General features: G+C 37.0%; 2 protein-coding genes across 6 annotated transcripts in view; one reads left to right on the plus strand and one right to left on the minus strand.

Annotated features, from left to right (window-relative positions):
• Window positions 1-16,714: 16,714 nt before the first annotated feature.
• CUNH4orf17 (chromosome unknown C4orf17 homolog) lies at window positions 16,715-44,982 on the plus strand. The gene is made up of 8 exons (XM_047090698.1): window positions 16,715-16,841; window positions 23,793-24,002; window positions 26,562-26,626; window positions 31,850-31,993; window positions 40,658-40,739; window positions 42,139-42,325; window positions 43,265-43,308; window positions 44,780-44,982. The coding sequence occupies exons 1-8, from the start codon at window positions 16,715-16,717 to the stop codon at window positions 44,980-44,982; spliced, it is 1,062 nt and encodes a 353-aa protein (XP_046946654.1).
• Window positions 44,983-56,286: 11,304 nt separating this feature from the next.
• TRMT10A (tRNA methyltransferase 10A) overlaps window positions 56,287-72,089 on the minus strand; it is a 21,655-nt gene continuing 5,852 nt past the window's right edge. For 2 of the 5 annotated variants that reach the window (XM_047091897.1, XM_047091899.1), the window contains exons 2-8: window positions 71,681-71,886; window positions 70,682-70,844; window positions 69,665-69,736; window positions 62,655-62,729; window positions 60,606-60,755; window positions 58,611-58,716; window positions 56,287-57,386 (exon numbers count right to left, since the gene is read on the minus strand). In XM_047091897.1, coding sequence (XP_046947853.1) covers window positions 57,118-57,386; window positions 58,611-58,716; window positions 60,606-60,755; window positions 62,655-62,729; window positions 69,665-69,736; window positions 70,682-70,844; window positions 71,681-71,865 — 1,020 coding nt within the window. In that variant the 5' untranslated portion in view covers window positions 71,866-71,886 and the 3' untranslated portion in view covers window positions 56,287-57,117. Of the gene's footprint in view, window positions 57,387-58,610; window positions 58,717-60,605; window positions 60,756-62,654; window positions 62,730-69,664; window positions 69,737-70,681; window positions 70,845-71,680; window positions 71,908-72,089 lie in introns of those variants that run through there. The other 3 variants (XM_047091898.1, XM_047091896.1, XM_047091900.1) reach the window with 3 other exon arrangements.

Genomic DNA, 72,089 nt, shown 5'->3' on the forward strand with positions numbered 1-72,089 from the left:
TTTGTACTCTTTCAGATTTTTTTTTCTTGTGGTTGATTTCTAGTTTTATATTGTTGTGGTCAGAAAAGATGCACAGTATGACTTCAATCTTTCTGAATTTGTTGAGACTTGTGTTGTGGCCTAATATGTAACGTAATCTGGAGAATCTTCCATGTGCACTTGAAAAAAGTGTGTATTCTGCTGTTGTAGGATGGAATGTTCTGAATATATCTGTTAGATCCATCTGTTCCAATGTGTCATTCAAAGCTACTGTTTCCTTGTTGATTTTCTGTTTGGATGATCTGTCCATTGTATAAGTGGGGTGTTAAAGTCCCCTACTGTTATTGTATTGCTACTTATTACTTCCTTTATCTTTTTTTAATAGTTGCTTTATGTATTTGGGTGCTTCTATGTTGGGTGCATGAATATTTATAATTGGTATATCTTCTTATTGGATTGTTCCCTTTGTGATTATATAGTGTTGTCTCTTGTTACAGTCTTTGTTTTAAAGTCTATTTTGTCTGATACAGGTATTGCTATCCCATCTTTCTTTTCACTGCCATTTGCATGATGAATGCTTTTCCATCCCTCCACTTTCAATGTGCATATGTCTTTAGGTCTGAAATTAGTCTCTTGCAGGCAGCTTATTGATGGGTCTTGCTTTTTTATCCATTCTGTCACCCTGTGTCTTTTGATTGGAGTATTTTTTCCATTTAAATTCCAAGTAATTATTGATAGGTATGTACTTTTTACCATTTGGTTCATTGTTTTATGGTTATTTTTTGTCGTTCTTCTCTGTTCCTTTCTTCTATTTTATTCTTCTTTCTTTTTTCAATTTATTTATTTATTTTTTTAATTTATTTTTGACAGAGAGAGAGAGAGAGAGAGAGCAAGTGGGGGAGAAGCAGAGAGAGAGAGGGAAACACAGAGCCTGAAGCAGGCTTCAGGCTCTGAGCTGTCAGCACAGAGCCCAACATGGGCTCACAAACTGTGAGATCATGACCTGAGCTGAAGTGGATGCTTAACCAATTGAGCCACCCAAGCGCCCCTGCTGGCTTTCTTTAGTGATATGCTTGGATACCTTTCTCTTTATTTTTTGCATATCTATTACTGGTTTTTGATTTGTGGTTATCATTAGGTTTGTATATTAAGTTGACGGTTGTTTAAATTTGAACTGATTCTAAAAGCACCTGATTTTTTACTCCTCTCCCCTCTCCCCCCATGTTTTAGGTATATAGTGTCATATTTACATCCTTTTAGTTTATGGGTCATTTGACTGATTTTCATAGATATACTTGATTTTAGTGCTTTTATGGTTCCTTCCTTTTTTACTCCTACTTATGGCCTTTCCTTTCCACTCAGAGTCCCCTTTGACGTTTCTTGTAGGGCTGGGTTAGTGGTGATGAATTCCTTTAACTTTTGTTTGACTGGGAAACTTTATCTCCCTCTCTATTCTGAATAATAGTCTTGCTGGATAGAGTTTTCTTGGTCACAGGTTTTTATTTCTCAGCACTTTGAATAAATCATGCTACAGCATTTTGAATATATCATGCTACTCTCTTCTGCAAAGTTTTTGCTAAAAAGCCACCTGGTAGCTTTATGGGGGTTTTCCTTATATGTAGTTGTTTCTTTTATCTTGCTACTTTTAAAATTCTCTCTTTATCACTACTTATTTTTTGCCATTTTAAGTACTATGTGCCTTGGTGTGGACTTCCTTGAGTTGATTTTGTTTACCTTCCCCAGATTCGGGAAGTTTTCAGCTATTATTTCTTCATGTAAATTTTCTGCCCCCTTTCCTTTCTCTTATAGGGGTCCCTATAATGCAGATGTTATTGTGCTTGATGGTGTTGTTGAGTTCCCTTAGTCAATTTTCATTTTTTATTATGTTTTTCTCTTTCTCCTGTTTAGCTTGACTGCTTTCCATTACTCTGTCCTCCAGGTCACCAATCCATTCTGCTTCCTCTAGTTTACTATTCATTCCCTCTAGCGTGTTTTTAATTTCAATTATTGAGTTCTTATCCCTGATTGTTTTTTTTTATGTTTTCAGTCTTTTTGTTGAAGGTCTCACTGAGGTCCTCCACTTTTTTCTCAAGTCCAGTGAGTATCTTTATGACTATTACTTTAAATCTCTAACAGGCATATCACTTATCTCCATTTCATTTAGTTTTTTTTTTTTTTTTAATTTTTTTGTTTAACGTTTATTTATTTTTGGGACAGAGAGAGACAGAGCATGAACTGGGGAGGGGCAGAGAGAGAGGGAGACACAGAATCGGAAGCAGGCTCCAGGCTCTGAGCCACCAGCCCAGAGCCTGATGCGGGGCTCGAACTCACGGACCGCGAGATCGTGACCTGAGCTGAAGTCGGACGCTTAACCGACTGAGCCACCCAGGCGCCCCAACATTTAGTTTTTTTTGCTGTGATTTTTGTCCTTTTCTTTCATTTGGGACAATCCTCTATCTCCTCGTTTTGTCAAACTCTGTTTTCTATATTTTAGGAAAGTCAGCTACATCTCCTGGTAAGTAGTGGCCTTATGAAGAGGTCCTGTAGTGCCCTACAGTGCAATATCCTCTGTTCACCAGAACCTGGCATTTCAGGACGTCTCCTATGTGTGTTGTGTGCACACTACTGTTGTGGCTGAATCACATTTGCCTTCGGTCCAGTCATCTGCACTTGCTTTCTTTGTTGTGGGCAGTGTTTGATCCCTGTGTTGTTGATGGGCCAATCTGGGACCACCTTGTGCTTGAGTTGGGTCAGACCAGGTGTTTGCTAGAAATGCAGTAACAGCAGGCTGTAGGGCCCTTTCCCTGTATTTTCCCATGAGAAGCTTTTGTTGGTGGGTGAGGCCTGGGGTAAGACCAGGTGTCTGCCCCCAGCTCACTGCTGGGGCTGCAGTCAGACTATTACATGTGGTTATCTTCTCCTCTCCCCAGCGCAGGAATCACTTCAGAGTGGTATTGGCCCCTGTTGGGGCTGCTTTGCACACTGCCTCATTTGTGGTCCCACACTGGATGGACCCCTGCCAAGGGTGTGTTGGGGTGATAGGTCCACAGGAGAACTCAGAGGCAATGCACGTGGTGATAGGCACAGGTTTGTGCTGGTCCGATGTGGGAAGGGACCTGTAACCACTTTGGAGAACTCTTATCCAGGCCAAGTTGGAGGGGTGGGTCTGCAGGAGAATGTGGGAGTGGGGATTGCGTGGGGGACAGTGTTAGCAAATTAGGTAGAGAATGTTTGCGCTGCGCTGGTTCCTGCAGGTGTCTGTGCATCTGGGCTACTCTCACCAGCTCTTTTGTTCTTGCAGAAGTCTCCCAAAGATCCCTATCCCTCCAGCATACTTTCTGAGATTAGTAAACAAATCTCCCTCCCTTAAACCCCAGACATTTTTCAAACTGCTCTTTCTATGGTGTCTCTTGGCAGGGATGTTTGTTGTGTTGTCTATTTAAGGGTAGGGACTCAGTTTCCTATTGCCCTCTGGCTGAGTCTCCTGAACTTTAAATACTAAAATTCCAGGTGTTAAGCTCCACTGATTGTAAAAGTTCAGGAAGTCAAACCCTGTGGTTTTCAAAGCCAAATTCTATGAAGATTTGTCTTCCCAATGTGGGTCCCCCATGCCTGGGGTGCCTGGGGTGGGGTTTGCTCCTCTCTCCTTTGTGCTCATGGTGTCCCTCCCTCCCACAATATTTTTGCTGGTCAGTTTGGCTCCTGACCATGTCTCTGCCCTTCCCACGCTCTTCAATGTGGCCTCTTCTCTACATTTAGCTGTGGAAAGTCTCCCCACTCTTTGGGTTGTTTTCTGGGTTATTTACACTGATGTGGGTGTTATCTGGGTGTATCTATGTGCCAAGGAGAGCTTAGGGTACTCCTCCTCCACCATCTTCTCCAGAGTTGACCTTGATGGACAAACCTTAATTCTTCTGGGGACACGCATTTAGGACAGTTAATATTTGATGGACAACCTGAGAGATGATGTATAGGTTTATTATGTGTTTGAATCTGTTTGAGATATAAATGTATAGAAGTTAAAAGAGGGATTAAGTTCTTTTCATCTAAAGCATATACTTACAAACATGCTGATCTGAATCAAGTGAAAGTAGATTTTGGCAACCAAACCTGGGACTGTCTCCTTGTTTGAATTATGCTCAAGTTAGGATCGGGCAGGTATTGCTGCCTGGAGCTTTGAAAAATTTTCTTTACAAGGAGATGCAATGACAGAATAATATCCTAGATCCCTTTTCTCAGGATTAAACTCGCTGGAATGGCATCTGGAACTAAGTTTGTAATAGATAATCAATTTCCAGTATAATGAAAAACATAGGAGACAACAGTAAATTTTGCATTTCAAGTTAAAGTGTTGGTTGTTCTCTACTGGAGTGCCCTCCCTCCTAACTTTGTGCCTTGCTGAGGGTCTCAACTTGAATATAACCTTCTCAGAGGGGCTCGTCCTGGCTGTCCTGTCTTCCTTACGGGACCCCACTCTTGTCTTTCAGGGCTGCGGCACATGATGCTACCTACCGCCTGCCTTTTTAACCAACCCCCAGTAGTTGTTCAAGGCAGTGATGTGTCTGGCTAAAACACAACAATTATCAACCTTCCCTGGGACAGAGACAGCAGTGTGACAGTGTCGTGGCCCAGGAGCATAGGCAGAAGCTGCTGAGGATGGCTGGGAAATGGCTGCTTTCTCCCCATCATTGCTGACTCCAGGTTGCTTCCTTCTTTATGGAATGCAGATGCCAGGCTTGGAAGGGCAACAGCCCCCTAGGACCACAAGAACAAAAGATACAGGCAAGGACTGCTGGAGCAGGAAGAGGGGAAAAGGAAAGAGCCTGTGTCCCATGACATCTCTCTGCTTTAACCCAAGGTTCCCTACCTAACATTAGCAACAACAACAACAAAAATTGTACATATATGTTTATGCATTTCCGTCATCAGTGCCTGTCTTCTTCACTAGACTGTGAACTTTATGAAGAAACAGACCATCCAGGTTTTTTTGTTCATGACTGTGTACCCAGAACCTTGCACAATGTCTGGTGCCTAGATTTTCAAAGGAGATTCTGGAAAAGAATGAATGATATGCAGCATTGTGGAGTGAGACATTTATTAAAACAAAACCATTTTAGCTGAAAGGTAAGAGAGAAAGTAAAATGCAGCAACACAGAGGCCTCAGTTACCGTGAGAATAAAGCTAAGAGTGAGGCAGAGACACTGAGACAGATGCTGAGAAGGAAGCAGAAGCCTGAGTTCTCTCCATCTTCTCTCTCTGTAAACTGTCTTATCACTCAGATTCTGCCCAGTGATGTTCTTTTAGTATAAGGGCCATAAAAGTGACCCATTTTCAAAATGTCCTTGTGGGGCGTATAGCACACACAAAATACATGCAAGGTCAAAAGAGTGACATGATAATGGTGGACACCTGTCTTTTCTTCCTGCACACCCCCTACGTGCACACACACACACACACACACAGATTCACACACAGATCTTGGCAAAAACAGTGAAAAGAAAAGTCTTCTGCATAACCCCTCTTTAGACAGTCATCTCTGACTCTCAAGAGTTTGATCCTATGTGCTCCTGCTAAGGCTCCTTTCTTTCAGACAGGTCTTCCATTTCACTTTCTTTTTAAAGTTTATTTATTTATTTTGAGAGAGACAGAGAGAGAGAGAGAGAGAGAGAGAGAGTGAGAGAGAGAACAAGTGGGGGAGAGGCAGAGAAAGAGAAGGAGAGAAAGAGAATCCCAAGCAGGCTACACACAGTCAGCACAGAGCCCAATGCAAGGCTTGAATTCACCCACCACAAGATCATGACCTGAGTCAAAGTCAGACACTTAACTGACTGAGCCACCCAGGCACCCCTCTATCAGACAGGTCTTAAGAAAACCCAGCCTCTGGCTTGCACCACTGATGTTACCAGTAGTGTGTTGAAACTCAAAGGTCCTGGAATTGTAACAGGTTTTGTCATAGGTCTTGGAATGATTACAAAGCTGTAAGAACCCTGTGAAGTACTGCGCCAGCCTAACTTGTGTCCTGTCTCTACTTCCTGTCCTTCTCACTGGACCATCTGTGCTCTCCCGATGAGCTGCCATCTGAGACATTTTAAATTTCAAGTGGAGGCAGTAATCACTTCTCCCAAGGAACTGGTTTGCTTGGGCAATTGTAGATAATCTCTCAAAATTAAGAAGACAGGAATTGTCTGATAATGAGAGATGATATTCAAAATATCAAACAACTACTATGGCATGGATACCAACCAACTGGGAGGGACATAGCTGGTAACAATCAGTACTCCCATTTAGGGCACACCAGCTGCATTTCAACCTGCTTGGCTTGCTGCCCAAGGACACACACACAGCCCAGAACTGTAACACAACCCTGAGAAGTCATGGATACATTTTAGGATGGAATCCTGTGAACTGTCTCCACAACCTGCCTCACTTGAAGAGATCACAATCTGATACATGAAACAGATACTGTTATTATAATTGAGTATGGACTATGAATATGCTTCCTAAGTTTCATTTTACTGTATTAATTTTTCTTTTGCTGCCTAATACATTGCTACAAACTTAGCAACTTAAAACAATGCAAAGTTGTTATCTCACAGATTCCATGTGCCAGGACTGTAGGCATGGCTTAGCTTTAGCTGGGTCCTCAAAACAGGGTCTTATAAGAACTGCAGTCCAGGTACAAGCTGAGTTTGGGGTCTCATCTGTGGCTTGGGGTCATCTCCCAAGCTCTCAGGGTTGTTGACAGATTCATTTCCTTGCAGCTGTAGAACTCATGATAGCTTGCTTCTTTAAGGCTAGCAGGAAAGCTTGTCTGATCTTAGGGAAGGCCTAAATCTCCTTTAAAAATTAGGTCAGGGGTGCGTAGGTGGCTCAGTCAGTAAAGAGTCCAACTTCGTCTCGGGTCATGATCTCATGGTTCCTGGGTTTGAGTCCCACATTGACTCTGTGCTGACAGCTCAGAGCCTGGAACCTGCTTCAGATTCTGTATCTCCCTCTCTCTCTGCCCCTGCCCCGCTCACGCTCTGTCTCTCTCTCTCTCAAAAATAAATAAACATTAAAAACTTAGGTCAGATCCACCCCCAAAGAATCTCCTTTTGATGAACTCATAGCAATTCTGATTAGGGATTTGAATTATATCTGCAGAACCTCTTCATCTTTGCCATAGAATGTCACCTAATCACAAGAGTGACATCCATTGTATTCACAGATGTGCCCACAATCAAGGGAAGGGGGTTATACAGGGTATGAACAGTAGTGGTGAGGAAATGTAGAGGCTAATTTAGAATTCTTTGTATTATACTTACATCAGTACTTTTGTTATGCTCTGGCAATCACAAAGTACTCTTTTCTATGAATGCAGATACTTGTTGCAAATTTAGGACTGAATCATGTGCTTCCAAAATTGACAGAACAAAGTACAGGGTGGGCAAGACACCAGATGAAATAAGTTTTATTCTTGTGTTGTTTTCAATTACATTTTTGCCTTTCATAAATAATTTACATTACTTTCTTATATGTTAAGCAGACACCAGTGGGATTTTTATAGAAAATGCAAAATGAGGATAAAAATCAATAGGTCTAATCCATTCACAGCTCCAAGATGTGGCCACACTGCTTGTATATGGAGAAAATGCACCTGACGGAGTGTTCTGCATATTCACATGTGTATTACTGTGCTAGGGCTGCCATAACAGAATACCACAGATAGGGTGACTTACACAACAGAAGTTCATCTTTTCATAATTCTGGAGGCTGGAATTCCAAGGTCAAGGTTCTGGCAAGGTTGGCTTCAGGTAAAGCCTCTCTTCCACCTCTCTCCCTCTCTTCCTCTCTTCCTGGCTAGTAGACAGACCCCTCCTTGCTGTGACTTCACATGGCCCTTCTTCCATGTGTGTATGGAGGGAGAGAGAGGGAGAGGGAGAGGGAGAGGGAGAGAGAGAGAGAGAGAGAGAGAAAGAGAGAGAGAGTGTGTGTGTGTGTGTGTGTGTGTGTGTGTGTGTTCTGGGGTCTCTTCCTCTTCTTAAAAGAACACCTGTCCTATTAGATTTGGACTCACCCTTAGGACCTCCTTTAGCCTTCATTACCTCCTTAAAGGTCCTGTCACCAAATATGGTCACATTGGGGGTTGGGGCTTCAACATATGAATTTAGGGGGACACCATTCAGTCCATAACAATACTCAAAATATCTGTGGACAGTGAACAACCTGGGAGATTTCCTGTTTATGACTACTACAGAAGGTGTTTTTAAATCACTAATCACCATTCAAATATGCACATATTCCAAGAAATCTCTCCATCCATTTTCTGTCTTTGAGTGTCTTGATTAGCAGTTTGTTTCCAAGGCAACAAAGACACATGTGTGCCCTGAGCAAGGGCAGCAGAGCAACCTCTGTCCCGCGGTTCTGACAGAATTACTGCCAACTGTGCCCAAACAAACCAGTTGTATCATTTTTCCCAATAATGAGACAAGGAAGGTCTCATAGGTCTTCCTATAAAGAAAATACAACAGAACCATGGTTACATAGCCAGGGGTATGTCTCCCTCTGATGGACACTTCGCCCTCTCTAATGAAAGGTGCAACTGCGTAGAGTGTCAAAACCTCTTCCACAGGGGTCAGGTATAATGTCAGGATCTGTGGTAGAAACTGTTTATAACCCAATATACCCTATCTCACTCTTCTTTTGGTAACTGAGCCCCTCTTTGAGAAATCAGTGGCAATATGCCCTGTGAAGAAGCTACACTTTCTATCCCCACCTTGCAGCCAGAAGTGATCAAGTCACCTAGATTATTGTCTGGGACTCATGAAAAGGGTTTTATGGAGGGAGCACATAGCCATCATGTCCTTGTCTGCACTCACCCCTCTTTCCTTTTCTTTTCTGCCGGCACTGTGCATTTGATGTCTGTAATATAGTAGCCATTCGGATGACTGGAACTTCAGGAACCATCTTGGATAAGAGTTAGCTTCAAGGAGGGAAGCCACATATCAAGGAAGATGGACCAAAATGTGGAACAAGTCTAGGCTCCAAATGACACCATGGAGCTTCCACACCAACCTTGGACTCTTGGACTCTCTCATGTGAAGGAGAAATAAATCTCTATGACTAGCTGTGGAAAGCAAATTCCTGACACAAAATGTAGCATGAACATTTCAAAACGTCAAAATTACATTAGAAAATTGTTTGAATCTTCCATAAAATAAAGAAAAATAGTGTGGTACAAGTCCTGAATGGGTTATAGGCAAGAGGAGATATTTAGCCTTTAATTCTTGGGGCCAAACAACAAAAAAAATCCAGACCGAATTAGACCGTATCCTTGCATTGCTTTAAACTAGTATTTGCCCTTTAGAAACTATCTACATTGATTTCAGAGACTGATTTAGAAATTAAAAACCGGGGGCGCCTGGGTGGCGTAGTCGGTTGAGCGTCCGACTTCAACCAGGTCACGATCTCGCGGTCCGTGAGTTCGAGCCCCGCGTCAGTCTCTGGGCTGATGGCTCGGAGCCTGGAGCCTGTTTCCGATTCTGTGTCTCCCTTTTTCTCTCTGCCCCTCCCCCGTTCGTGCTCTGTCTCTCTCTGTCCCAAAAATAAATAAAAAACGTTGAAAAAAAGAAGAAATTAAAAACCATATGTGGTCTGAAAAGAAAAATATTAGGAAGCACTAGTATATATAATCCGGAGAGCTGAAGGACACATGTATGTATGTGTATATGTGTATGTGCATGTATGGAATTACTATGTATGATTCCATCTTCCCTTTTCACAGGGAACCCTATGACTTTAACTGTATTATTTAATGTTTCTTTATGACTTTTAATTAACATTTCAATTTTTTTCAATACTATTGAGCAAGTCGTTGCCATGGACATGCTGACTACCAAGCAGAATGACTGGGATATCTTTAAAATCACCCACATTTTCTCCCCCTACTTTTGGGTGAGAAGTTTGATTACCTCTGCATGGTATGTATTCTTCAAGCAGAATTATGGAGAAAGTATCAATAAATGATATTGATTGCTCTTTCTTTTTTCTCTTTCTCTTTCATTCGATTCAACACTATTATATGTCTGAAACTGAGAAAAGTCACTGCTACCATATGGTTTTGTCAAGCTGTGGAGCTCTGAGAACATGGGGTGAAGAGGTTCTGGAACTCAGATTTCCCTAAGGAATGTTACCACGTTGCTAAGCTTTGTAGTGTATCCTAACAACCAGGGAGCCTCCTGGGCTCTTTGTAGCAACAGTGGGAGAAACTGGAGGGAGACAGTGATATTCTACTGGATGCATTAGACATTAGGCTGTCTCTGCCAATTAAAAATTCCCAGCTCAAGTGCAAAGATTTAAGGAAATCAGTGACAACTCAGCATAGACCCATTATGAGGCTTGAAGTGTATCAATAGCCTTGAGTTCCTGTGAACAAGATCACCTTCTTTAAAAACTGTCCTCAGGTATAATTTTAAATTCATCATTAAAATAATTTTCAAAAAGTTTAGGTATGGTTTAGTTAATGGATCTCAGGTTCATCCTTTTTCAAGACTATGTGAAGGCCAAATAAATCTGTTTTGTGGTAATGAGGTATTATCTTTTAAAGTAAACCACCTAAAAAAAAATAAAGTAAACCACCTATCTTTGAGGAGATCATACAAATAAAATAAGCTAAGTTTGTGGGATAAAGACATTTGTTCTGTGGATAACATTCAACTTCATTTAACAAATACTGAACATATACTATGTGACAGGTATTGGGAATACAGAACTTAGACTAGACCATTGCCTGCTTGATTATGATATCCTATGGAGAGAAGCGGAAAATAAACACAGAAATGAAAAAAAAAAAAGCCAGGGAATAACATGCACTTATGGAGATCGCCTAAGGAGAGTTAGGGATAGACAGTGATCCAGGCAGGGAAGATGGTGGGAACTACTTTAGAGAAGGGTAAGGAAGCCTTAGCCTTAGGAGAAAGTCTCCTGTAGGCAGAGCAATGAATGCAGTGAAGATCTTAGTGGCATGCCTTTTAGGCGAGGTGACCTGCAAAATGGTTCAGCATTCATCACCTAAATAACAATCTTTACATCTCTAGGAATTCTTTGTAACTTACAGCTGTTCGTTGATCAGATGTCGTATCCTCTTGTTTTAAACATACATCTTACATAAGTGTTACTTTGGACTAAGATTATTAATATTTAATACAGATTGGCATATTTTATGTTTGTTAAATTTTTTTTTAGCATTTATTCATTTTTGAGAGTGAGAGAGACAGAACACAAGCGGAGGAGAGGTAGAAAGAGAGGGAGACACAGAATCCGAAGCAGGCTCCAGGCTCTGAGCTGTCAGCACACGGCGGGACGCGGGGTTCCAACCCACAGACCGCGAGATCATAACCTAAGCCAAAGTGAATGTTTAACTGACTGAGCTACCCAGGCGCCCCTAGATTTACATATTTTAAAAGTAACGATGACCAGATTTAGAACTACATGATTAATCATACCTCTGAAACTCTAGATTTTGAAGATTTTGTGTCATGTAGTCTAAATAAAATTCAGTGACTTGCTAATATATAGGTAGATTCAAGAGGCTATAGAAAAGGAAATACTGCTCCCAGAAGTGCTTGCACGATTCCCTGAATGACAAAGGGTAATTTTAATTAGATTTTCCATCACTTACCACTGTACAGGTTTTTCTCTTCCTCTTCAAGGCAAAAGCAGAATGCTGGCATCACAAGTAGAATAGAATTATAAATGGAACTTGGCTACTTTCATTCAGCACATCTTTTTGGACATAGTCAGGAGGGCTCCACCGAGGTTTTGCAACACAGACAGTGAGGCGAGACCCAACATACTTACTGGTAATAACTAAAACGCTCATGTTTAGAAATTGTTTAGCTTTTAAAAGGAATTAATACAAAGAAGGGTAAGTTTTCTAACACTACCTGTTGGCGTTTAGTTGCAATGACATGTGCCTACCTGTTTGGAAAGATTGGAGTTAAAACCTGTTTATACAGCTCCTGTGAGCAACAGTTACTGACACACCGTAGTTGGGGTGATTTTTTTTTTTTTTTAGTACTTTGCTCTACCACAACTGTGGAATTCATTCTTTAAAATCTGAACATGGGATGGCGATGTCTTTCCTCTGAACATCACCTGTCATGTGCATCAGGTGGGGAAAGAAGGCTGAGAACTGCTGCCCCATATTATACAGCAAATACCTACTAAGCTAAAATAGTGGAAACAGTGTGTGTGTGTGTGTGTGTGTGTGTGTGTGTTGTTTTCTTTGTGGTGTTTTTTGTTTGTTTTGGAGTTAAATACCTACTATTTATCACAAAACTGTAAATAATTCATGGCACATTACAGAAGTTATTATAACTGATTTCGTCTACAGAGTCCGTCCATGATATGTACTGAACAATTTTTGCATTGATGGGATGCTCTAATATTGGTTCAGGAAAATGTTTAGTCACTTCATTATAAAATAAATGAAATTTCTGATTCTCTAACAAAGATTATGTTTGTTTATCAACAAGTAAATTATTTTCTGGTCCTCTATTAATTCCTTATTTTTTTTTTAATTTTTTTTTTCAACGTTTATTTATTTTTGGGACAGAGAGAGACAGAGCATGAACGGGGGAGGGGCAGAGAGAGAAGGAGACACAGAATCGGAAACAGGCTCCAGGCTCTGAGCCATCAGCCCAGAGCCCGACGCGGGGCTAGAACTCACGGACCGCGAGATCGTGACCTGGCTGAAGTCGGAGGCTTAACCGACTGCGCCACCCAGGCGCCCCTTAATTCCTTATTTTAATAACATGTTCTTTTCATGTTTCTCTTGCCTTTGGGGGGAAAAAAATCTAACCTTTTGTAGAAGAATGAATGATTCATTTGTTTAGAGTTTATGTCTTAAAAAAATTATAGCCCCAAATCAATGCTTATATTAAAGAGAAATATTTAAATAGAAAAATATTATTTTAAGCCAATTCATGAACTTTGGAAAGATATCCACTAAAATCAATGCAAAAATGTATTATCAGTCAGTTAAGGAGTGTTAAAATCAATATAGGCAACAAGTGGAAGAGAAAGATGTGGGCCGTCATTAATAGCAACTAAAATAGTTTTGCTTTTCTTCAGGCTTGAGTTAGTTTCTTTTTTTGTTTTTTACATTAATAGACTTTATTTTTTGCAGTCGTTTTTAAGCTTGCAGAAAAATTAAGCAGAAAGTACAGGGAGTTCCATATATCGCCCCTGCCCAATCTCCCCTATTATTCACATCTTCACTAGTGTGTTACATTTGTCACAATTTATGAACAAAAACCATACATTATTATTAACTAAAGTCCATAGTTTACATTACCATTCACTCTGTGTTGTACAGCTCTGTAGCTTTCAACAAATGCATGATGTCATATATCCACAACTACAGTATAGAACAGTATACTACAGGCTGGTTTCACTGCGCTAAAAATCCCCTGATCTCCATCTATTCGTTATTCCCCCACTGTCCCTCTAGAACTTCTGGCAACCACTGATCTTTTTACTGTCTCCATAGTTTTGCTTCTTCCAGAATGTTATGTAGTGGGAATCACTCAGTGTGTAGGCTTTTCAAACTGGCTTCTAACAACATACATTCTAACAACATACATTCTTCCATGTCTTTTCATGGCTTGATAGCTCATTTCTTTTTATTACTGAATAGTATTCCACTGTATGGAGGTACTACAATTTATCCATTCACCTATTGAAGGACACCCTGGTTGCTTCCATTTTTTGGCAATTATGAATAAACATTCATGTGTAGGTTTCTCTGTGGACATGAGTTCAAATCCTTTGGGTAAACACCTAGGAGTACAATTGCTGGGTCTATGGTAAGAGTATGTGTAGTTTTGAAAGAAACTTCCAACCTATCTTCCAAAGTGGCTGTACCATTTTGTGTTCCCACTGGCAATGAGTGAGAGTTCCCGTTGCTCCACATTCCTGCCAGCATTGTCAGTATTTTGGACTTTAGCCATTCTAATAAGTGAGTAGTGCTATGTCATTATTTTAATTTGCAATTCCCTAATGATAAGTGATGTTGAGTATCTTTTTATATGCGTGCTTATTTGCCATCTGATAATCTTCTTTGATGAGGTGTTTATTCACCTTTTTCACCTAGTTATTAATTTGGCTATTTGTTTTCTTAATGTTGAGTTTTAAGTGTTCTTTGTTACTCTGGATACAAGTCCTTTATCATATATGTGTTTCAGAATATTTTCTCCCAGTCTGTGGGAGACAATTGTTTTAAGAACTTTTGCAGGGAAAAATATAGTTTCACTTTTCTTCAGGTTTGAGATAGCTTTATTTTTTCATTATTAGATCACTTGCTAGAACAATTCAAAGTACAACTTTGTCCAGACTTTTTCATTTATCTAATTTCTGAAAACTTAAGTGTAAGTCAGACTTTCAACAGTACATAATGTATATTGGATTTTGTAAAATTTTTAATGATATATGTGGATAAAATATTTACATATTGCCTGAATCCCTTTAACATTATTTCAAAACCTACAAAAGAAACAATAAAAACCACAACATCAGGTAATTAAATTTTCTGTAATACAAAAGAAAGCCCTATAGCATCTTTTAAAGTATAAAAGCAAGATGAATTTCAGACTTCTTGAAGGCACTGTTTTTTTTATAAGAGGAGAAAGAGTTTTCTTCATTGTTTATTGACCTTTAATACCAGAATTTGAAGTGTGTCATTACCCTTCAAATTAGCCTAAGAAATGATTAATGAGGGTAAGACACACCCAGTAGAATAGCTGAACATTCTAGCTGATGTCTCAGTCAATCTCATCAGGTTTCAGATGAAAAAATAAAAATCTAGGAAATAAAATAATTAATCCATGGTGACTTAGCTTGTTAATGGAAAAGCTGGGACCATACATCTCATTTTAAAGTTTCAGTTCACTTTAACTTGAAAGTTAACTTGAAAGTTCCACTCTCCAAATTGTCTACTGTACCCTTTTCCTCCACTACAGATAAAAAATGAATTTACTGACTTAATTGTGCAAAAGGTCCCACACAGAAAGAATGAGTAAGGCTATAGTTTGGGTTATACAAAGAGGCTGGAATTAACTCATTATTTATAAGGAACAATAAGAAAATATTTTTTATTGATAGATAATAGTACTTTATGAGTTCAAATATTTTAACATATTTTATTTAGCCTAGAATAATTTTAGAATTTATGAACGTTAGGTATTTGTGGTAACAGGACTGATAACATATACCATACACTCTGAATGTATACCATGGAAAACTTGAACACAGATTCTTTGGTCTAAAAAGTAGTCAATGAACTAAAAATGTCTGCGCCAACAAAATCTTGAGAGCAATTTCTAGAATATGGGCATATTTTGATGCTGAAAATTATTCTGACCAGAAAAACTCCCTGCCGTGGTTAGAAATAAAATATGTATTTCCTAGTCCTGCTATCATGAATAAGATAGCCACGTAAGATAGGAAATACACAACAAACACCAGAAAAAAACCCTTCTTTATATTTCAAGATAGCATGCCATTTTTTTAAAGTTTATTTATTTTGAGAGAGAGAGAGAGAACATGAGTGGGGAGGGGCAGAGAGAGAGGAAGAGAGAGAATCCCAAGCAGGCTCCGGGCTGTCAGTGCAGAGCCCAATGTAGGGCTCAATCCCACAAACCATGAGATCATGACCTGAGATGAAATCAAGAGTTGGATGCTTAACTGACTGAGACACTCAGGTGCTCTAGTAATATGTTATCTTTAAGAAAGTTTGTTTAACTCTTTCCTATGTTAGTAATCCAGAACTTTCCCCCCATGTAATTGTAAATTCCCTAAGAGCCATAACATTATCTTTGATCCCTTAGGCCTATGACACTTTAGCTATCTAATAAATAATTCCTGAGTGATTGAAAGAAAATCATTAAATAATACTGAAAATTACAAACAACATGTCAAATGTTCTCCAGTTTATCATTTGTAGGTACAATATCATTCTTTTATCAGATTCCCCCCCCCCTTATTTTTAGGTTTTACCATCCTCTCAGAAGATGATACAAATTTAAGAAGGTGGTTTTCTAGGGGTACCTGGGTGGCTCAGTTGGTTAAGCATTGGACTCTTGATCTCAGGGTTTTGAGTTCAAGCTCAGCATTGAGCTCTGTGCTGAGGGTGAAGCCTACTTAAAAAACAAACAAACAAACAAACAAACAAACAAACTGGTTTTCTTAAAATATAATATGAAAGGTCTTCATATGTATATTATATCATAATATGAAAGGTGTATTCGTGTAAAGCACATTTGTGGGTATTGTATTTTAAAGCTATAATTTTCATTTACTATATCAAAATTGATAACCTGTTATTTTTATGTTGGTAAGCTAACAAAGTGACCTTAAATGTAATTAAATATAGAATGTATTTTAAGCTTCTCACAAATGTTTTGAATTTTCCAGGGAAAAATTCTTTGCTTCCACCCATACCCGAATTCATTTCAATGTGTACAAAAATTTAATCTGAAAGTATAATAGCCTCACATTGCTTTGACAAGGGAAACAACTCAGCAGTGCAAGCAATGAAGAAATATTTGATGTGTAAGAAATGTCAAGAGCCCCTCATCAGAATGATTGTCATTTTATGATTTCAGGGTCAGAGCACCTCTGGAAGTGAGGTTACCAGGTAGAACCCCAAGACATTTTGTGGCAACAGTGGAGAGGGGCAAACCAACATCCCGAGAACATGAGCCTCAAGTCCCCAATGTCTGCTCCTCAGTTTGAGAGCAAATGCAGCCATATTATGGCTAGAAATGGAGGTTGTTTTCTAGTCCGGCACACCCCTCATCCCAGAAGGGTGTGCCACATCAAAGGTAAGGTGACTCAAGGTCCTAGAATGTTTCCCTTTCTCAACATTTGGGCTACTTGATGATTCTGGTGGGTAAGCACAGGGATACTGTTCAAAATATGTAACCAATAGGGAGGCCCAGGTTTTGAACATTAAGACCAGATGCCAGCATTGGAGTTAGAGCAGAGGCTTACAGGCATCCTCTGTGCCAGGCATTAACCCTTGGTTGGGAAAGGGACTATAAATTTGGTCCCTTCTTGAACTTCCTTCCTTTCCTCTTGCAATACTTCCCTTGATCTCATCACTTTTTTTTTCTAAATATTTTGCAAAGTAAGCTACTTCTCCCCATGGCCATGGTTGCAGCTCCATTGTAGGCCATTCTTATCCCTTGGTCTGACTACTACTTTTGCAATTTGTAGCCTTCTAACTGCTCTACTTCCACCCCTGCCCTCATCCAATCCACTCTCCATAGAACAACAAGAAAGATCATATTAAAATGTAAATTTAACTGCTCAAATATCCTACTCAAAATCCTTCAGAGACTTCACATGCACTTAAGATAATGATTATCTTGACATAGACTAAAATGTTTCCTATGATGTATGTGGCCTCTGCCTCTTTTGACTCATTTCCTATCAATACCTACCTACCCGTCTTCACTGTACATAAACCACACTGGACTTGCGTAAGTTCCTTGAACACGTAATAAGACTTTTCCAACCTCTGGATTTTCACTCATACTATTTCCTCTTGCCAAAAATTCCCTTATTACTTGCTGTTTCTCATTTTTCAAGTTTCTTGAAATGTAACTTAAAAGAGACATTCTGGGCTCCATATCCTCAATCTAAATTAAATTTCCTTATGTTATATTCTCATAGTATTCTATCACAGTAATTGTCTTAAGTCAGGTTCTCTGGAAATAGACTGTAGTATGGAGAACTGTTTGAAGGAGATTTACTGGGGCTGCTCTCAGGAACAACATGTATAGGAGTCAAGGGAAGCAGGATTTAGCAGAACTTGAGCTGTGATACAGATACAGTAGAGGCCTCAGTCAGCCCCATAAGGAGCCATGGATGGCTTTGTAGAGGTATCTCAACTTGAGGAAAGGGGGTAAGGCCTTTGTAATCCCCACCAAACACTCATTGGTCAAGTTCCCATCGTGCATGAGAACTATCTTCAGCTGGAAGCAATTCCCAGAGAGGGACTCAGCATGAGCCATCAGTAGCTGACACATCTGTCAGGTGGACAGATGAGTGTGCGCATCCTGAAAGCATGGTTTTGGGTAGATGCACCTCCACAGTCATTGCAGTTTGTGACTAAATATTTTTATTTGATTATGATCAAATACCTTCCACGAATTTGTGAGCTCCTTGAAAACAGAAGACATATCTGTTTTACACACCACTTATTTCAATTTCCCAAAGAGTGGCTGCCACATGGGAGGTGCTAGGTAAATTTTTGTGTAAGGAAAGAAGGGAGCTTAAATTATACCCAGGTAAAATTTAGAGCCTCTCATAGATTTTTAAACAGAGTTCATGTTCTACCTCAGCTATCTAGTTGTGTGTCCTTGAGCAAGTGATTTCATTCTTTAAAAAATCATTCTAGCTGTATTATAGAAAGTGGAAGGGAGCAGGGGCCTAACAAGGGGTTGGGAGATAAGTTAAAAGATGGACTTAGTCATCTAAGTGAAAGGGATAGAGAATGGGCCAGGGCAGAGTAAGCAGAGAAGTGAAGGCTGAACTTTGGGGCAGAGCAAGAGGAAAAGCTTAGGTGAGCAGCACAGAGGAAAAAAAAAAACACATCAGAAGGTTATGAGATAAACCAAGATTCAATGAGAATGGCTGGGGATGATCATCAAAGACAAATTCCTAGAGAAGATCAGGAAAATGAAAGCCAAGAGAAAGCAAACAGATATTACAATAGAAGTCATAGATGACCTTGAAATCTATTGTTGTGGCAAAATCTGATGACAGAGTGTTTCAAAATCCACATGAGAAAACCATTTCATTTAATTGGAACTTTTTTTTCTATGAAGGCAAATACTACCAAATTGAGTGTAATATTTTTTCTGACTTTCAGATACTTGATATATAATATATAATTCTTGTATATGTTATTTCACATTCTGCCTTGAATATCTTATACCTATAATTATAGCATAAAACTGTTGGCAGGCAAGGGATGGAGTTTTATGCCTTCAAACACCCTACAATGCCTACCACAAAGCCTTGCTGATAGTAATATATGTTCACATATAAATATATGTTCAATTGAATACGAAATTTTCTTGGAAATCTTTCAAGGATATTCATGCAAATTCTAGAAAGCCTAGTAACTGGAGTTGGATGAGAAAGAGAAGAGCAGCAAACTGCTTTGTCTTGGCCATTAACAGCCAGTGCTTTGAGCCCATACTGAGTAAAAGGACACTACAACTAGTTTCACTAGTTTTACGCCAAAGATAATTCTTATAGTCCATTTTACCAATATTCAAATGTTCTAGTCTGTTGAGATCTAATGTTATTATCAGTGATAAATCTTTTAAAAATTAAATCATCAGTAAGTTTGTTCAGGGATGCCTGGGTGGCTCAGTTGGTTGAGCGACTGGCTTTGGCTCAGGTCATGATCTCACGGTTTGAGCCCCGCATCGGGCTCTGTGCTGACAGCTTAGAGCCTGGAGCCTGCTTCAGATTCTGTGTCTCCCTTTCTCTCTGTCCCTCCCCCACTCATGCTCTATCTCTCTCTGTCTCAGAAATAAGTAAACATTTAAAAAAAATTTTTTTTAAAGTTTGTTCAGTCTAAGAAATGTCAGGTTAGAGTCTCTATTTGTGATACATATAGGCACTCTGCTAACAACAAAACACAAGCCAGTTTCTGCTCACAGTGTAGTTTGGAGGAGATATAAATAGAAGGAAATAATTATAATACAGTGTGTTATGTGCAATAATAGAAGTATGGTGGAAGTTGAGGTGTAATACAGAAATAGGAAAATTACTGGAGGAGTATCAAGAATGCATTTCACGGAGATTTGATTGAGAGATACATATGATAAACATTAAGGAGCAACAATTAGCAGGAGTTGGACCTTTATTGGATTTGGGAATGGAATAACAAGTCTAGAATTACTACCAGTTTTTTTAGCTTGGTTGATCAGGTGGATAGTGGACCAACTATTAGTCTTGAGCATATGGGAGGAAGAACATATATAGGAGGTAAGATTAAAAGCTTCATATCAAACATGTTGTACTCAATGTGCCAATGGAACATTCAGGAGCAAATGACCAAGTAGAGAAACGGATATAAGGACTTGGAGCCTAAGGACTGGATGAGTCTATAAAGTAGATTTGAAAAGCAGGAACATGTAGGTTAAAACTATAATGTTATTGCTCAAGAAAGCAAGGAAATGCCAAAAAACCCTGAAAAACACAGGGATGTATAGACACAGAAAATCCAGAGAAAGAGACTGAAAAGAAAGGGCAGAGATGCTGGGTTGAAAAATGTTGTCTCCGAAAATGGAAAGAAGTGATTTTAAAGAAAGAGGGAACAGTAAATGGGGTCATCCATAGAAAGGTAAATGCATGTAAGAGACGAAAATTTTTCAGTTAATTTACAAACTAGCGATCTCTACAACCTCTTCTATCACATAGAATAGAGAAAGCTTGAATTTATAGACCTGAGGATATTAAAATCTTACATTTGCTTGGCAGAGGTTTTTGAGCTGTGTTCTGGAGTCTTAGAAATCTGGGCAGGAGACAAACATGGAGTAAAATGTGCTTGAACAAAGGACACAACAGCCAAAGAAATTTGAGTGTCACTACTGCATAGAAAAAAAGCATTATATTTAGTCATGGGATTAAATGAGACTTTTCTTGTTTCCAGAACTTTGGCTAAAGCCAAATTTCAAGATCATTTGTGCATGACTTGCTAAGAGGTGATTTAAAAACTGGCTCTACCATGGTAGCCTATCTCCAGGCTCTTTTGCTTTAGAGAAGAGTAAAAGTTCATGAAAAGGAAAGAAAGTGAGGATTTCTTTGACAAGAGTCTTTGGGGTGCTGTGTACTCCCCCTCCCCTCCATGATGAACAGTAGTAGCTGCCTTCACCGGTACCTTCAGGGCTTTCCAGGGGACCATTTATGGAGAACGGAGGGTCTAGAGAGGAGACTGAGATCTCACTGGCTAGCAAGATCCTTGCCTGTGCTGTTCCTGGTCTGCCCTGTACTGTTTCTGCAGTGGAATATGGGGAGACTATTCTTGGGGTGAACTTGTTCTGTATCTTCTATGCTATGGAAGACAGAGAATGGTGTCTGATTCTCTTCTAAAATCTAAAGACAAGAGCCAACTGGAGCTGCCTGAAGCTAGCTATGTCAGTGGCACAAAGACTGGGATTAAGTTGCTCTCCCACAGAAGACTAGGCAAAGGGCCTTGTTTCCTGTGGGCTAGAGTGGACACTCAGGAGGAAGCTGGTCAAGAACTGTCTTACAGGTACCCAGCCCAAGAGGACTAACCACTATAATAGGACAACTCCAGCCAAAAGAGGCTGGTGACATTTTGCCTGGTGTGAAGGTGGGAAGGAAGAGATGTGAATAATTTTCTGGTAGGTACATTATCCATGACTGAACAGTATCAGAGATTTCCTCAACCAAGGGTCTCCAAAGAACCCACAAAAATGCCTCATGAGAGAAAGAGCCAGCATTTCTTCTCTGTCTCACAGATCCACTTTCATAGATGCCTCAACACTAAATTAAAACCATTCGGCAAGTAAGACTTTGTGTCCCTTTAACCATTCCTTCATCTTCCACCCCAACTCCAGAGGAGCTGGAAGCAGTGAGTGGGGAAGGGAGAGTGGAAGAGCAACGTGGAGGAAAAACAGACCACACCCCCACTCCCCTGCTGGTCTGTGGAGGTTGGGTCATCCTTGGCCTGGAGAGGAGGGTGTGAAATGAAATGGACTACTAATACTTTTACAACACCAGCTATGCTGATAGTCAATATTTTTGGCATCTTTGATGGAAAGTTTTGTACACGATAAAGATTATTGCAGTTACTTGTTATTTTTAAATCAAATTTTAAAATAACAATTCTAAACCTTTTTGTTTTAACATTTAAAATTTAACTTAACCCAATATTAGAGCACACTCATCAACTAAGGAAAATTACCTTGGACAAAAAGATAAAATGAGAGTATGTTCTCATTAAACTGGGGCTGCATATTAGAAAATTAGATAGGAATGTGATATTTGAATCTTCTGGTGACACTCTCCCACAAGGTGAGTCCCTCATAATTACAAAGGTAACAGAAATTTGATGCCCTATAGGGGGAGCTGGTCATTCCTAGGCCCAAAACTCCATAACCTAATTCTGTATATTCAAAGCAGTTAATGAAACTCCCACTGATGTTGTCCTAATCTTCTTCACTGCTGGGTTGAGTTTTACATTTCCCTGACTAGCTTTAAATCATTTAATATTGTCCCATTTGACTCTGAAACCACTTTAGTGCCCTTCCACTTTTTACATTTCTGGGTAGTTCTTTCCCAACTCTTGGATAGATAGAATCTGAATTCTTTCATATTATGTATCACCATTTTTTAATTAAAGGAGGTAGCAGAGAAAATAAGGATTTTCCCCTTGAGTTGTCTTCATGTTAATCTTTTATTTTTTTCATTTGGTAGGCAGTTTTTCACCATACACCTGGGCCAATCACTATCTCAGGTGTTTAAGATAAAATGGTAAGATGTGATGCTATCTTTAAAAATGTTATTCTCATTTCTATATGGAACCAGTTACTATCAGTAAAGTTCTAAGTATCAGACTAAATAAAAGCTTTATATTTGGCTGTGTTATTCATTCATTTGATAAATAATCATAGAGCACCTACTTTGTGCCAGGCACTATTCTAGACACTGGGAATAGAGTAGCAAACCAAACACACAAAATCCATGCTTTCATGAAGCTTACACTCTAGGACAGCTCAGCCCAGCAATGTGCAAACAGATATGACAAGGGACAAATGCTATGAGAAAAATAAAAAGGCATAACGGAACAGAGTGTGAAGGGGTGCATTTCAGACAGGGGGTTCAGCAAAGACCTTTATGATGTCATTTGAGCAGATAGATAAGAAGGGGGGTACTGATAGTACTAGAAGGAAATTTAGAACAAAATGGGCACAAAAACCAAAACAAAAAACAAAAAAACAACACTATCCAGAAGCTTCTTGTGCAACTTCTTGGAAACAAGACAGCTGCCTATTACTATCTCTCATAATTCACGGATTAACATGGAGCAATGTCCTGTACACCCTCATTTCCTAAACTGTCCGACACGTCATGACATAGTGTTTACACGGAAAAGAAGATATGTCTATAATTCGATATATGACCCAGAAGCAAATAGCTGTTACAGGAGAGTGAAGGAGCCTAGAAGCCTTGGACATGAGGAAGGAGTTTGCTTTGCACTGTTTTTTCCTTCCTTACCTCGCTCATAATCTACCTCCTCCTGCCTCCTGTTCTTAGCTTATACAGCTGTCTATATCTTTTGCCAGTACGAAAAAAGAGCCAGTGTATGTCTTTTAGGAGGCCTTATTATATTGAGACATTTTGGATGCTTTCAAACGTCTAAATGTACTGTTCATGAAAAGGGCTAACATAATCCCGCTTGGTCATTATCAAAACTTGGGAAATGAGGCGTCTGTCTGGGATAGAGGCAGATCTATTCCACTTGACTCTCCAACTAAGATCAAAGATGTGAGCCTGGTTCTCAAGGCTAACGAGATGGCAGAACATTTCAAGGAAGCATGTATTGCTAACATAATTTGCTAAACTGACTTTCAAAGAATATCCACCTAGCATTCATTCATACGATTTGGAGTCTGACATCTTATATACACTTAACAATATCGAATTGGGAAATTGCTGATCATTCAGAGAAAACCTGCCAAAAACCTAATCTGTTTTTTTTGGTCTTTTTATCCTTACTCAACTAGGTTTGAATAACATTCCCATCTGTACTGTGAATGATGATGAGAACTCACTGGGAACATTGTGGGGTGTTGGCCAGTTCAACCACTTAGAGAAGGATGAGACACCATTTGCCAAATGCGGTTACCCACCCAGCACTGCGACCCTGGAGAGTCCTGTCAGAGAAGTCACACCGGCCCCAAACCATATCAAAATGCCCCCTCGGCCTCATTCTGGTGAGTCCCTTGCGACTAATGAAATCTTTCCTGAGGTCTCCTGCAAACAACCAGAGGTGGTAGGGGGGATAGTCTGTATGATTGCTAATATAACTGCAGCAATTTTAAAATATAGCAGCTAATATAGCTGCAGTGATTTCTCACTGTGAAACAGGTTATTCATTATAAAATTTTTTTATCCTTTTAATCTCATTTCAGTAGCCCAAGACATATTTGGTGTGGTTCTAGTCTCTAATTCCAACAAAAGTAGCTTAAGAGATACTGAAAATGAATGTTTACCCAATATGATAGGGAACCTACTGCAGACAAAAAGTGAGTCAGGGAAATGCAGTAGGGATGGAATTACATGTTTACATTTCTCCCTGCTGGATGGCCAGCTCCTGAAGGTCAGGGACCAGGGTTATTCCCTTCTGTGTTTCTGGTATCCTTGGTATCTCCCCAGGTCCCAGTACAGTGTTTGATCTTCAGTAAAAAAAATTTTAATTAATTAAATAATGTTTATTGAATTGAAATGAAAAGGGATTAATCAACAGAACACCATGATGACTATAGTTCACAATACTGTCTTGTATATTTGGAAGTTATGAAAGTAGATTTAAAATTTTTCAGCACAAGAAAAATATTGATAATTTTGCAAGGTGATAGTTAACTACACTTAACTGTGGTGATCATTTTGCAATATATACATATATCAAATCACGGTGTTGTACATCCTGCACTATCATATTTTAAAAAGCACAGCATGGCAAAATCTAAAGGGCTAGCTAAAATAGAAGGAACTCTGGGTATTGGAAATTGCTTCCAGTTCTCCTTCTCTTGTCCTGTCCAGTTACCTGCCATTATTAAAAGTTTCAGGGCACCTGAGATTGTTTTGGTATAGTGTGGTAAAATAATATTGTCTTTCAAAAAGCGACAATAAGAGGCATCATTAGTAGAGTACTTCCTATGTGATTCCATTCTAAGGTCTTCACGCTTGCTAACTCATTTCATCCTTTCAAAGAGTTCCTCTTCCTTCCTTTCCACTAGCAGTAGAGAATAAAGCCCACACATTCCACCTACTGTTGGGTGTTCCTTCCTATACCATAAAACCCAGAAACTTAACAGTTAGGTTTGCAAGAGTCCCCTAATGGGAGTTAAGTGTTGCCACCTGATCAGATGTATATTTCATATGTGGGGCTAAGGTCATCGTTTTGGTTGCTGTCTGCTCTCAAGCATGACTGGAGACATGGGGTTTTCCTGCTACAATATCCCAGTGTTCAGATTCTGGATTTATGGGTGTCAGATGCCAAGTCAGCAGATACGGTGGCTTTCAGATTGCAGCATGTTCCATTGCCTCATCTTTAGCCTCAGTGATGTGACAGCAACTCAAGTGTCAGTGGCATCCTGACTCCCCTCCCCCCCCATAAAGGCTGTGCCCCCTGGCGGGCCAGGTGCAAGGCGTTCTTGAAGTGATTTGTGAGGGTCAACGCCAGAGTTCACTGCTCCAGCCCTTCCAGTGATGTTGCAAATACCGCATTCCCTGTCTTATTTACATTTTTGCTTAAAATAGAGTGGTTTCTGTTTCCCCGAAGTGAACACTACCTTAATAGACCACCACCCATAACTTTGTTCTTCCTACTTCCTGTTCTCTTCTGGAGAGGTAACTTTACAATGGTTTTCTCTCTTCAGCTAGAACTAATGAATTCAGTTACTGTTGGGAATATGCACAAAATCTTTGCATCTTTTAAGAAATTGTTTCTGTTGACTATGGCTTCAGTAAAAACGATAGCATTATTTACAGAGAATGTAGCTTTATTTAATTTAATGCAAAATGAAATTAAGCAAATATTTAAATGGTTTAAAGTGATTTAGTTAGATGATGCTATGAAATGTGTAAGGTTGAGAGACTGATGAAATAAGAAATATAATTAAAAATGTAATTATAACTCAATACACATCCTCTGCTTGTGGCCACAGGGCAAACAGCGCACCTATAATCTCTTTAATTAGGAAAAGTGACAGCTATATGGACAGGAAACAGAGAAAAACATGTTTTATATGAAATGTGCACTTTTAAAAATTAGTTTACCCAGATCAAGAAAATTCTTCTAGTCTTTCTTTATATCATCTTCCTGGGCATTGAATTAGTTTTGTAAATATCAATATGCTTTAAAAAATTTTTTTTATTAGTTTTTTTTTTTTTTATTTTTGACAGGCAGAGAGAGACAGAGCACATATGGGGAAGGGGCAGAGAGAGAGGGAGACACAGAATCCAAAGCAGGCTTCAGGTTCTGAGCTGTCATCACAGAGCCTGATGTGGGGCCTGAACTCACGAACCGTGAGATCATGATCTGAGCCGAAGTCGGACACTCAACCAACTGAGCCACCCAGGCGCCCCTTAATATGCTTTTATTATGTTATTCTGGTATAACTCTACCTGCAAGTTTTTCAACAGATCCCTGAGTTGACTTTAATTAAAATCCAGATATACTCTCACTTATTTCAGCAACTGATGTATATGTTATGTGGTAGAATTTTTTCTGTTTGATCTAAATATATATTTCTGTGTCATCATTTCAGAGCCCTGCAGAAAAATCAGGGAGTGCTTCAAAACTTCCAGTGAGAATCCCTTAGCAATTAAAAAGGTAAAGAAACAACTATTTACAGTTACCTATTTAATTTGACTTCTGTCATTTCCTCTCCTCTTCACATAACTTTCTGAAAAGGCACATTTCATAGTATCTTTAAGCTTTATTTAGGTGTAATTAACACAATATAAAATACACATATTTAGAGTATACAATTTGATGAATTTTGACAAATATATATCCACATCTGGGAAGCCACCACTGAAATCAAGAGAATGAACATACTAACCACTCCCACAAGTTTTTTCAAAACCCCAGCCCTGGCCCTCCCACATGCAAATATTTATCTGCTGTTGCTCAAAATTAGCATGCAGTGTTTTAGGCTTTTATGTAATGAAATCATATAATGAATTATTTTTTAAAATATGGTTTCTTCAGACTCTTAACTCTAAAGAACAAACTGATGGGTGGGGGTTGGTTAAAAAGGAGATGGGGATTAAGGAGTGCATATGTTGTGATGAGTGCCAGGTGATTATGGAAGTGTTGAATCACTATATTGTACATCTGAAACTAATGTTATACTGTATGTTAACTAACTGGAATTTAAATAAAAACAAAAAAATGGTTTCTTTAACTCAGCATCAATATTTTAAGATTCATCCATATTGTTATGTTCATCAGTAATTCATTCCTTTTTATTGCTGAGAAATATTCAATTGTATGGGTATCCCACAATTTGTATACGTGTTCACCCATTGATGGACATTTAGTTTGTTTCCAATTTTTGCTGAAGCTGGTATGAACATTTGTGTACTCGTCTTTGTATGGATATATATTTTCTTTTCTCTTGGGTAAATACATAGAAGTGGAATGATTGGGTCTTATAGCAGGTAGGTTAAAATTTTTAAGAAATTGCCAATGTGTTTTTCCAAAGTGGTTTTACGATTTTACATTTCTGCCAGCAGTGTATGTTTCTTTTCCTCCACATCCTGCCAACACTTAGTATAGTTAGTATTTTATAATTTTAGCCAATCTAGTGGCTAATGGTATCTCATTAGCCAATGGTATCTCATTGTAGTTTTAATTTGCATTTCCCTGATGACTAGTGAGGTTGATATCTTTTCATGTTCTTACTTACCATCCCTATATGGCATTTTTATGAGAAATGTGTGTTCAAATCTTTGCCCACATTGTAAATTGGGTTGCTGGACTTTTTATTATGAAGTTTTAGGTAAAAATTCTTTTGTCACATATACATTTTGTAAATGTTTCTTCTAGTCTGATGGTTACTTTTTTTTGTAACAGTGACTTTTGAAGAACCAAAATTTAGAAGTTTGATGAAACCCAAATTTAAAATTTTTCTATTATAGTTTCAAATCCACATGATGTTTATCTCTCTGTTGTGTCTTATTGCAAAGACTAACCTCTAGCCCAATGTTGAGTAGAAGTGATGAAAGCAGATAACCATGTCTTAGGAGAAAAGCTTATATTTCACCATTGAATATGATGTCAGTTTACTTTATTTATAGATGCCCTTTATATGGCTGAGGAAGTTCTTTTCCATTTCTAGTGTCCTGAAGCTTTTATCAGAAATAGGAATTGGATTTTGTCAAATGCTTTCTCTGCATCTATTTAAGATGAGCATATTTTTCTTTTTTAATCTGTTAATATGGTGAATTGTTTTGGTTAACTTCCAAATGTTAAACTACCCTGGCATTTCTGGGGGGGGGGGGGAAACTCAGTTGGTCATGATGTGTTACCTTTTTATATATTTAATTTCATAAAACATTTTTTAACATTCTTGTGGCTATGTTCATAAGGAATACAATTTTGTAGTTTACTTGTAATGTCTTTTCTGGTTTTGATAGAGCGTATACTGGCTTCCTAGAATAAGTTGGGAACTTCTCTTTAAAATTCTGGGAGATTTTATGTAGAATTGGTGTTATTTCTTCCTTAGAAGTTTTGTAGAATTCGTCAGTGAAGCCATCTGGGCCTGGAGTTTTCTTTAAGTCAAGATTTTTAACTACAAATTCAGTTTCTTATTTTCACAGATTTAGACCATTCAGGTTATCTGTTTCTTTAGTGAGTTTTGGTGGTTTATATTGTTCATAGAATTCGTCTGTTTCATCTAAGTTGTTGAATTTACTGATATGAGGTCATTCATAACATATCCTTTTAATGATTCTATGATCAGTAGAGATGATTTGTGTCTCATTCCTGACACTGGGAATTTGTTTTCTTTTTTTCCTGATGTGTCTAGCTAGGTTTGTTAGTTTTATTGATTTTCTTAAAGAATCTTTTTTTACAAAAAGAAAGTTCTTTTCTTAAAGAAGCTTTTTACAAAAAAAAAATTATGAAAAAAAAAAGAAGAAACTTTTGGGACACCTAGGTGGCTCAGTCAGGCGTCTGACTTCAGCTCGGGTTATGATCTCACAGTTTATGAGTTCGAGCCCCGCATCGGGCTCTGTGCTGACAGCTCAGAGCCTGGAGCCTGTTTCAGATTCTGTGTCTCCCTCTTTCTCCCCTCCCTCACTCATGCTCTTTCTCTCTCTCAAAAATAAAATAAAACATTTTAAAAAAATTTTTAAAGAGAATAAGCTTTTCATTTTGTTGATACTTATTTTGATTTTTTGTTTATTTTATTGATTTTTCATTTGTGTCTTTATATAAGATGAAAGCTTAGGTCATTGATTTCAGACATTTTTCCTTTCTAATATGAGCATGTATTAATATATTTTTTTAAATAAACAGTGCTTTGGCTGTATACCCCAAATTTTACAATGTTGAGTTTTCATTTTCAATCTGTTTAAAATACTTTCTAATTTCCTTTTTAATTTCTTCCCTATTGGTTACTTAAAATTATGTTATTTAATTTCCAAATATTTGGAGATGTCACAGATATCTTTATGTGATTGATTTCTAATTTAATTCCATTGTGGTGAGAGAGTATACTTTGTATACTTTGAAACTTTTTAAATTTATTGAAACTTGTTATATGGTCAAGAATATGGTCAATCTTGCTCAATTTTTCATGTACCCACAAAAAGAATGCTCACTCTGCTGTTGTTGGGTAGACTGTAATATAAGTATCAGTTATGTTGGTTGATACTCTCATTCAGGTCTTCTACAGCCTTACTGATTTAGCTGTCTGCTTTTCTCTATCACTTATTGAGAAAGAGGTGTTGAAATCCCTGACTATAATTGTGGATTTCTATATTTCTCTTTTAATGCATATCAGTTTTTTTTGAGTCCCAGTGGCACAATTGGTTAGCACACAGTACTTATATCAGTTTTTAATCCTGTATTTTGAAGCTCTCTTATTAGAAGTATAACTATCTGGGTTTGTTATGTCCTTTTGATCAAATGACCCTTTTATCATTATAACATTACTAATTTCAATCCTCATAACATTCTTTGATTTGAAATCTATTTCATTATAGAACTATTCAGGTTTTCTATTTCTTCTTGAAGTGATTTTGGTTATGAAATTATTCATTGCATTGAAACATTCAGATTTATTGATAATGGTATACATAATAACCTTATATTATATTTTAAATATATCCAACATCTGTAAGATGTACCCTTTTACCTTTCAGTTTTGTTAATCTATGTCTTCATTTTTCAACAGAAGTTTATCAATTTTATTAGTATATCAAAGAATTAATTTGGGGGGTTTTGTAGATCCTCTATGTTGTATCTTTCTTTCCCATTTTGTTAATTTATGTTACCTTTTCCTTCTTTCCATACATGTACTTTATTTTATTGTTCTTTATTTGACACCTTTGGTCTTTCTGATATATATATTTTAGCTATAAATTGCTCTCTGAGGACTGCTTTTGCTGCTTTTGTAATTTTTGCTATCAGCATTAATTTAAAATTTTTTCTAATTTGCACTGTAATTTCTTTTTGCCTCATGACTTAGCTGCTGGATATTATGTATGAAAGTTATTTGTAGGAATCTGAAGCTTATGACAAAAGGACTTTTTTCCAAAGAGAACTTGGTGCTTGCTTCTGTAGGAACCCAGACGCCTTGCCACCCTAGACCAACTTAAATGAAGTTCAAAGCTTGATCTCAGGTTGTATTTCTTCAAGGACCATTGCACTTCTAGGTCACCTTTACCTTCAGGGTGTAGTCCTGTGTTGGCCCTTATTTGGGTCCTGAGCTTTGAGTCTTGTCTTTCAGGCTTTCAGGACCTTTTAAGCTGTCACAAGAAAAGTTTTCACTCTTCAGGATCTGACAATGACCTCAGGCCACAAATGGCTACTGTACTCCCTACAACTCAGGCTTCTCACTTGCCCTTTATGTTGGCCTATTAATTCCTACTTTATTCACTCCTTGACAGCTTTATTTTTTTTTATTTTAATCTGCCTTTTTAGTTGTGTCCAGTGGGAGAGTTGAATCAAAAAACTATGTATTGTTATTCCCTAAAACAAGACGTCTTTTTATATAATAAACTTTAACAGAAGAATGCATCTACATACGGTATAGCTTTACTTTCACTAAATGTCAATAGTTCAATATTGTTCTATCAATTCCAATCATCACAGTCCCCAGTTGTTGACATATTCAGCCACTTGGTTCTTTGTGTCTGAAATATCACTCACTTCTGAAGGTTAAAACCCTTTCTTAGAATAAGCACACAGATCTAAGGCTTCTATAACTCTTCTGGAACTTAAAGCTCTTCTAACCTTTTTAAAAAATTCTAAATTTCAGAGTACATTTACTTCCCAGAACAAGAAAATAGCCTTTGTATTTCCTCTTCCAGTTAATCAAGGGAAGTAATTTAGTTGACCTCTAATTCTCTAGCTCTCAGTTGCTGTTCAGCAGAACAAGGAGACAGCAGTTCACAACATGTAGTGTCTTCACAGACACTGCATGGAATCTTTTGAGTGTCTTCTTCCTGTCATGAAAGAGAAATCTTCCTAACTTAACAGAAAATCTCATGTGGTATCAATTTGTTGTTATCTGGAGCAGCTAGATAAATAAAGGTTACACATCAAACATTTAAAAATTATTATCTTGTTGTTTAACCAAGGGTTGAAACCAAGGGTTTAAAATGGCTTCACCAAAAGTAAATAATATCTCACTATGTGTTCTGTATCTAAATGAAAATATTTGATAATTAGATTTTTAAGGGAAGGTTGAAACTAACCCCTCTTTACTTTTATGTATGCCTCTTATTTACTACAATATTTCTCATTCATTTTATATTCAACTTTCATAGGAAATGTGAGTGGATACAAATGCATATTGATTATATTATGCCTTTGATTTAGGAAGAAATTAAGGTAAAAAAGCCACTGTCACCTCCAAAGGCATGCTCTACTGCTGGCTCTTGTTCTTCGGAGGTGATGAGTACCAAGACCGACGTCAAAGAGAACACCATTTGCATACCAAACTATCTGGATCAGGAAATCAAAGTAAGAGGCAGATTTTTTAAATCCATAACTTAGGAACAGCATGAACATACAAAAAGTCGCATTACTAACATCCTGAAAACTCTTTAGTGGCTCCCCCTTGACAACTGAATTGATTTAAAACCGCTTAGCCTGAAATCCAGGGCCTACTTCTATTTTTATTTCCAGTTTTCTCCCCGGAATCCCGTCACTGTTATGGAAACCTAACCTTTGGTTTAGGCATAATGAAGAACTTGGCATTGGCTGAACAAGCTCAGCCCTGTTCTTCCCACGTTTCTCTTTATCATTCTTTAGCATTCTTCCCAATGCTTGAAAGGCACTACTTCTTGCCATTAGCTATATATTTCCTGTACATATTTTAAGGCAGAGATTCCTCCAATCAACATCCATCTCTCTCTTATTTGTGGAAAACTGTTTCCTCAAACCTACTCTGCCTGGGGTTATAAACTTAGTTATATTTATAGTAATATGCCATATCAGACTACTGGAAGGTTCTTTCCAGCCACAATTATCTCTGAGAATGACATATAATCAAGAATAAACCAATCAGCTGGTATCTGTTTTCCTTCTTTAGATCCTTTTGGTAACCTCCACATTGCCTCGCCATAAGACTCACTACAATAAATTAAAGGTGAAAATACCATAATGATGACTTTGATAGCAGTTATAAATAAGTCTGTAGTAGCAATTGCAAACAGCAGAGCATGTTTTTAGGGTTATTATTGAATAATCCTGATAAGGAACTATTTTAAAAATAAAGCATAACAGTGGCATTGGGTATAATTATGCTGATGATTAAAATTGGGAAGGAAAATAAAAGGAAGGGAGGAGAAGAGGATAGAGTATTTGAAGACATGTGTTGCGGTTATACATGATTTCCTGATGATTCTGGCTAAAGACTTTCTATTTATATAGAGTCTTCAGAATCACTGTCTGTCTACCCACTACCGTCTGGCACCATAGATCCTCTAAAATTCGCTCATTTCCACCCTTAGGGACTTTCCCTCTCCTTGATCCTCTCAGTGGTCACCTTCTACTCATTAAAGTCTCGGTTTAAATATCACTTAAAAATACTTTCCCTGACCATCCAAAGTCACTACCTAGTCACTCTCTATACTATTACTCTTTGTTATTTTTTGCATAACGCATGCCCTATGTGATATGTTTCTATTTATCTGTTTCAGTACTGTCTCTGCTTCCTTGCTCCACTCACACCAAAATTTAAGTCTTATGGATCTCATACTCATCTGTCTTGGTTACTGCTTTATCTTCTGTGCCTAGATAAGTGCCGGGCACCTAGTAATTATTAAGTGAGTATTTATTGAATGTTGAATATAAACATTAAAAAGAAAAGTTCTACCAAGATCAAAGTGGAACTATAGAAAATCAGCTAACTATATAGGTCCTCAACTCAACCAAATGATAAACTGGGTACAGTTTTAGTAAGACTGTCTTCCTTCTTTATGCACATCAAATAATAGACCAGCAACATGATCTTATAGAACTGGGCTTTTGGGCATCTATTTAAAAAGCCTTCCTCTCAAATGCATCTTCTACCTCACAGATTTTGACTTAACTGGACATTAATACAAAATCTACTAAAATGTACTCTTTGAAAGAAGGCATCCTGTCTATCTTGTTCACAACTGATTCCTCAGCACTCATCACTTTGCTTGAAAACTATTAACTGGCACACACAGCATGGCATTTTATCTAACAGTTGGTGGCTATTTGTTAAATAAATGAAAAGAGAGGGAGTAAAGTGAGAAAATAGGTCTTACCAAAGTTTTTTGGCTTGTATAAATGAGTCATAAAAATAAATCTCATCTTGGTGGTATTCCAACCTTCCATGCTTTCAAAAAAAAAAATCTGAAATATCTTCCAATTTCCTACTATCCAAGCTGGTAACTCTGAATGGCCGTGAAGTCAAGAAATGTTTCTGCAAGCGTGTGTATGAAAGACTGTACAGTTTTACAATTATTACTTTACGGGAAAAGAAAAACAGAACGCTGTGTCTGTTCATATCTCGTTTTTAGATTTCCTCCTCAAAATCTTGAATTTATAGAAATAAGTCTCTTTACTATTGGCACGAAAAGCCTGCCAAACACATTCATTTACTTTACAAATATCTAATATCAATGACAAAATACTAGAGTTTAGGGATATAGCTCATTCCTTCACTCACATAGGTTATGAGAGAGATTGTGCAGATGTTGTTAAGAACATATAGGAGGAGATTTTGGAGCTGAGAGAGTCTTCAAGGGGAAAGAAACGTAAAGAATGTTTAAGACATAATTAGAAGATGAATAGAAGTATGGAAGAGATCATTCTCAGACGAGAGACCTTCATATCTAAAGGCTAAGAGGTGAGAGCACTGTTTATTCAAGGAATTAAAAACAGATGGCTGATGCAGAGTGCAGGGAGAAAGCTGCAAGAGATGAGGTTGGAGACTTATGCAGAGACCAGAAATAAAGGATATTATAAGCCATATTGAAATGTTCAGATTCATCTGAAGTACTATGGGAAGGTAGAGTAAAATTTTAAACATTGAGTTATACTGAAATTACTTTGTAAGTATAAGAATTAAAAGGTCAGATTGGACTTTAGAAAAATCACTCTAGATACAATATGCAGAATTAATTTGGAAGGGGGAGGCAAAATTGCAAGGGAGGTACTGTGCTTCCAAAATGTTAGGTTAATTCCAAGACTTAGCTTCCTGCTGTAAACAACTATATAACCGGGAAAAATACATGAACAAACTATTTTCAAGCATTAGGCAACAGACAGTGTAGATTTATGATGGTTGATAGAAAGAAGGGAAACCATTGAGATGATCTCCACTTTCAACCTAGATTTCAGCCTGGGCTTACTCCTAATCATGGCACAGAGAGGGGGAAGCCTAAACAGAACAATAACAGAAGTAACAGCTTCACTAGGTAGAGAAAAAAGAGTTTAGAGCTTGGGGACTCTGAAGTGGCTGGAGTTTACAAATAAGATACTAAAGAGGAGGAATCTGTGGAGAGAATAAGCTCCAGAAATCTGTATAGGGTTCCACAAGTCTTTAGTTCAGTATAAGTTACATATGCACAGGATGATATTCTGAGACCTGGAAGAAGAGAGCTAGTGGGAAGTAGGACATTGCTCAGAGACGCTGGCGTTCTGGTCTGCCAGAGTGGAGAGACCTTACTGAAGACACCAGGAACTCAACTGAAACCCCAGAAAGTCACACCTGAAAAGAGAGTAGGGTACTCTAGCCCTCAGTAGGGGCTACTCTAGATCTATAACCTCAAATCCTAAAATCAGGATTTAGCAGACCAAATTCACCCACCAATATATTAGGTACCATCGAAAAAAAACTCAATGAAAAGAAATCAGGAGGATTCCATAAAGTATGTATTCTACTTCCTCTCACTGAAAGGAGAATTATATTCTCTCAAAGTTGATCACTGAGATATCTATAAATTAGAAGAAGCTGGGAGCAATGTGCAATCACCATATTGATGAAAAACCCATTAGAGGCAGAGTGGCCTAGGGAATACCATAGGGCTTTTTTTCTTTTTTTGCCATGGCCATTGATTTATTGTGAAATTAGGAGCAAATTTATACTCTCTTCTAGTATATTGCATTATTGAGGACAAAAGTCTTAATAATATAACAAAGTTCAATATAGGGCAGTGGATTTTTCTGCCCTTTAATTTCAATTCTGTATCTCCAGCATCTAGATCAATAACAAACACAAATATCTGTTGAATTAATAATACTTCAAGAAATATTTCAGTTGATAAACCTTTAGCCAGACTCATCAAGAAAAAAAGAGAAAGGATTCAAATAAGTGAAATCAGAAATGAAAGAGAAGAAATAACAACTGACACCACAGAAATACAAAAAATTATACGAGAATACTGTGAAAATTTATATGCCAACAAATTGGATAATGTAGAAGAAATGGATAAATTCCTAGAAACATACAATCTTTCAAAACTGAACCAGGAAGCAAAATAGAAAATTTGAACAGACTGATTACTACTAACAAAATTGAATCTGTAATAAAAAAATCTCCCCACAAATGAAAGTCCAGATGGCTTCACAGATCAATTCTACCAAACATTTAAAGAAGAGTTAATACCTTTTCTTCTTAAACTATTCCAAAAAATAAAATAGGGAGGAAAATTTCCAAATTCATTTTATGAGGCCAGCATTACCCTGATGCCAAAATCAGACAAAGGCACTACAAAAAAAAAAAAAAAAAAAATTACAGGCAATATCTTTGATGAACACATATGTAAAATTCCTCAACAAAATATTACCAAACCAAATTCAACAACACATCAAAAGGACCATTCACTATGATCAAGTGGGATTTATTCTGTAGATGCAAAGGTTGTTCAATATTTGCAAATCAATGCAATATATTACATTAACAAGAGTAAGGATAAAAACCATATGATCATCTCAATAGATTCAGAAAAAGGTTTCGACAAAATACAGCATCAATCTGTGATTAAAAACTCTCAACAAAACTACATTGGGGAACATACCCCAATGTAATAAAGGCCACATATGAAAAACCCGCAGCTAACAAAATACTCAATGGTGAAAAACTGAAACTTTTCCTCTAAGATCAAGAATAAGACAAGGATGGCCACTCTCACCACTTTTACTCAACATAGTGCTGGAAGTCCTAGTGGCAGCAATCAGCAAGAAGTGAAATAAAACACATCCAGATTGGTAAGGAAAAAGTAAAAGTTCCACTAGTTGCAGATGGCATGATACTATATACCCTTAAACACTCCACCAAAAAACTATTAGAACTAATCAATGAATTCAGTAGAGTCACAGCATACAAAATTAACATACAAAAATCACCTGTGACTCTAATACAAGGTATCAGAAAAAGAAATTAAGAAATCAATCCCATTTATAATTGCACCAAAAATAATAAAATACCTAGGGATAAATTTAACCAAGGAGGTGAAAGAGCTATACTCTGAACCTATAAGACACTGATGAAAGAAATTGACAAAAACAATAGAAAGATATTCTATGCTCATGGATTGGAAGAATTAATATTGCTAAAAATGTTGATAGTACCTAAAGCAATCTACAGATTCATTGCAATCCTTATCAAAATACCAAAAACATTTTTCACAGAACTAGAACAAATAATACTAGAATTTTATGGAACCACAAAAGACCCTGCATAGTCAAAGCAATGTTGGGAAATAACTAATCTGGAGGTATAACACAATCCCAGATTTCAAGACATATCACATAGCTATGGTAATCAAAACAGTATGGTTCTGGCACAGAAATAGATACATAGATCAATGGTACAGGATAGAGAGCCCAGAAATAAACCCATGCTTATATGGCCTGTTAAGCTATGACCAAGGAGGCAAGAATATACAATGGGGATAAGACAGTCTCTTCAACAAATTGTATTGGGTAAACTGGATAACAACATGAAAAACAGAGAAACGGGGCCACTTTCTTACACCACAGACAAACATATACTCAAAATGGATTAAAAACCAAAATGTGAGACCTGAAAAAATAAAACTCCTAAAAGGAAGCATAGGCCATAATCTCTTGGACATTGGCTTTAGCAATATATTTATGGATATGTCTCCTCATGGAAGGAGGACAAAAGCAAAAGACAAAAGCAAAAATAAACTACTGGGGCTACACCAAAATAAAAAGCTTTTGCACAGCAATGGAAACCATCCACAAAACAAAAAGGCAACCTAATGAATGGGAAAATATATTTGCAAATGATATATCCAGTAAAGGGTTAATATCCAAAATATATAGAGAACATATACAACTCAACATCAAAAAGCCAAACAATGCAATTACAAAACTGACAGAGGAGGGGCACCTGTTAATCATCCAACTCTTGATTTTGGCTCAGGTCAAGATTTCACAGTTGTGAGATCGAGCCCCATGTCAGGCTCCATGTGAAGCCTGCTTGTGATAGTCTCTCTCTCTCTCTCTCTCTCTCTCTCTCTGTTTGTGTGTATGTGTGTGTGTGTCTGTCTCTGTCCTTCCCCCACTTTCTCTTTCCCTCTCTCTCAAAAATAAATAAACATTAAAAACAAATGAACAAAAAACCAAAGAGCACATGGCTTAAAAATGTTGGAGAAAAAGTATTATGTAAATGTGTCAGGCACATATTTGGTAAAAATATATTATTAAAAAAATGTGCAGAGGGAGGTGCCTGGGTGGCTCAGTTGCTTAAGCATCCGACTTCAGCTCAGGTCATGATCTCACATTCATGAGTTCGAGCCCCCCCATCGGGCTCTGTGCTGACAGCCCAGAGCCTGGAGCCTGCTTCAGATTCTGTCTCCCTCTCTCTCTGCCCCTCCCCTACTCTCTCTCTCTCTCTCTTTCTCAAAAATAAATAAACATTTAAAAAAACGTCAGAGGATCTGAATTGACATTTTTCCAAAGATGGCCAATAGACACATGGAAATGTGCTCAGTATCACTCATCATCAGTGAAACGCAAATCAAAACCACAATGAGATATCACCTCACACCTGTCAGAATGGCTGGTATCAAAAAGGCAATAATAACAAGTGTTGGTGAGAATGTGGAGAAAAGAGAATGCCTGTACACTGTTAGTGGGAGTGCAAATTGGTGCAGCTACTGTGAAGAACAGTATGGAGTTTCCTCAAAAAATTAAAAATTGGAAATACCATATGATCCAGTAATTCCACTACCCAAAGAAAATGAAAACAGTAACTCAAAAAGATGTATGCACCCCTATGTTCATTGCAGCATTATTCACAATAGCAAAGATATGGAAGCCACTCCAGTGTCCATTGATAGATAAATGGATGAAGAAGATACATATATACATACATACACACCATATCTTATACGTACATACATAAACATATATACAATGAACTGTTGTTTCATCATAAAAAAGTGTGAGATTGTGCCATTTGTGACAACATGGATGGACCCAGAGGGTATTATGCTAAGTGAATAAATCAGACAAAGAAAGAAAATACCATATGATTTCACTTACATATGGAATATGAAAAACAAAACAAATGAACAAAAAAAAGAGACTCTTTTTTGGTTAAAAATGTTTTAATGTTTATTTACTTTTAAGAGAGAGAGACAGACGGAGTGTGAGTGGGGGAGGGGCAGAGAGAGGGGGAAACACAGAATCTGAATCAGGCTCCAGGCTCTGAGCTGTCAGCACAGAGCCTGACTCGGGACTCAAACTCAGGAACCGTGAGATCATGACCTGAGCTGAAGTCGGACGCTCAACTGACTGAACCACCCAGGTGCCCCCAAACAGACTCTGAAATACAGAGAACTAGTAGTTGCCAGGGGGTAAGTGGGTAAGGGGATGGGCAAAATAGGTGAAGACGCTTAAGAAATAGAAACTTCCAGTTATAAAATAAATAAGTCATGGAGATAAAAAGTACAGCATAGGGATTGTAGCCAACAATATTATATAATGTTGCATGGTGCCTACATTAATTTGGTGAGCATCGAGTAACGTATAGAACTGTCAAATCACTATGTTGTACACCATGTTGTATTGTATGTCAACTATACTTCAATAATAAATTTTAAAAAAAGGAAAGATTTCAGGCACGCTAGGGAAAAGGATGTTGCAGGAGCTCAAGCAAGAATCGATGATAGTTTAGACTGGGCCAAGGGTGTGGAGATAAGAAGAAATGGAGAGATTTGAGAAACATTTAGAAGAAAGAATTTACTGAATTTGTTGTCTGGCAGCATACTTTAGATGCAAGAGAGTCATCCAGGATGAATCTCAGGGTCTGGCTTGGACATATATTCAGTGTATGCCAGAGCTGTCCATCGAGGTAAGGGAACCAGGAGGAGCCAAGTGTGGAGCAGGTTTTAGAAAGAAGAAGATGGGTTTAGTTTTAGATAATTTGGGTTCAAAGTATCTATAGTATATCTAGGTGGATACATTTGGTAGGCAGCTGGATACATAGGACTGAATTTCAGATATGTCTAAATTCTAAGAACAGACACAATTTAGAATCAAACTGGAAACATCATTACTTGTGCTTAAAGTTTTGTACTTTAATGCTTATTATAGTCCATTTTTATTAGAATTATTTCATATATTTATCTCCTCTATCTTCCACATTTCAGACCCTAGCTCCGAATTTAAAACACACACACACACACACACACACACACACACACACGTCAAGGGAGGATACTGACTGCCAAAAGTGAATTCTATTCCTAGCCCATTGGACCAACCACAGTGTTCAGGGAACTGAGGAAAAATGACTCCAGCTAGATTCACCCACTACGGTACAGCAGGGATACAGTTGTGTGACTGGAAAATCCCAATTAGAACCCATGGTGCAGTGGGAAAGGATCCATTCCCCAAAAAGAAGGAAAGTGAATTGCCCCTCCGGAAGATGTGGATACTGAGCAGACAAAACAAAAGGAACACTGTATTACCTAACCCAAACTATTACGTGTATTGATTTTTTGTTTGTTTTCTCTTTGAAATCTGGTTCCCAGGCTAAAATCCCAATTGACTTAATTGAGCAGTGGGTACAGAGTGACATTTGGGCGATAAGATTGTGGAGACAGTAAAGGAAATCTTGTAACACTTACACCATTTATTTGCTCACTCTGTAATTCTAATATTCTCTGTCAGATTCTGGCAAAGCTCTGTAACGTTTTACGTACTGATTCCCTGGCGGAAGTTCTACAGTGGCTGGTTCATGCCAGCACAAAAGGTGAGATTAAAATAAGCATTTGCAAACACTGGGCTCAGTTTATTGTCAGAAAGTGTGAATGCGCCAATATATGAAGTTTTCTACCTTGGATTTGCAAAGGTAATGTTGCAATATTATTTCCCTAGTACTTCGGTATCAGAGTCTCTGTAGTCCTCTATAACTCTATAACAGTCCTCTATACTGACTGTATGCAACTGGTCACTCAGTGACCCCAAATTTGGTATGCCCCACACTAAACTGCTTTGGGTGGTGTGAAACACGTGTGTCCAGGGCTGGCTTGTGCTTCTTCTCCTAAGTCCATACACCGAGGTGTCTCCCTGAGTATATTTTCTGGCCTACCATGAACCATGAACACAGAGCCTGTTTCCTTTCTCTGGTATGGGTGGCTATTGCACAGCCTTTCAAGTTCTAGATTCTAACAGCTCTGCCAGTTCCCCACCCAAATCATCAAGTCAGTCATCTCTCAGCCTCCTTTTGGGCCTGTGTGGCCTGTTCCATGAAAACATATACCAGTCCCATGTGGGCCAGCCATAAATAGCATAGAGTGGCTTCCCTCAAACCTAGCTCGTCATCAGATTGAGGCAAAACTTCTGAGGTGGGCAGGGCCTGAGAATTTGCATTTCTAACAAGTTCCTAGGTGCTGATAATGCTGGTCTGGGGGCTACTTTTTGAGAATCTGCACCAATAAAAGTTAGGAAATATGGATGTGTTAGAGATAGACTAATATTCTTAAATGGGGAGAATTTTGGCAATAGTACTTTACCCAGGAATTCAAGACTACTTGGCAAGCAATTAAGAAGTATTTGGGGGCAAGGAGTCTTTGATTATTATTTTTTCTTTTTAAGAATGTAACTTAAAAATATACACAAGTAATTAAGTACTTATTGTTGAGGGGAAAAACCCAAATGAACCAGAAAAAAAATATGAGAAAGGAAGAATAATAATCAATAAAATCATCACAGACATCATTTCAGTGACTACTTTGGTAAATATCTTTATAGACATCTTATAACTATTTACTACTTAACTATTAGTCTGTAATTAATGAGATTATATTGTACTTATTATTTTGTGTAGATATGCTTTCTTTTATTTGGCAGCAGCCTGAAAGGCTGGGTTTTGTACTCAATATTTAAAAAGAATTCCACTGCCATTCAGGGACAAGTGCCTCAGTGAGCTAACAGCTCGGGGCACTCTATAGTATCACAGGTCAATAGAAATCAGGTTGATGTGAACCAATTTTTCTGCAGAAACCTTGACTCATGAATAAATGCCTACTTGGAAAACGGATTACCATACCAGCCTTTCACACTAGAGTGCTGGATAAAAGAACCAATCCTGCGTTTCTAGTCAACATGATAATTATAACCTTTATGCCCACCCCTGTTCTTTAAATCAGAAAAAGAGTGGATCTCAGCTTTGATTCATGCTGAAATGGCTGAGATAAATTTGTTGACTCAACGAAGAAACATCTCAGCAGAATTAGCAACAGAGAGTAGGAAGCCACCCAAAGTTAAATCGCCCCCAAATTCACCTGCAAAATCTAAAGTACTGACCAAATCGAGGGAAAGACAGCAACCAACCAGGTAATTAGATATAATGGCTAAGTAGATATGGTACAGAAAGATTTTCAGTTTTCTTTTTGTTACCTTTCAAAACACTAAACATTCTGATGTTTTAAGTCTCCTCTTTATTCAGCAGGGGACCACCATGTGTATTTATTTTCTTTCATTTTCATAAATGTAATATGAGAATTATTCTAAATCCTATTTTAGTCACCCAGACATCTAAGAAAATGTAGTTTTTTTTTATTTGCCCTAAAAATGGAAGCAATAAAGAAAACAGAAATTGTATTATTATTGTATATTTTGTTGAATGCATATCACACAAGTATCACTTTTTGTGTGTGTGTGTGGAACAACGCCAGATTAAAATAAATTGCTTCAATTAATTTCTCTGGCACACTCCTGGAGGCTGCTAGAGGGAAAAATAACTACTACAGCAACTGTAAATTATTTTAGTAGAAATTTTTCTTAAACCTTATAATTTCAATGACAGAAGAAAATACATATTTATGTGTAATACCATGGTGAAAGAATGTGGTAAGATGTTATTTAAGTCGGGAGAGAAAGTCTTGTTACTTTAAAATTAAAAGTTGGGTAAAGCTTAAACTGAGAAAAAATAAATATTCAAAACCCAAGTCACTTTAAAAACGTTTGAGACAGAGGAAAGTTCTGTATTGCAAGTTGTCTCCACTTTAAAGTTTCCATAAAGTTGGAAACTGGGAAATAGGATCAGTCTTTCTACCTTAGGGAATAATATATGATGTACTGTTTAGATATGACTCAAAGTCAGAAGAATTTCTCATTGGGAAGTACCTTTAATACTGTCTACATCGAAAAACAAAGAATTGGGATAAAATATTTAAGATACATATATACTTAGCTTACTGATCATAGTGCAGTCTATAGAAAATACTTGTTTGTATCTGTGAATTTCATTTTCTATTTCTCCATTTGATTTAGAGTGTCAAGTCAAGGATCTGAAGGAAATAAGGAAGTACCAAAAGGTTAAGTACATTTTGTGATACTCAGTTGGTATAGAGAAACCAATAAGTATCTACCTAACTATTTAGGGACACAGACAAGGACAGGGACCTATGGTTTTAAAAGCAGTGCAATACCATAATGATTTCCAATTACTCTTAAGGGACAGTGTGTGCTGAATTTCTCATTGAGATAAATTTGACATAAACTTAACTTTGTTTTGAAAGGCAAAGTGCCTCATCAGGGACAGACACTCTAAGAAACAAGACAGCAGGATACATAGGTTTGGTCTGGCCAATCCAGGAGAGGCCCTGCACTGACCTAACAAAAGGACAGTGATCTCAGGGTTTTGCTTCTTCATAGGTTAACTGTGAAGCTAAGTGATTTTAACTAGAAACCAAGTCAACCGTAGAAAACAGTAAAATGGCAATCAGCCACAAGCAGATGCTTTATGAGACAGCTGAAAAACAATAGAGAGGAGTAGTTCTCTGTTCCAGCCACACCCTACAGTTTGGGCCAACAAGAATCAAGAGTTGTAGAATGTCCTACTTCGGTTCAGAATAGCCCAACTGAAACATCCCTGTGGGTTTGGCAGCTCCTAACTTAAAACAAGTGTAGCAACGATGACTATAGAGCAAAGACCAGGAGGAATATGTCTATAAGCCTCAAACAAAAGTCTGTCCTGTTATATCTACAAGTTTCCCTTATACCAAGAATGATATGGTAATCAGAGTTCTTTGAGGTCACTCTAAACCCCAGTGGCTTTTGTTAGGGTTAACACCAAAGAGGGCCCATGTGTTAATAGGCAATAAGAAATAAAACTTAGAAGTTAGAAAATACTCCCTTATACTGACATGCCAAGGATGGTCTATTATATCTGATTCCTACCAAACTCCTCACCCTAAGACCACAAAGTCATGACAGTGATGGTTTCTATTACTCAGCTTTACGTCTTACCTGTTGGCCCCAAATATATTTTACCCTATCTAGATATTTGGAAAACTTTTGTATAGAAGCCCCAATCATACTTGTCTCCAGGGGTGATAGTCAGCATCTCCCCAAATCCTTATTCTGGCTTGGGTTTGACCATACAGGTCTTGGGAAGCTCTTATGAATACAATTGACTTGTTTTAATCTGCTTACCTATTTTCTTTTTTGTCTTTCAAAACCATAGATCCTTTTCCTTCCTCCCACTGTTCCCATTCTTACCTATCACCTCTACAGATCACTAATTCTAATTAATTCCTACCAAAATAATGTTTGATTTTAAGAGGATAGAACATATCCTGCATGTTATAGAAAATATTACTCATTAAAAATGAGCAGGTAGTAAGAAAGATGAGACTGGCTTCTTTTATGAATATTGGGTATATTTGATTGGCCTAAACTTCATATAGTTTTTTTTTTTTTTTGTTATGTCATTTGCTACTAAAACACGGCAGAAGCTATATTTATGTCTCAATTTTGGCCTTATTTAGACTTTTTCTATTTCAGAGGCTGAACACAGGCCTCCATTTTTTATAAGAAGAAATAAGATGAAAATGCCCATTGCAGAATATTTCAGCAGACCAAAGTCTCCTCCCAGGCCTAAAACTCAGGAAAGCATATCAACAAAACCAATGTCAGCAAGAAGTATACAACAAGGATGCACTCTCTCTCCCCAGAGAGCATTTTATCCTTTAACATTCCAAAGGTAGAAATTCTGGACTGCGCTATTTCTTTCACAAACATGATCTTCACTCCATTACAACATCAAATTATTTTTTTTAAATATTTTGGTATCAAAGAATCAATAACTCCTCTATTTGGTGGCACATGTTCAAAGCACCTGTGTATAATGCTACTAAATAAATATTAATGGAGACAGTATTTCTATTTGTGGTTAATTTTAGCATGATATGTAAAAGAAGTATGTTAATTTATATACCATATTTCTAGTCTTACACTAATTGCATTAATACATATGCTCAGGGCCCTGATGCTAGAAAAAAAATCCATAACAGAATTAGACAGCTACAATTTGACACATTCTCCGAAGTCTTGATAGAGGAAAAACAAAAACAAAAACAGAATTTTAACATCTGAGCTAGTTTTCACAATCTATAGTGTTTCATTGTTGTTGGAGCACTGAATGAATTCCACAGTGATTATGAAAAAATAATGACCTTCTCCTAAAAAAGACATAAAAATTTTCACTAATTTATGAGCCAGAAAGGAACTAGTTTCTACTCATTGCTAATTGTGAATGACGTTAACAAATTTACTAATATTTCACTTTTTTACATTTTTGAAATAAACCACTCCTGGGCCATAGCTATTATTCTTTCAGTGTATTACTGGATTCTATCTACCAGTTAGCCAATCTTTTAGAATGCTGCATCGATATTCAAGAGATACTATAAATTTTGTGTATGTGTGCATGTGTTGTGCAATCTTAATGACAACATTTATATCACATTTATTGTGTGTCAGGAATTATTCTAAACACTGTAGATACAGTAACATTTACTTTTCACAATAACTATTTGAGATAGCTACTATTGCTGTTCTCTCTCTCTCTCTTTTTACAAGAAAACTGAGGTGCAGAGTTGTACTCATTGGGATAGGGTAAACAGTTGTAATAATTGTCATCTTTAAAATACAGAAGAGGATTATTTCTCACATAAGAGTTCAAAGTGTGTGTTGTTAGGTGACTGCTTTACTCTGTGATTCAGGGGCCCAGGATCCTTCCATCTTGGCTCAACCATCACCCAGGGTTTCACTGCCAAATGCATCCTACTAGCAAAAGAGGAAAAGGAGAGTGGAGGAGAATTTTAATTTCCTACGGCTGCTTTAATAAATTACCACATATGGTATCTGTCTTTCTCTGTAGGTTTTCACTCTTATGTGGATCCTGAGAAACTTAACAGAAGACCATGGGTGAGGGGGAGAAAAAAAAAGAGAGGGAGGGAGCCAAACCATAAGAGACTCTTAAAAACTGAGAACAATCTGAGGGTTGATGGGGGGGTGGGAGGGAGAGGAGGGTGGGTGATGGGCATTGAGGAGGGCACCTGTTGGGATGAGCACTGGATGTTGTATGGAAACCAATTTGACAATAAATTTCATATTAAACTAACTAGCTAACTAAATAAATAAATTACCACAAACTTCGTGGCTTAAATCAATACAAATTTAATCTCTTACAAATCTGGGGGCACAGGTCGGAAATGAATCTCACTGGGCTGAAATCAAGGTGTTGGCAGGCTATAGTCCTTTTGGAGGCTTTAAGGAAGAGTCTGTTTCTTTTTTTCAACTTTTTTAGTGTTTGTTTATTTTTGACAGAGAGAGAGACAGAATGCGAGCAGGGGAGGAGCAGAGAGGGAAGACAGAATCTGAAGCAGGTTCTGAGCCGTCAGCACAGAGCCCAATGCGGGGCTCAAACCCACCAGCCATGAGAGCCTGATCTGAGCTGAAGTCAGATGCTCAACCAACTGAGCCACCCAGGCGCCCTGGGGAGAATCTCTTTCTTTGCTTTTTCCAACTTCTAGAGGTTACCTACATTCCTTGACTCCTGAATCCCTTCTATCTTTAGCACCAGCAATGGCCAGTTGAACCTTTCTCACAATACATCTCTCTGACACTGATTTTCTGCCCCCTTCTTCTACTGTTAAGGACCCTGTGGTTACATTGGGCCTGCCAGTTATCCAACTTATCCAAGATAATCTTATTTAAGGTCAAATGATTAGCAATTTAATTTCCCCTTACCGTGTAACTTCGCAGGTTCCAGGGATTAGGATCGTGATGGGACATTATTCTGCCTTGCACAAGGAGAGTACAACTGCTTAAAGTGTTGGCCTTGAAATGGCAAACGTCACTTCTAGTCACATCCCATGGTTGGAAAACAGTCTAGCTGAAAGAGGGCTGATAAAATTCTTAAGCAGGAATCCTAGTCTAGTTACAACTATATTCTATGGAAAGGAAAGTTGAATTTTGGTGGACAGTTAAATCTCTGACACAAAGGTTTAGTGACTGACTGAGAGTGTGGCTGGAACTTGCATGCTTAACCACTGGGCACTACTGATATGTATCAAAACCATACTCACTTCATAAAATTAATATCAAAGCTTTTTCTCTTTTTCTTGTTATAGAGAGGTTTCAATAGCACTGCACATTCCTTTTCCTTGAAAACGTAGTGAAATTCTTCTATTGGACCTATCAGGTGTTGGGCGATGGTAGCCCTTTAATAATTTTATTCCTTCTATGGTAACTGGTCTGTTTATATTTTCTGTATTTTGGAGGACCAGTTTTGGAAATTTTAATTTTCTTAGAAAATTAAGCATTTCGTCCACATTTCCAAATTTATCTTCATAGAATTGAGGCAGATTTGTCCTAATTCTAAATTCCTTGCTCTGTTTATTCTGAAATCTCATTTAAAAAAAAATTTTTTTTTTAACGTTTATTTATTTTTGAGACAGAGAGAGATAGAGCATGAACAGGGGAGGGGCAGAGAGAGAGGGAGACACAGAATCTGAAACAGGCTCCAGGCTCTGAGCGGTCAGCACAGAGCCTGACGTAGGGCTCGAAATCACGGACCGTGAGATCATGACCTAAGCTGAAGTCGGACGCTTAACCGACTGAGCCACCCAGGCGCCCCTGAAATCTCACTTTTATGTATTTGTATTTTTTATTCAGTTAGCTAATGACTTTTTACATTTTATTGTCATTTTCAAAAAAATCAGATGAATTTAGTGCTTTGTTCCACAATGTTCCTATATCTATTTCATTAACATCTCCTTTCTTTATTTTAGTTTCTTTAGGTTAATTACTATTCTAATGTCTTGAGTTGGATGTTATTAATATAGGTATATTCATTCATTCTCATGTATTAGCATAAGTTTTTAAGATGACAAAACTCAACACCCTTCATGATTAAAATAATGAACAAACCAGGGACAGAAGGAAACTACCTCGACATAAAAAGAGCCATATATTAAAAGCCCACAGCTAACATTGTATTCAATAGGGGAAACACTGAAATATTTTGCTATATGATCAGAAATAAGTCAGGGATGCCCACTCTCAGCATACTTCTATTCAATATAGTATTGGCACTTCTAGTCAGAGCAATCAGATAAGAAAAAGAAATAAAAGGCAAAAAAAAAAAAAAAGAATTGGAAAAGAAGAAAATTAAAATGATCTCTGTTTGCATGACATGCTATTATTTGTAGAAAACTAAAGATTATATGCACACACACACACACACACACACCTATTAGAGCTAATAAACAAATTCAGCAAAGTTGATGATACAAAAATCAATTGCATTCCTGTACACCAATAATGACCAATTCAAAAAGAAAATTTAAAAAACCTATTTACTATCCAATTTCAATCCAATTGAAATTGGATTGAAAATCCAATTTCAATCCAATTGAAATTGGATTGAAAAACAATATTGCTAAAATGTCCACACTATCCAAAAATATCCACAGATTCAATGCAATTGCTATCAAAATACCAAAGACAATTCTTGCAGAAATAGAAAAAAAAATCCTAAAATTCATATGGAATCTCAAGGGACCTTAAATAACCAAAACAATCTTGAAAAAGAAAAAAGTTGGAAGCCTCATATTCCCAGATTTCAAAACATGCTACAAAGCAACAGCAATTAAGATAGGTTCTGAAATAAAGACAGAAATATAGGCCAATGGAACAGAATAGAGAGCTCAGAAATAAACCCTTGTGTTTATGACCAAGTGATTCTCAACACATATGTCAAGACTACACAATTGGGAAAGTACTGTCTTCAACAAAGGGTGTTAGGAAAACTGGATTCCACATACAAAAGAATAAAGTTACTTTATACCATATACAAAATTAACTCAAATTTGATTAAAGACATAAATGTAAGACCTAAAACTATTAAACTCTTAGAAGAAAATACAGGGGGAAAACTTAAGAACATTGGATTGGGCAATGATTTCTTGGATATGATACCAAAAACACAAGCAACAAAATAAAAAAAAGATAAATAGGACTTCACTAAACTTTAAAACTTTGTGTCAAAAGAAACAATATAGTGAAAAGGCAACCTATGGAATTAGGGAAAATATTTGCAAATCATATATTTGATAAGTGGTTAATATCTAAAATATATAAGGAACTTCTATAAATCAATAACAGAAGACAACCCAATTTAAAAATGGGCAAAGGACTTGAATAGACATTTCTCTAATGAAGATATGCAAATTGCCAAGAAGCACATGAAAACATGTTCAACATCATTAGTCATTAAGGAAATGCTATCAAATCCATAATGAGATACCACCTCACATCCATCAGGATGGCTACTATTAAAAGAGAAAATAAATGTTGGCAAGGATGTGGAGAAGTTGGACCTTAGACATTGTTGATGGGAATGTAAAATAGTACAACCATTATGGAAAACGCCAGAAACTACTCAAAAACTTTAAAACAGAATTACCATATGACCCAGCAATCCCACTTCTGTCTATATATCCAAAAGAATGGAAAGCAGATTCTCAAAGAGATATTTGCATACCTGTGTTCATAGCATTATTCAAAATACCCAAGAGGTAGAGGTAATCCAAACGGCAATTGACAGATGACTGGATAAAGAAAATATGGAACATACATACAGTGGAATATTACACAGTCTTAAAAAAGGGAGATCCTGTCACATGCTACAACATAGATAAGCCTTGAGGACATTATGCTAAGGAAAGTTAGCCAGTCATAAAAGGACAAATACTGTATAATTCCACCATATGAAGTATCTAAAGTAGTCAAAATCACAAAAGAAGAAAGGTATTTACCAAGGGCTGGTGGGAGGATGAAGGTGTAATTGGTTTTTAATGGATATAGAATTTCAGTGCTTCATGACAAAGTTCTACAGAGCTGTTGCAAAACAATGAATATACTGAACACTACTAAACTGTACACTTAAAAAGAGTTAAGATGGTAAATGTAATGTTTTATCATAACTAAAATATATATATATATATATATATATATAGGAAAATATATGTCTTGAACAGCACAGTTAACAAGCTTCATAAAATGAGCATTCCCTCATTTTTAATTATCTACAAAGAATCTGTAAGATGTCCAATTTACTGAGAATCCTGGGTGGCTCAGCTGGTTAAGCGTCTGACTCTTGATTTCAGATCAGGTCATGATCTCACGGTTTGTGGGATTAAGCCCCATGTTGCTCTCTGTGCTGTTAGCACAGAGCCTGCTTAGGATTCTCTTTCTCGCTCTCTATTCCCCTCTCCTGGTCATGCTCTCTCTCTTTTTCAAAATAAATAAACTTAAAAAAAAAAAGATGACTACTTTACTTTTGGTATGTCTCACAGATATGCCCATAAAACATTTAGGCCTAGATTTTAAAATACTACACCAGGAGTGCTGATTCATAGGGGCATATGTACCCCAATGTTTATAGCAGCACTATCAACAATAGCCAAATTATAGAAAGAGCACAAATGTCCATGAACTGATAAATGGATAAAGAAGATGTGATTTATATATACAGTGGAATACTACTTGGTGATGAGAAAGAATGAAATCTTGCCATTTGCAACAGTGTAGATGGAACTGGAGGGTATTACGCTAAGTGAAATAAGTCAGAGAAAGATGACATATGTTTTCACTCATATGGGAAATTTGAGAAACAAAAGAAGACCATGGAGGAAGGGAAGGGGAAAACGATAGTTTCAAACAGAGAGGGAGGCAAACCATAAGACACTCTTAAATACAGAGACCAAACAGGGTTGATGACGGGTTGGGGGGGCAAAAATGGGTGATGAGCATTGAGGAGGGCACTTGTTGGGATGAGCACTGGGTGTCGTATGTAATCAATGAATCATGGGAATCTACTTCTGAAACCAAGAGCACACTGTATACACTACATGTTAGCTAACTTGACAATAAATTATACTTAGAAGAAAAAAAATTAAAAATAAAATCTTTAAAAAATGAAATACTATGCCAGTTTGAGTTAAAAATTCTTTGGGGTTTTAAAACAGATGTACATAGGGGAAGGGAAAAAAGAGAGAGGGAAGCAAACAATAAGAGCCTGAACTGTAGAGAACAGACTGAGGGTTGATGGAGGGAGATGGGCAGGGGATAAGCTAAATGGATGATGGATATTAAGGAGGGCACTTGTAATGAGCACTGGGTGTTGTATGTAAGTGATGAATCACTGAATTCTATACCTGAAACCAATCTTACACTATATGTTAATTAACTAGAATTGAAGTGAAAAACTGAAAACAAAAAAATTCTTTGGAACTTTAATTTTTTTAGGGTTATTTTGGTAATTTTAATTTAGAACTTAGTTATTTCATATGAACTTTCAAATGCATTGACATTTAGTATTTTGTAATATCCATGTTTCCAATATCCACATTAATTTCTTTATATGTGTGTTCTTGCTCTCCCTCTTAACATTTGGTTTTTTTTTGGTTCAATTTTGCCAGAGGTTAACCTTTGCAGGGTTGATTTTTGCCTGGAGCCTCTTTACTGTGTTTATTGCTGCTATCTTTATTTCTTTCAACTTTGAATTTATGCTGCAGTCCTCCTTTTAACTTGTTAAATGCATAGCTCAATAATGCTAGCCTTCCCTTATCTGACTTAAATATTTTAGGCTATAAATTTTCCTCTAAATGTTGCTTTAGTTACATCCACAAGTTTTAATCCATAGTTTCATTTACTTTTAAATATTTTCTAATTAAATATCTTCTAATTTTCACTTTCTCCTGTAACCAACTTGTTTATTTATTTATTTATTTTTAATTCTCAAACATACAGTGTTTTTCAAACTTGTTATATTTTTAAATGATTTAATTGCATTGTGGTCAGATAATGTGATCTGTAAAAATGACCAGTTGTTTTATTTTTTTTAAAGATGACTTAATCCTTTTATTTTCTTGGGGGTAGTTTTGAGGGTTAGCACATGGTCAATTCCATAAATATCCCACAAGACTTTAAAAGAATGAGAATTTTAAAATTGTTGAACACAAATGTGCAGATATATTCATTAGGACAAACATGTTATTTGTGCTGTTCAAATTTTATATACCCTAATTTTTCTTAGTGTTTCATTTATCAATTATAAAGATGTGTAATAACATTTTCCAACTATTTTAGAGTATATTTTGTAGTCTGTTGGTCTTTGTAATTTTTCCATTTTGATTCATATATTTTTAAGTGATGTGTTAACACAGTTTAAAATTTTATAATGAAGTCATGACTAACTTTATCTCCAACACTAATTTTTACAGTAAGAGCCATCTAACATTGAAGACAAAGGTACTGGGTGGTAAGGCATTCCTTCTATCTCACAAGTTTGTTTCCTACTATATTATGAGAGAAGTTCCTTATTTCTTACATTTGGAACTTATTTTCTTTTGTGCCCTCATATATAAATACTTCTATGAACATTCCATGGGCACTGGAAAACTACTTTCAGCCTGTAGGACTTGATATGTATCAATTATAAGTTTATTAATTATAGCATTTACATCTCCCATATATTTATCTTTTGTCCACTTGAGCTACTGTGGGTTGGAAAACGTGAATTAAAGTCTTCTTATACTAATGTATTTCTCACTACTTCACATAATTCTCCAAGTCTTTTCTCAATGAATTTTAATACTATGCTACTTAGTGCATATTCATAACCATTAAATCTTCACTAAGGGATGCATTCTTGAACATTACAACATGCCTTTCTGTTCCTTAATTGTAATGTGATGAACTTAATTCAATGTTAAAATTGTGACTTTTTAAAAAAACTATTAGCCCAATATGCCTTTCTCTATTGTTTTCAACACTGCTGAGCAACATTATTTAAATACAACATATATTTAGGTTTGGGGTTTTTTAAAATTCAATTTGGGTGATTTTAGACATACTTGCTGATAGATTTGGTTTTGTGTAGTTACTGTTTTATGTTTGCAGTGTTTTCACTGCTTTTTAAAACATCTCACTAAATGATCTGTGATATCCATATTTTGTCTAATATGTATACATTCTGATTATTTAGAAAGTTCACATTTAAAAAAATCTTATCTAAGTCTGGGTTCCTTATCAGAGTCTGAAGCAAATACTTATATATTATTGGGGGGGGGCAGGCAATGACAAAAAAGAATGAAAACCAAGGGAAACAAGGCAAGTAATGAAGAAATGTCAATATGAGAAAGATTATGAAATTAACTGCTGCTTGGTTTCAAACCAATTGATTGCTCAACCCTAAGAAACAGGATAAAAGGAATAAAACTCCTGTTTCACGAATGAGGACACAAGGACTATGAAGGCTCGTTAAGTTGCCCAAAGTCACAACAGGTGGCAGTGCCAAAATTTAAGCCTACTCTTCCTACTAATTGCATTATCTCTTCATTCTGACGCTGGTTCTCTCCTTCATGTTTATGAAATGCCTACTTTATGTGTCTGGCTAGGAGGCAGAAAAACAGATAGGGGCGCCTGGGTGGCGCAGTCGGTTGGGCGTCCAACTTTGGCTCAGGTCATGATCTCATGGTCCGTGAGTTCGAGCCCCGCGTTGGGCTCTGTGCTGTCAGTTCAGAGCCCGGAGCCTGCTTCAGATTCTGTGTCTCCCGCTCTCTCTGCCCCTCCCCCGCTCATGCTCTGTTTCTGTCTCAAAAATAAAGCATTAAGAAAAAAACTTTAAAAAAAAAGAACAGATAAACATCTCTAGGTCAACTGAGATCAAAGTTTAATGAGCACCATAGGCTACTGCTGTCATTTAATCTCTGCTTTCTCTTTTGTCTTTTAAATTTTCTTTTTACAACTATTGTCTGTACATGTTCTCAGTGCTCCATGGACAATTCTTGCCTTTTAAACTGTATCATCTGTGTCCCTATCTATAACATGAAATGATCTTTCACTTTCCTTTGTAATTGGTAGTAATTGAGGAGTCTCATCATTGTTTATTCACCTTAACATTTCTTCAGAATTGCTTCCTTTTTTCTTTTCCAATCTCAAGTATTTTCAAATGCTCCAAGATGGCAACACACTGATTTCTGGAGAATCAATCTGAAGAACGCTCCTTCAAGAATGAGCTTGAATACGGCAGGGTTTTTAAAGAAGCGAGAGAAAATTTTATTATTTTAGGAGACATATCTTCTTTTGATGTGTTTAAGTACTAACTGAATTCCCCACCCTTATTATTTTCCAATACAGGTGACTTCAATATTACCAAAGTTTTAAATAAGGCATCTTCATAAACCAAAACAATGTTGAGAGAAAATAATACATTAAAATAAGAAAAGAGATTACTATTATTTTAAAAAAGATTTTTAAATATCTCAGCAATTACTTATTTCTAATTGTAATCTTACCCTTTTTAAATAGAAGGTTTTATCTCCTTCTTGTCATCAACAGCCTGATATGGACTTGTAAGGATAGAATTGTGCCTACATATGAACATATGTTGAACGTGTGAACATTGAACATATGTTCAAGTCCTAGTATCTTGTACCTGTGGGTGTGACCTTATTTGGAAATAGGTTCTTTGCAAATGTAATCAAGTTAATATGAGGTCATATTGGATTACAACAAACACTAATCCAATGATTTGTATCCTTATAAGAGGGATACAGACACAGGTAAAGAAGACTGAGGCTAGAAGCCATGTGATGACAAAGCAGATACTGGAGTGATGCAGCTGTAAGAACAGTAAAGATTGCTGGGAACCACCAAAAGCCAAGAAGAGGCTAGGAACAATTCTTCCCTATAGCCTCCAGAGGGAAGCTATAGGGACCCATCTCGATTCTACGGTTTTCACCTCCATAATTTTAAGAGAAGAGTGTCTGTGTCTTGAGGTGCTCGGTTTGTGATAATTTGTTATGGCAGCCCTAGGAAACTAATACAGGCCTTTCATAATTACTGAAGATTGTTATATAGTGCCTGCAGGGATTTTTTCCCCTTTCAGAATTAACCTGTGCCCCATTCCATATCAAATAATTTAAGTAAAAGGCATAATACAGTTGACCCTTGAACAACATGGGTTTGAACTGCATGGGTCCATTTATATGTGAATTTTTTTTGATATAGGACAGTACTGTAAATGTATTTTCTCTTATGACTTTAACATTTTCTTTTCTCTAGCTCACTATATTGTAAGAATATAGTATAAAATACATATATAGAATATGTGTTAATACACTCTTTGTTATCAGTGAGACTTCTAGTCAACGGTAGGTTATTAAGTTTTGGGGCAAAGTTATACATGGATTTTCAACTGTGTGAAGGGGTTGGTGCCCCTAACCCCCACGCTTTTCAAGAGTCAAATGGATTTCATGCTACTAAACCATATTTACTCAGGAATATGAGCCTTTGAAAAATACAACTTAAGACATAGCTTTGCTCTTCTAGACTAGTAGGGGGTTTTCTTTATTTACATACCTTGCTCACAGATCTTATTTTAAATGGATGACTACAACAGATTACTAAACTAAAGCAACCAAAAGTAAGAGACAGTGAACATCGATACTAAATCCAATGAACTTTCTACCAAATGTGTATATAATTTAAGATGCCAATGGGTGAAAAAAACAGAAACTTAATTTATCCAAACTCAGTGAAGGCTTCCAAAATCTTACTTTAGCTGTGACAAAGAAAAATCACTACTTTGAAAATAACTGCTCTACATTTGCTGGTAGAAAACAAAACATCTCCTTATAGTCCCATCTTCCCTTGCCAATATCCTCATACAAATTTTTAGTTACAGATTTTTGTACTTTCTAAAATCCAAATTCTTAGTGTTGTTCAACACAACCATTCATGCAATTAATATGGATATTTGGCAACTCAGTCCTGTTATCATAATAACTAAGAATCATACATGATTGTGGACAGATACATATACATACAATTATATATTTTTTTCATACATGCTTATATGTAGAAACATACAGTTACATTAGATTGCATATTATATGCTAGTAGACAGATGCACATATAAAGTTAACTTGTTTCACTTTAAGAACAACAAATATTTTATTTAATAAAAGTACATATAGAAGGGAAGGATAACTAAGAGCTGTTTCCTTTTAAATATAAAACAAAATTGAGACTCAACAGCCTTTTAAAATAATCTAGCCTGAAAAATTAAAATTTTCAATTGAAATAATTTACCATTATTGAAATTAAGAAAACATATTAAAGAGATTCTTAATTCTTTAGTGATTGCTTTAGAGCCACAAAAAGGCATCATAGAGGAGGAACTCCATAGTGCAAAAGAAATAAACTGTTGAGTTTAGCAATCTAATAGTTCTTCCTAAAATCACTGTATTCCTTTGAAGTAACTGAGTTATTTTTGAAGTAACTTTGAAGTAACTGAATAAAAAAGCTGCAAATAGGAGATAACCTCCCATTTAGAACATTTTGGTAGATTTACAGGAGATTTATAAATATATATCTCCACAAATAAGTAGACAATAAATCAGAGAGACACTTGATATAAACATAAAAAAAAAACTGGAAGGTTTGAAGGCACATTCTAAAGAATATAATCCAGTAAATAAAAGAGAATGAAGGTTTACCAAAAAAGTAAAATTCTCAAGAAACTGTTATTTGAGGCTTAGAAAACTATTTTAAAAATTAAACATTTAAATTTTATGCAAAAACAAAAAATGCTTTCTTATAAGGGCTTTTTATCATTTAGCTCTAAAGAACGTTTTAAAAATTCACAACAGAAATAAGAGGAAATAAAATTTTCTTCCAATTATTCTATGAAGCACCTCATTTTTTCCTAAGTTTTCCTTAAACTAAAAGAACAAAACAAAACAAAACAAAAACAACAGATGACATTACTGTGGTATAGAGTTTACTGTAGATTCACTGCTATTTTCTTTATCCTGCTTTTCTTCTTCATATTGTGAATCTAGTTCATTTCTGCTATTTTCCTCGTCACTAGAATCACTGTCTAATCCACCTTCAACACTGGCAGAATTCTTGTCATGCGAAGAACTTGCACAGGCTTTGTCTGTGGGAACAGCTCCTTTCCGTTGGGGTAAGATAGTAAAAAATGCTTCTTGCCAGTCTCTGGTTTCCAGATATTCCAGAATAATCTCAAACACTGCAACAAACACAAACTCCATACGTTTCTTAGGTGCATCACAATGTTGCATACTGTATTTTAAATACATTGCTTTTGTGTTAAGAATATTAAAATGTCCTAATAACTACTTTGTTGGTATCACTTCCTTGCCCCAAGTCTCTCAGGCCTGTTAGCTCTTCTTTAGCTTTTCATTAATTCAGTTCATGAACAAAGATTTACCATTATCTTTCGTCAATTATAATCAATAGGCAGGAGCCATTTTCATTTCCTTCCTATTCTTCTTAATCCCTTTCACTTCTTTATCCTTTATGTACTAACATAAAAACTAAAACAACAACGAGAAAAGGTCAGCATTAATCTAAATTTCTTCTGTCTTTCCTACAGTCACTCTGGGGAGCACCTTACTTGCTTTCTTTTTTCTTGCCTTTTTAAAAAATTTCACGTTAAAGGTAAAGAATATAAATGCTGTCTTCAAGGTACTCTTACTTTAATATATTGCTGAAGGTCTTAATTTGCATTACTTTATGGAAAAGTAATTTCAACTATCTATCAAAGGTCTTAGAAGAAGTTCATTCCTTGAATCAATAAGGCGTGAATCATTTCTATAATTCCCTAGAGCCTGCTATAGACAAAGTGTTTAGCACATAAAAAGAGCCCGGTAAGTAGTTGTGTACTAACAAAAATCTCTACTAAACAAAGCTTAAAAAGCAAAACTCCAGGCAACGACTCAGGTCCGAGACTACTATAATGTTATTTACAAAAGGAAAAAAGAAAAAAAAAATCAACAATAGAATAGTTACATTATTGTATATTCAGATGACAGAATGTTACATAGACATGAACAATGATTCAATGACATAGAAAAATATAAATGTGTGTGGGGGGGAACACCCCAAATTTATAGCATTTTATGCAACAGAGTAAAAATCCAATTATGTAATAAATATTATATACGCATAGGAAAAGAACTGGAAGGAAATACACCAAAAAGTTCATACTAAGTATCTCTGGGTAGTGAAATTCTAGCTTATTTTTCTTTCTAGTTTTCTACATTTCCATATGAATGCATATTAATTCAGTTCTATAATCCGCATGTATTATTTCTATATTCAAACAAATTATAAATGATTACATTTTACAATTTTGTCTCTAGCAAGGTATATATTTTCTACTCATCCAGAGGTAATGTTATTCTTCACATTGTTTACTCAGGTATATTTTCATAATTCCCTTATAGCTTACCATGATTAATTGCCAAAACTTTTCTACTATTCATCTTCACAAAATTTCCAAGGGGGAGCTGTGCATGATCAATTCCATGATCTGATGCTTGTTTATATGTGAGTCCCTAAAACAAAGATACTATAACTTGGACTAGAACATTAGATTATTATAACTTAAAGTCTACAACAAAATAAGTACTTTTTAGAAAAGGCTTCAGTGAACATTATTTGATGAAGTGTGTGTGTGTGTGTGTGTGCGTGTGTGTGTGTTTAGCTTCTAATTTGGAAATGTTCTTTTGACAATAAGTATAATAGGAATGTTTAGGGCATTTGCTTTAACCACTTTACAAATGAGAAAACCAAAGATATTATATTCCCTGCCCATCACAAAGCTCCTCAGTGGCAGAACCATAGGAAGACCTGGCTCATGCTTTCTGACTCAAATAGCTTTTCACTATTCCACACTGCCTTTCACTCAGTTTAAAATACTCAAATTGAATTCCTAGAGAAGCACCATCACTTTGTGAATGTAAAAGATATAAACATAAAACTTTGTTTCAATTACATAACATAAAGGGGCACAAACGGTGGGGCACCTGGGTGGCTCAGTCGATTAAGCATCCTACTCTTGATTTCAGCTTACATCATGACCTACAGGTTTGTGAGTTCGAGCCCCAGGTTTGTGGGATTCTCTCTCCTCTCTCTGCCCCTCTGCCACTACATATCTCTCTCAAAACAAATAAGTAAACTTAAAAAAAGGAAGAGGTACAAATGGTAAAGACAAAGTAAATGAAAACCTGAATGGAAAAAAAAATTTTAATTGCCTATAAATTTTATTTTTCCTATCAATTAAAAAATGTTGAATATAAATTTTCTCCTCAAAATTAAAATCCTTAAAAGCTTGGTTCTAAACAGAACTCAAGTAGCCAAAAGTACAGGAGAAAGAAGAGCTAAATATTTTAACCAGTAGTTTGCATATTTTGGGACAAATAAAAGCACCTGAGGTAGGTGTTTTTTAAAACAAAATCATTGTAGTTCAGAGAAACATACAACATCAAAGAAAACAATATGGTTGTACACAAATAACAAAATGGAATTTTTCCACTAAGAAAAAAATTAAAAAAGCTAAAGATCATTCTGATAAAAACTCCCTGTAATGCTATAGAGCTGCACTGCCCTGCTGTGGCCACAACTGTGACTACTTAAGTTTAAATTGATTAGTTTCTCAATCATTCTACGCACAGGCTCTCTGCTCAACAGCCACATAGCTACCATACTGGACAAGATGATACAAACTATTCCAACGTTGCAGACGGTTCTACCTCAGAGTGATACTAGAGAAGAACGATGAATTACTTCATATTATCCTGCTGACAGTATTTCACCTGACACTTGGTGAACATGTCTTTTCTGGAGATGGGCTGAATTTAGCATGCGGCAAAGTAGCTGGCAAAGTACAGCATGATGTTTTCTTTTAGAAAGTATATTTCTAATTTTTCATCCAAATGAGGGTAAGGAGGTGGTGGAAGAGACAAAAGTACAAATATAAGAGAAAAGAAAACACAGCCCATTAAAATTATATATTAAAAAACTCGTATTACCATTCTGGTATACATTTTGGTGTAAATTGTTATAAATTTTACCAGTGGCCTAGAAATTGATCAGTAGCAGCATCTACTATCAATACAACACATTGTTTAAGCATGTGGGCTCTGGAACAATCTGTCTGGTTTCAAATATCTGCTTTATCACCTACTATTGATTTTAGACTTAGTTTCTCTGTGCCTCCAGTTCCTTATCTGTAAAATGTAGAGAATAGCACTGACCTCACTGTGTTGTAGGGAGGATTAAACAAACTAGTCATATATGTGAAATGATTTCTTTGCGAAAGACGACTGAAATATACAGTAGGCAGTCAATAATGATCAGTTATCATCAGTACTATTGTTACTATCAAGAATTGGTGTATCAATTTTAAGTATAAGCAAACACAAAAATAAAAACTTAACAGTACCTTGTGATGGTTGTGATCTACTAACCCTCCAATCACATAGGCCTTTGATTCATCTAATTCCTTCAGTACATTAGGCGAGTCTGATGTAAGATAAATTAGGTCTTCTTTCTTTATAAATTCACTATAATGCTCTGGTTTGATGTGGATATCCTTTAAGACGTAAGGATAAAGATATTAATTAATAGGATTTTGTGAAAATGGGCTGAAAGAGATTATTTTCTTTTCCTTAGACAAAGTCACCCAAAAGCATATAAAGTATAAAACAATATTTTACAATGTATTATTGGAAACCTACCACTTCCATTCCTTACCACCTTACATCTCAATTATTTAAGGTGGCTCCTACTGTTCCCTGTCTCTAGCTTCAGATCCCTCTGATTCACTTCCATAAGTGAGTGATGGCAGACTCACTTCCTAAAAACCCTACTTTCAATGTTTTATCTTTACCTATAGGATAAAACTTAAATCCCTTTACCTAGTGATGCTTTCCTGAATATGGCACTAACCTAGCTTTCTCAATTTATTTCTGTTCCAAAAAAACAAATGCATTTTTTGGTCACATATCTGCTCAACCTGTTCTCCAACCAAAAAATGCCTTTTCCAATTACTTCCTCTCCATCTGCATGAATCATCAAAAGGAAATGGCTAATAGATTTAATAAATTCCATGCATCTGTTTCTACAAAGATACATAGTAGAAATCTTCTTCACCAAAATTATCAGGTCAGAAGTACAAGACTGAACTACAGTTGGCAGTCAAAATTTTGCGAACTACATTCATGGAATAAGGGATGATGCATCACCAAATTCAGATGCAGATGGCATTTTGAAATTTTTAAAGAAATTATTTTTAAAGAAAAAATGAAGGAGACGTCTCACCTAAAATTTATATCCTGCTAGGTAATAAATAGCCACTTTTCTGGAAAATGGTATTATAAATTTGATCGCTATGCTTAATAAGGGCCCCTAGAGAGACCTCAGTAGAGACCAGTGATCTCCCAAGTCTCTAGAAAACCGATGGTGTATATAATAAACTCAACAAGCCACAAAATAAGTGAAAGTATGCCTATTTCAATTATCTTATTTCTTAGGAAAATAGGCATGAATATAATAAAACTTGGTAAATATATTGTACTTTAAAACTTAGGAAAGCTTCTGAAAATGTTTTACACTATAGGCTATTATCAAAATAAATAGTCATTATGGGATCAGTGAGTGTGAGAGGGAAAGTTTTTCACAGTAAAAACTGGTTTTGAGAAAGAAAAAAAAATAGGAATAACCTAGTACTTCTCTGAATAGGGTAAGGTTCCTCGGGGATTGGTACTAAAGCCACTCTATTAGTCATCTTTGCAAATGAGAATGGTTTAGTCCAATAGAAAAAACAAATTTGAGCCACATATGTAATTTTAAATCTTCTAGTAGCCACATTAAAAAAAACGAAAATAGGTGAAATTAATTTTAATACATTGCACCTAACATAATATATCCAATGTTATCGCTTCGAGATATAAATATATATATACATATATATATACTTGTTAAATTTTGAGCAGGTATTTTAATTCTCTTTTTTGTACTGCCTTTTAAATCCAATGTATATTTCACATTTACAGTACATCTCAATTCAGACCAGTCACATTTCAAGAGCTCAATATCCACATGTGGATGGTGGACACCATATGGGATGGCACAGAGTTAGAAGAAACAGAATACAAGTACATTCCCAAATTTTAAAGTTACTTCACTCATAAATAATGTATAGCCAGTTTGCTAGGTAGAGATTGTACAAAGACCTTTAAAATTCTTTCTGCTTTAAAAATTTGTTTTAAAGTTGGCGGTAAAATAAGTGAGATTTAATGAGAACAGATACGAACAGGCATTTCAGTTTCTTTAGCTTCTCTCATTAGTAACATTAGACTTAGCAACAGTGATATAAAGCTTTTGGAGACTTGTTGACTCCTATATTTGCTGATATTATGTAGAATTTAGGTAAAAATGTAGACCTTTAAGCATAAAAATACTTAGAATTGTGTTAATCTATTTTAATCACCTTCCAGTTGACCCATCCTTTGTCATTTTCATCCATGTTCTTTTTCAACTGGCCTCCATGGCTTGTCAAGTAAAACTGATAGATTGGTAGACACAGAAAGAAAGAGCAAATGACTACTGAAGTCCAATATTTTATTTCTCTTCTATACCCATCTGATCATCGATGAAACATAAAATATATTCATTCTAGAAAAAAATAAGCTCATGACATGCTTTAAACATATAAGAATAAATGTCTGCTACAAGTGACATGTTTTATGTTTCTTATAACCCACTACTTTAAGTATTCCACCTACATTTTTATCCCATTTTCCAACCGCTATCTTTGGACTCTCCCTTAATGATCACTTTTCTGCAAACTCCGTTTCCATGTCAAGTTTTCATTCACTTTCTTTTGCCACCACTGTTTTTTTCATGAGTCCAAAGTCTTCATAATTTCCCTTTGATTCTAAACCCTGACACCTATTTCAAGTCTAATCAAGGGTGTGAAAAATATAAAATGTAAAAATATAAAAACACTATCACTTGATAGAAAGAAAATATCTAACCAAAAATAGATTAAGAGTTTCTGGTTCTTAACATCAGTGAGCCAGTGTTAATATTTAGGTCACCTGGAATTCAAATCAAGAGTAGATAGGGTAAGAAAAAGACCCTATCTACTCTTAACAGCAGCCAATTAGCCTAAGGAAGTACCTTTCAAAACAATCATTGACTCAAAATCCTTTAGGTAGAAGCAACTTCCCCAACAGGTACCATGGTACACATCAACCCGGATAGTTCCCTCACTCCTGAGAGGGAAGGAATTGAGAGTGGAGAAACAGGTATGAAAAAAAAAATATATCCTTTAATGAAGATGTTCAACTACATAGGAATGAGGTCAATGTGTAGAAAACACCATCACTGTGCATCATGTGACTAAGACTGACATGTGGAAAAATGTTTAAACTATTTTAGTTTTGTAGAAAATTAAAACATTTTTCAAATAGGCATTTTGTTCTCTAATGAAAAGTATCTGTAAGATTTTTTGAAAAGGCAATTGGGATTATCTATGCCTTTTCCCAAGTAAGTTATAAAAGGAAACTGGAGGGATCCTGGGAAGATGGCGGCGTAGGAGGACGCTGGGCTCACCGTGCGTCCTGCTGATCACTTAGATTCCACCTACACCTGCCTAAATAACCCAGAAAACCACCAGAAGACTAGCAGAACGGAGTCTCCGGAGCCAAGCGCAGATGAGAGGCCCACAGAAGAGAGTAGGAAGGGGGGAGAGGCGGTGTGTGCTACATGGACTGGTGGGAGGGAGCCGGGGCAGAGGGGCGGCCCGCCGGCCAAGCAGAGCCCCCGAGTCTGGCTCCCAAAAGCGGAGGGGCCGGACGGAGTGTGTTCCGACAGCAAGCGGGATTTGACATCTGGAAGGTTATAAGCTAACTGCTCTGCTCGGAGAACGGGAGGGCTGGAGGACAACGGGAGGGAGAGTTGTTGAGCCCCGGAAGACAGAGTGCAGCTTGGCAGGAAGCAAAGGTGCTTGCCAGCGCCATCTCCCTCACCCATCCCCCAGCCAAAATCCCAAAGGGAACCAGTTCCTGCCAGGGAACTTGCTTGCACTGCGCAAACACCCAACGCTGTGACTCTGCGGATCCATCACTTCAGCGGGTCTGACTCCCTCCCGGTGCTGCAGGGCCCCTCTCGAAGCAGATCTCCAAAGGAAAAGCAAGCTGAGCCTGCCCCTCCCGCCCCTGTGCACCTTGCCGATCCACCCCAGCTAATACCCAGATCCCAGCACCACAAGCCTGGCAGTGTGCAAGTAGCCCAGACGGGCAACACAACCCCACAGTGAATCCCGCCCCTAGGAGAGGGGAAGAGAAGGCACACACCAGTCTGACTGTGGCCCCAGCAGTGGGCTGGGGGCAGACATCAGGTCTGACTGCGGCCCCGCCCACCAACTCCAGTTATTCAAGACAGCACAGGGGAAGTGCCCCGCAGTCCAGCAACAATCCAGGGACTATCCAAAATGACGAATCGGAAGAATTCCCCTCAGAAAAATGTCCAAGAAATAACAACAGCTAAGGAACTGATCAAAAATGATTTAAACAATATAACAGAAAGTAAATTTAGAATAATAGTCATAAAATTAATCGCTGGGCTTGAAAACAGTATAAAGGACAGCAGAGAATCTATTGCTACAGAGATCGAGGGACTAAGGAACAGCCAGGAGGAGCTAAAAAATGCTATCAATGAGCTGCAAAATAAAATGGAGACAACCACGGCTCGGATTGAAGAGGCAGAGGAGAGAATAGGCAAACTAGAAGATAAAATTATGGAAAAAGAAGAAGCTGAGAAAGAGATAAAAAAATCCAGGAGAGTGAGGGGAAAATTAGAGAACTAAGTGATGCACTAAAGAGAAATAATCTACGCATAATTGGTATTCCAGAGGAGGAAGAGAGAGGGAAAGGTGCTGAAGGTTTACTTGAAGAAATCATAGCTGAGAACTTCCTGGATCTGGGGAAGGAAAAAGGCATTGAAATCCAAGAGGCACAGAGAACTCCCTTCAGACGTAACTTGAATCGATCTTCTGCACGACATATCATAGTGAAATTGGCAAAATACAAGGATAAAGAGAAAATTCTGAAAGCAGCTAGAGATAAATGTGCTCTAACATAAAGGGAGACCTATAAGACTCGTGACCGATCTCTCTACTGAAACTTGGCAGGCCAGAAAGGAATAGCAGATGATCTTCAATGTGAGAAACAGAAAAAAATATGCAGCTGAGAATCCTTTATCCAGCAAGTCTGTGATTCAGAATAGAAGGAGAGATAAAGGTCTTCCCAAACAAACAAAAACTGGAGGAATTCGTCACCACTAAACCAGCCCTACAAGAGATCCTAAGGGGGATCCTGTGAGACAAAGTACCAGAGACATCACTACAAGCATGAAACCTACAGACATCACAATGACTCTAAACCCGTATCTTTCTATAATAACACTGAATGTAAATGGACTAAATGCTCCAACCAAAAGACATAGGGTATCAGAATGGATAAAAAAACAAGACCCATCTATTTGCTGCCTACAAGAGACTCATTTTAGACCTGAGGACACCTTCAGATTGAGAGTGGGGGGATGGAGAACTATTTATCATGCTACTGGAAGCCAAAAGAAAGCTGGAGTAGCCATACTTATATCAGACAAACTAGACTTTAAATTAAAGGCTGTAACAAGAGATGAAGAAGGGCATTATATAATAATCACGGGGTCTATCCATCAGGAAGAGCTAACAATTATAAATGTCTATGCACCGAATACAGAAGCCCCCAAATATATAAAACAATTACTCACACACATAAGCAACCTTATTGATAAGCATGTGGTAATTGCAGGGGACTTTAACACTCCACTTACAGAAATGGATAGATCATTAAACACACGGTCAATAAAGAAACAAGGGCCCTGAATGAGACATTGGATCAGATGGACTTGACAGATATATTTAGAACTCTGCATCCCAAAGCAACAGAATATACTTTCTTCTCGAGTGCACATGGAACATTCTCCAAGATAGATCACATACTGGGTCACAAAACAGCCCTTCATAAGTATACAAGAATTGAAATCATACCATGCATACTTTCAGACCACAATGCTATGAAGCTTGAAATCAACCACAGGAAAAAGTCTGGAAAACCTCCAAAAGCATGGAGGTTAAAGAACACCCTACTAAAGAATGAGTGGGTCAACCAGGCAATTAGAGAAGAAATTAAAAAATATATGGAAACAAACGAAAATGAAAATACAACAATCCAAACGCTTTGGGATGCAGCGAAGGCAGTTCTGAAAGGAAACTACATTGCAATCCAGGCCTATCTCAAGAAACAAGAAAAATCCCAAATACAAAATCTAACAGCACACCTAAAGGAAATAGAAGCAGAACAGCAAAGACACCCCAAAACCAGCAGAAGAAGAGAAATAATAAAGATCAGAGCAGAAATAAACAATATAGAATCTAAAAAACTGTAGAGCAGATCAATGAAACCAAGAGTTGGTTTTGTGAAAAAATAAACAAAATTGACAAACCTCTAGCCAGGTTTCTCAAAAAGAAAAGGGAGATGACCCAAATAGATAAAATCACGAATGAAAATGGAATTATTACAACCAACCCCTCAGAGATACAAGCAATTATCAGGGAATACTATGAAAAATTATATGCCAACAAACTGGACAACCTGGAAGAAATGGACAAATTCCTAAACACCCACACGCTTCCAAAACTCAATCAGGAGGAAATAGAAAGCTTGAACAGACCCATAACCAGCGAAGAAATTGAATCAGTCATCAAAAATCTCCCAACAAATAAGAGTCCAGCACCAGATGGCTTCCCAGGGGAGTTCTACCAGACGTTTAAAGCAGAGATAATACCTATCCTTCTCAAGCTATTCCAAAAAATAGAAAGGGAAGGAAAACTTCTAGACTCATTCTATGAAGCCGGTATTACTTTGATTCCTAAACCAGACAGAGACTCAGTAAAAAAAGAGAACTACAGGCCAATATCCCTGATGAATATGGATGCAAAAATTCTCAATAAGATACTAGCAAATCAAATTCAACAGCATATAAAAAGAATTATTCACCATGATCAAGTGGGATTCATTCCTGGGATGCAGGGCTGGTTCAACATTCGCAAATCAATCAACGTGATACATCACATTAATAAAAGAAAAGATAAGAACCATATGATCCTGTCAATCGATGCAGAAAATGCATTTGACAAAATTCAGCAACTTTCTTAATAGAAACCGTCAAGAAAGTCGGGATAGAAGGCACATACTTAAACATCATAAAAGCCATTTATGAAAAGCCCACAGCTAACATCATCCTTAATGGGGAAAAACTGAGAGTTTTCTCCCTGAGATCAGGAACACGACAGGGATGTCCACTCTCACCGCTGTTGTTTAACATAGTGTTGGAAGTTCTAGCATCAACAATCAAACAACAAAAGGAAATCAAAGGCATCAAAATTGGCAAAGATGAAGTTAAGCTTTCGCTTTTTGCAGATGACATGATATTATACATGGAAAATCCGATAGACTCCACCAAAAGTCTGTTAGAACTGATACATGAATTCAGCAAAGTTGCAGGATACAAAATCAATGTACAGAAATCAGTTGCATTCTTATACACTAACAATGAAGCAACAGAAAGACAAATAAAGAAACTGATCCCATTCACAATTGCAACAAGAAGCATAAAATACCTAGGAATAAATCTAACCAAAGATGTAAAAGATCTGTATGCTAACAACTATAGAAAGCTTATGAAGGAAATTGAAGAAGATATAAAGAAATGGAAAAACATTCCGTGCTCATGGATTGGAAGAATAAATATTGTCAAAATGTCAATACTACCCAAAGCTATCTACACATTCAATGCAATCCCAATCAAAATTGCACCAGCATTCTTCTCGAAACTAGAACAAGCAATCCTAAAATTCATATGGAACCACAAAAGGCCCCGAATAGCCAAAGGAATTTTGAAGAAGAAGACCAAAGCAGGAGGCATCACAATCCCAGACTTTAGCGTCTACTACAAAGCTGTCATCATCAAGACAGCATGGTATTGGCACAAAAACAGACACATACACAAATGGAATAGAATAGAAACCCCAGAATTAGACCCACAAACATATGGCCAACTAATCTTTGACAAAGCAGGAAAGAACATCCAATGGAAAAAAGACAGTCTCTTTAACAGATGGTGCTGGGAGAACTGGACAGCAACATGCAGAAGATTGAAACTAGACCACTTTCTCACACCATTCACAAAAATAAACTCAAAATGGATAAAGGACCTGAATGTGAGACAGGAAACCATCAAAACCCTAGAGGAGAAAGCAGGAAAAGACCTCTCTGACCTCAGCCGTAGCAATTTCTTACTTGACACATCCCCAAAGACAATTAAAAGCAAAAATGAACTACTGGGACCTTATGAAGATAAAAAGCTTCTGCAAAGCAAAGGAAACAACCAACAAAACTAAAAGGCAACCAACGGAATGGGAAAAGATATTTGCAAATGACATAGCGGACAAAGGGCTAGTATCCAAAATCTATAAAGAGCTCACCAAACTCCACACCGGAGAAACAAATAACCCAGTGAAAAAATGGGCAGAAAACATGAATAGACACTTCTCTAAAGAAGACATCCGGATGGCCAACAGGCACATGAAAGATGCTCAACGTCGCTCCTCATCAGGGAAATACAAATCAAAACCACACTCAGATATCACCTCACACCAGTCAGAGTGGCCAAAATGAACAAATCAGGAGACTATAGATGCTGGAGAGGATGTAGAGAAACGGGAACCCTCTTGCACTGTTGGTGGGAATGCAAATTGGTGCAGCCGCTCTGGAAAACAGTGTGGAGGTTCCTCAGAAAATTAAAAATAGACCTACCCTATGACCCAGCAATAGCACTGCTAGGAATTTACCCAAGGGATACAGGAGTGCTGATGCATAGGGGCACTTGTAACCCAGTGCTTATAGCAGCACTCTCAACAATAGCCAAATTATGGAAAGAGCCTAAATGTCCATCAACTGATGAATGGATAAAGAAATTGTGGTTTATATACACAATGGAGTACTACGTGGCAATGAGAAAGAATGAAATATGGCCCTTTGTAGCAACATGGATGGAACTGGAGAGTGTGATGCTAAGTTTAATAAGCCATACAGAGAAAGACAGATACCATATGGTTTCACTCTTATGTGGATCCTGAGAAACTTAACAGAAACCCAAGGAGGTTAGAATGGGAGAGAGCCAAAGCATAAGAGACTCTTAAAAACTGAGAACGAACTGAGGGTTGATGGGGGGTGGGAGGGAGGGGAGGGTGGGTGATGGGTATTGAGGAGGGCACCTTTTGGGCTGAGCACTGGGTGTTGTATGGAAACCAATTTGACAATAAACTTCATATATTGAAAAAAAAAAAAAGGAAACTGGAATCTGTTTTAAATTCTTCAAACATACCTGCACAGGATGCAGTGCTCGTCGATTTTCTGCATAACACCGTTGAATCTGCTTATGAAGTTTCTTAATGTCCTATAAGAAAGTGCCATTTTTAAAGCAGCATTTTGAAAATCATCTATGGCCACACCACAATCTTAGTGGAATAGAATAAGCCGAAGAGATGACTCGATAGGTATGTTTTTTTCTCTTGAAATACAGGTCCTTTCTGATCTTTTCTATTCAACTTCTGTACATACTAACAAAATAATTACTATGACGTAAATACCCTATAAGTGACCAATAATTTCAATTCTGTATCCACTTAAAATGCTAATTCATGATGACATTTACTCTTAAGAGACAACAAAAGGAAAAAAAAAACTGGTAGAGCAATACTACTGCTATTTGCATAACTTACTAATGGTTTGGAAAGTAAGTAAAGCATTCACTAGCATTGTTCAGACAACCAGTTTTCTCAAACTACCATATAAGAAATAATTCTATTTACCAATCACATTTCTTACTTTCTTCTTCTGATTGCAACAAGTAACAAAAACACTCCTGGATCTATGATTTATATGCAGTTAGTGAGTCTTGTAATCTAATGATGGTGTCTCTGTTCTATACATATAAATGAGAATAATTTTATTAGCTTAGTTTAACTTAGGGAGGCACGATCTTGAAATACTTTATTTAAGATGCATCTTAACGGGTGCCTGGGTAGCTCAGTCAGTTAAGCATCCGGTTCTTGATTTCAGCTCAGGTCATGATCTTGCAGTTGAGGGACCGGGCCCCATGTCAGGCTCTAAGCTGATAGTGCAAAGCCTGCTTGGGATTCTCTCTCTCTCTCTTCCCTCCTCTGCTCACTCTCTCTCTCTCTCTCTCTCTCAAAATAAAGTTAAAAAAAAAGAAAAAAATTAAAAAGAAAAAAGATGCATCTTAATATATAAATTTATAGCCAAGTGATATAGCCTATTAAAGCAATAATTATTCAGCCTACTTTACCTACAAGATTTTTCTGACAATGATTCATGATACCTTTAATACCATCAAGCTGTCAAAACTGCAGTCAATGATAAGGCGGAGTGTGCTGTGAACAACATCTCTTCGAATACGTTTTCTGTCGTTTCCATCTGAGTTCGATTCCAGTTGACATTGTCGCTCTAATTGTTTTCTCTTGCGTTTTTCCTTCCGTTTTTGTCTAAAATTAGGAATTGAAACTTTTTGTTGTTATTCGTATATTCAGACATTTACAAGACTCTTCTGACAAAGAAACAACTATTTTTTTAAATTAGCAGGTTGAACCACATGAAACAGCCATTTCTGTGGATCAAATATCAGCAATTTTACATAGTCCATTTAAAAGCTTTAGATAGAAAATGAATTTGCGAAGACAATATATTTTCTACACAAACTCTTACTACTAATAATTCACTTATTATTGTGACTTTTATGTAAGACTTTATAAAATACTGAATTTTAGGCCTATAATGAATTTTTACTTTTATCATTCTTCTCCTACATAATTTTCAAGGAACATTAATAGAATATAGAGAAAAAAGCAAAGTAACATTGTTAAAAAAAAAACCTTACAAAGCTTTTTCTATAATCTATATCAACTATAGTTTATTCTCTCTCAATAAATTTTGGCATTCTACAATAACAGCTTCAGTTGAACTGCTCTTACCAAAACCTACAATGGCTTTTCTAGCAAAATCAATGTTAGGCCCAAATCTGATCTTTCTGAGGTGGCTATTTTTGTTCTATATCTAGGACATGGATGCTAACTATATCCCTCATCTAAGTCAGTTATTTCAGAAACTGTGCTGCTACTCACAATAGGTTCTGGGTGAGAAAAATTATAGTGTAAATCCATCAAGACTGAAACACATACAGTTTTAACAGCCAGTGGACAGTGCTGGCTAACAACATGCACAGCCCCAGTGTTAATTAACACAATTACTTTTGATGTGTCACAGGACTGTGCAAAGTCCAACATTCCTGAATGGGGTTGCATATACGCATTTTGAAACATACTTGCGGAGTTCTCGTTGCTCTTCCCATTGTTTCTGTTTAATTAGCTTCTTCATTTGTCGTTTAGATATTGGTTCAAATCCTTCACCTAATCTTGGCTTCTGGCTCTTCTCTTGTTCTTCACTTAAGCTTTGCTTTCTTTCAACATTAGAAGACTCAATAAATGCTGGCAATGTTTCAGAGGACATTATGTGATGCCTCTGAAAAAACTGAAAAGCAACTTTTGACATGAATAGGTGATTTACACACACACAAAGTAAAAAAAAAAAAAAAAATGACCAATACATGTGATTAAAATTAAGTCATATCAATAATGAATAAAAATATAAATTTAGACAATTGAATGTCATTTACTGGCAAAGATCATTTGGTGAAATGGGGTGTTTGCATTTACTATTTGTGGTCACAGCAC

The sequence above is a fragment of the Lynx rufus genome, unplaced genomic scaffold (assembly GCF_022079265.1).
Source record: "Lynx rufus isolate CCGP_SWC_20201006 ecotype Redwood Valley unplaced genomic scaffold, mLynRuf1.p SCAF_3, whole genome shotgun sequence".
In the NCBI taxonomy this organism is placed as follows: Eukaryota; Metazoa; Chordata; class Mammalia; order Carnivora; family Felidae; genus Lynx; species Lynx rufus.

Coding starts and splice junctions, on each gene's coding strand:
- CUNH4orf17 (XM_047090698.1), top strand. CDS start 16,715: ATGAGCCTCAAGTCCCCAATGTCTGCTCCTCAGTTTGAGAGCAAATGC. Junction 24,003..26,561: donor GCCCCCTCGGCCTCATTCTG/GTGAGTCCCTTG, acceptor TCATCATTTCAG/AGCCCTGCAGAAAAATCAGG. Junction 43,309..44,779: donor AAATAAGGAAGTACCAAAAG/GTTAAGTACATT, acceptor TTTCTATTTCAG/AGGCTGAACACAGGCCTCCA.